Source organism: Triturus cristatus, chromosome 3_2 (assembly GCF_964204655.1).
Source record: "Triturus cristatus chromosome 3_2, aTriCri1.1, whole genome shotgun sequence".
Classification (NCBI taxonomy): Eukaryota; Metazoa; Chordata; class Amphibia; order Caudata; family Salamandridae; genus Triturus; species Triturus cristatus.
The window spans coordinates 865,610,132-865,682,220 of record NC_140584.1 but is presented as its reverse complement, the minus strand read 5'-3'; the positions used below and the strand labels follow the sequence as shown (position 1 = coordinate 865,682,220).

Genomic DNA, 72,089 nt, shown 5'->3' with positions numbered 1-72,089 from the left:
ATCGACTAAGCTCTCTGGCATATCTCCCGAGTTTCCTTTTCCACCCAGCAAAATATCATCCATAAAATGTGTCCTAGAACGTACACCACTTCTGAACTGTACTTCTATTTTTCCATTTCAATCACTGCCCGCACCTTCCTGCCCACCCACTCATTAAGGTAAACTCTGCAGCACGAGATATGGACTGTCCACCACTGGAATGACGGCACCTAAAAAAACATTGAATCATCCTTCTGTGCAGCAGCAGCCTCGTCTACTACAGCCAAAAGTAATGTTCCCTCCCGCCTCCCTTCACGTTTTATTTTGTATTTTACACCTGCTAGATGCGGAGGGGAGCACGCCAATAAACTGCAGCAGCTCCCCTTATGCGGACAGGAGCTTATGGTGCTTGATGCCCACCCACGCCTGTCCCAAGATGCCCTCCTTAATGAGGTCGTCCCTACCTGCCTCATGTAAAATGCACAGAGCCCCAAGTATTTGTGTGTTACCCTAAGCACAATGTTCTAAATAAAATAACCCCCATCCCTCTGGCCTATATGCTATAGACGCTACCTCAATTGCAATGGCCCTGGGTGTGACAATGGCCGAAGAGGCCGTCCCACACCCCAAACCAAACTAAAATGTCTCTTACTCCCCCCCCCCACCCAGAAGTCCTAACCAATAAAATCTATGCACGTCCGATAAGCAGGAGACACACCAGGTGAGCCTAGCTCCTCCCCAAGCCCCTCATTTAATGTCAAACAGCCGGCACCCCTACAGCCTGGTGGTAAAAAGCAGTCCCTAAGGCGAGAAAAAACTGTGAGATAAAGGGTTATGAAGGGGGTACAGCCATAAGGAGAAAACCCAATGTCAACCCTAATCCAACAAGCCAGGGCTGCCGCAGGACAGCATGGCAGGGACTGATTCATTCAGCAGGTGCGGGGGAAGATGTGCCACAGGAGGAGGACAATTCAAACATGGAGCATCTGGAGAACAGGAGAGGCAATGAGGGGCAGCAGGAGCAACCATTGACACCAGGGTCTGTTGAAAAGCCCAAGAAACATCAGCAAAGGGCAGAAGCAGCTACCAATGGACCCCAGAATGCCTGAAAAAAGAAAGGGGTTGACGAACCATCACCTGAAGCCATGACGACATTGCCTTGCCACGACCACCAAAGCAGCGGTGGAACAATGGACCCCATTCTTGGTTAGAACATGAGTGCACCAGAACACACCCAGCAATAGAGAAGGCACCAAGCGGAATTGGTTGGGGTGGCAGGCAGAGTGCTAGCTCAGAACAGCAACTTTGGCACACAGATGGGAATTTCAGTGAGAGCCAACGGAGGGGGGAGGCGATCACAAGGAGTAGGTTTGGTGCAGCGGTACACCAAAACAATTAATTGACAATTTGGTCCAATGTAAGTTCGAAGCAGACCACAGAGGTATGTTATATATTTATTGGAGAGAAACCAAGTAGCGTCCTCACACCCCCAGTATACCTTCCAACTGACACTCCCCGCTCCCTTCGACTACCACATTCCAGAACCCGTGGCATCCCGTTACCTAGGCTACATCCCCCCTCTTTACCATGACTACAAAACAGAACCAAACTTTAATAAACAGTACAATAAATAAGCACTATTTCAGCTCTAGACTTAATAATACAGTAGTGAGAAGTATAACACTGGAAGACAATTACATAAAACAAGAACATAAGGTAGTATATGCTCTACCATGCACTGCAATATCAATAGATATCAGACAAGTTGTACTTGAGATATGAACAAGAAAGTTGTTATACGACAGGGAGATATTGCATGTAATAACCTGCTATGCTATATCATAGGACACAACTCATAGGACACAACACATACTCCTTTAATATACCATCACATTATGAATTCATCAAAATTATTTGGTAACACTACAGATCTACCTAGATGTGTCACGGTGGTACCATTGCTCGGGGCAGAAGCATTGGCAACTGAAATGTGGGTGTCTCCCCACCTCCTTTTCTAAAGGTAGACATTGTTGCTTCCTCGATTGCCTTCACTACTTCCTCACATCCATTCCAAAGAATGTGGAGAATGTGCCTTCCGCATAAGTGAGAGCGGACGGGGGGAGTGGCTTAATAAGTGATTGACACAGGTTCAGCTGGGCCTCCTTGGGGTGAAGTGCGCATGCCTGGTTGGACGAGTGCCTTGCTCTCACCAGCCCGACATGCGCACTTGCACCCTCAACTACCTGCCCAATGTAGGGAGCCCGGGAGATTGCTGCCACAGTCTCCAATGGCCAGATGCCTGGCTCAGGGAGATAAGACATCCGTAGAGTGGTGCCCCGAAATAATGCACTGAAACGTTCCAGGAAGGATCTCTGTTTAAGCTAAATCCTTCCCCTCATCATTGAAACGCGCCTGATTGTACTTTAATCGGATGCGTGTTCCACACACAGCTGTGGTGCATTTCAGTGCAATGCGCGCACACACGTTTCGTGCTTTCTCTTGTGTCACAGATACCGCCTTAATCTGCTGTGTTCTGACGCTCTTCGTACACATCTTCCCTGTGGGTGATAAACTTATCGCTCTGCCAACCGCAGAGGGGCATATACAGCATGAATTATGGTAGACATAGGTGTGTGCACATTGAAAAAATACTGTTAGTTTGAGGAGCGACGTTACCTAAGGCGTGCCCTACAAGTGGGTCCACGCTGCGTGCCAGTCAAAGGTGCTTGGGGGTCTCAGTGCAAGAGCAATGCCATTAAGAAGGACCAGGCACCAGTGATAGATAGCTTCGACTGCATGAGCAGCTTAAGAAAAAATGACACCCTCTCCATCGTCTGCATGGCCCTGTCACTTTGGAGGCAAAGGTCTCCACGCACCGGCAGTGCCTCTCGGCCAGCCACGGACAGAGGAACACATAATACAGGAGCAGTGTCAGCTATAGATGGTGACACATTTAGTAGTCTGAGCCAGAGAGTGGTCCATGCAGTGTACCAATAAGGACAGCCCATCAAAAGAGGGGCACTGATATACATTATGCCAGCCCCAAATGAGTTCACCAAGTGAGAGCAATGCGAACTATAAGAGAGGGGCAAGCTGCAGAAGACATGAGACATGAGGGCCATAACACAGCGAAAGAATGGGGGGAGCTATCCCAGGGCCTGGCTTGGCTGTAGGAACCCAATCATGAGCCGAGTGCTCATCCAGTGTCCTGCAAATGTATGATAAAGACCCTTCATATTTGCAAAAGTGTATTCCTGTAACAAGTTTAAACGTAACACTTTAGTATTATAGAATGCATCACTGCGTTTAATTCCATTCATTAGAAGGGATTGTTTCGAAGCATGAACCTATGTGTCTTCATGAACTGCCCCCGCACCCACTGTGAGTGAACCAAGAGACAAGTCAACTGTCTTGCGTTACCTAGATTGTCACAACGAGTGCAGCAACTAAAACGTTTGATAAATAGGTTTTTGTACAACGCACATCCTGAAACAAAATATTTGTTGGTACTCTCGGCTATCAAGGAATGTGATTGCCTGGAAAAACAGAATTTGCTTCAGAACCCGGGTTTGAACACAGGTGCATTACAGTACACAGCTCGGCGCCCTGTGGTGCATGCTTAGCAGTTCCCTTTGTGCGCAACTGCGCATACAAGTCAGCAGGGCCCGACTTGGAACCTAAAGCAGCCATGGCAATTTTGTCGGACCAGCCCCCGGGGTGGAGAAGGGGACAAGTGTGAGGCACTGTTGCTTTTGTTACTGAGGGCCAATATTGCATTTCTGCTGCAAACCCGTCCCCCACTGCTGCAAAAGCGGCCCCCACCCTTCCAGCCTCTCGGGGAAACGCCCGCTGCCCGCTACAGCCACTCTGGCCCTGTAAGTCATCCCCAAAATAAACAAGCATTTGCAATGCAATCGGACTCGCCTTTGGGACCTTATATATATTTAGCCATGCAGCACATTAGCCTGGGTGCTGAAACATCTACTGTTCTTTAACATGGAGGGAAAGTAATCACCAAACTGGGTGACACGCCAGGTATGGGAACACATGGAGAGAAATATTGTCTTTCAGCGGGAAATTGTATAGTCCAAAGCTCTGTTTTAATATAAAATGAGGGCTTTCGGTGGTCATATCACTGAAAATACAAGATTTGAATTAAATATTATTGTTTACGGGTGCTTCTGGAAGACCATTTCAATGGACTGGAATCTAGAGAATGCTAAAGTGATTCTGGTATTTTACTGACCTCTGCTGGTCGTTTTCTATCAAGACAGTTAAATAGTGGCAGTTGAACAGAAAAAAAAGTCCCTAAGCGGAAGAAAAGTCCTAGGGATGATCTTCAGAGCCCACAAGCTACATACACATATAAGTACATACTTATCACTCTCCCTGCCCACGCACTGCCACTGCCCCAACGATGCCTGCTATCGGTGTTCTGCCTGCTGTCCCTGTGCTGCTACTCCCCCTGCACTGCTTCTCCCCCTGCGCAGTCCCTTCGCTGCCTGCGGTCCCTACACTGTCTGCTGTCCCTTTGCTGCAGCTGTCCCTGAGCTGTCCCTGCGCTGCCTGCTGACCTGGTCCCTGTGCTGTCTGCTATCCGTGCCCCTGCACTGCTTCTCCCCCTGTGCTGTCTCTGCACTGCCTGTTGTCCCTGTGCTGCCTTTTTGCTGTTTGGTCCTGTCCCTGGGCTGCCTGCTGTACCTGCCCCTGCACTGTCGCCCCCCCTGCGCTGACCCTGCTCTGCCATCTGTCCCAGTCCCTGTACTGCCTGCTATCCCTGTAACTACACTGCCTGCTGTCCCTATACTGCCTGCTGTCCCTGTCCCTTCACTGCCTGCTGTTCCTGTCCCTGCACTGCCTGCTGTCCCCGTGCTGCTGCTATCCCTATCCTTGTGCTGACTGCTGTCCCTGCGCTGCCTGCTATCCCTGCTACCTGTTCTCCCTGTCTCTGCACCACCTGCTATCCCTGTCCCTGCACTGCCTGCTGTCCGTGTTCCTGTACTGCCTGCTGTCCCTGTCCCTTCACTGCCTGCTGTTCCTGTCTCTGCACTGCCTGCTTTCCCTGTGCTGCCGCTACCCCTACCCCTGCGCTTCCTCCTGTCCCTGCGCTGCCTGCTGCCCTAGACGACAACCCCAACGATGCCAATTTCATCACCCTCCTGGAGAACCTGAACAACACCGGCCTCACCCAACAGATCACCGAACCCATACAAAAAGCTGAACACACACTCAACTCATTTTCACCTCCAGCGACAGAATCAAATTCAGCCACACCAGAAAACTCACCTGGACTGACCACTCCCTCTTACACTTCACCATCACCGACGCCCCGCACACCATCACCAGGCATCAGATTCCCACACCCCTCACTGCAGCTGGAGCAAGGTCACTGAAACTCAGTGGTCCCAGGCCCTCCCCACCTCCCAACCCAAGGCCTCAACAGACCACGACCAGGCCGTCCAGCACTTCACAGCATGGTTTGCTAACAGAATCGCCCCACTGAAACCTACAAAATCCAATTAGACCTCCAATGATGCCAGTAGGTACACCCCAGAACTGCAACTACCACCAAGCGGAGAAACTATGGTGCGCCACTAAGAAAGTCCATTATCGCTTAGGATGGACTTCAGAATGCCTTCTCTTAAATATATCTTTTTCTCAATAAAGGAAACTATGGCATTGGCATCAACTCCATCAGAACCCTCAATTTCAGGCCATTTCTAATAATCGTTGATGACCACCATGACATGTTTAGAAGCACTCCAATCATCAAGAATGGGAAACAGCGGGCGTGGCCAAGCGGCGGAGAGAGATGGCCGCGTAAGCCGAGTGCTCCGTCCTCGTGAACTCCCCCACAACTATCCGTGACACATATCCGACACCCGATTGCTGATTCCTGCACCGGAAGGGGTGCAGACTCCCCCCTGGGTGCTCTGGTGTCGATCCGGGGCCCAGGGGTGTACTAGCAACCCTGATTGAAGTGAGGCCTACACGCTGTCTGAGGCCGGGGCCTGGAGTGCTGGTGGTGGCCGGCGGAGGGGTGAGAGCAGGCGGCTGGCTAAAAACGTGATCCCGGGGCCTGGGGCGGCCTCACAGCGGAACACTGCGGCTGCCCGGGATCAGCGGGCAGAACCCCCCCTTGCCTCTCGGAGGGGCATACACGAACTGAGGCCCTCCCTGCTGAGACTAGTGGCCGAGTTCAGTGTCCGGTGGCTGACGCAGAGATCTGCGGCCCTCGGGTGGTGTGGTGTGGAGGTGAGCAGAACCCAGGAGGAGGCAGTGCGATTGGGGGCCGATGTTTGACGGCCATCGAGACTACTTGATATCACCATCCCCTCCTGCACAGGCAAAAGTGCAATCATGTGTCTGGGACAGCGTCCGCCTCCTTAACTATTGCGCAGTGAATATAGACTTGAAGGGCAGGCCCTCGGGCGGCGGGTTGCTGTAGAGGGTGAAATTGGTGCCTGGTTCACTGCACACTTGGCTGGTTACCTCGACGTGGGCGGCGGTCTCCCTGCCGGTGTTTACCGCATAAGACACCTCTCCTTGCTGACTCCTCGGGTGGGAAAAGCGCCCTACACTCCTAACGGCACCAGTGGGCAGAGGAGGGGAGGGGGCCGGCCGGTTGCGGCCTCGGTTGGGTATGGCAACCTCTGATAAGCCGAAGGCGACTGGGCTGAAGGGCTGCAAGCCAGTCCAATCGAACAAACTTGACTGCTATACAGTCCCCAAAGATACGCCCCCGGACCTGCGTCCTGGGACCAGGTTGATGACAGAAAGTAGTGGTGAAAGCCAGGAACTTACGCTTAAAGATGTTATGGAGGCTATTGCTGGTATAAGGACCTCCCTGGAGCACAAGACGGATACGCTCTCAATCTTATCCGGGCAAACTTGACCAAAGCCATTGAGAAGATCAAACAGGTTGAACTTACGACAGCAAGTTTGGTGGAAGACGTGTCGCAGCTGCAAGAAAATATACAGGACCTACGATCATTTCGCAAAACTGCTGAGCATAAACTGGATGATTACGAAGGGCGCCTTAGAAGGAACAACATACACATTCTTGGGCTCCCTGAAAAGGAGGAGGGGCAGACACCAGACCTTTTCGTTGAAGAACTCATCCTTAACTATCTGCAACCTAAAGGACTCAGCAAATTTTTTGTTGTAGAAAGGGCGCACAGAGTACCGGGAGGCCGTCCGAAACCTGGAGCCCCTCCGCGCCCCATGCTGGCAAGGGTTTTGAACTTTAGAGACAACGACGTTATCCTTCAAAACGCAAGAATGTCCACTCCCCTCTGCTATGAAAATGCAGATATCACCTTCTTTCCAGACTTCACTCAGTTGATACAGAGACAGAGAAGGTCATTCCTGACAGTGAAGAAACGACTTCGGGACCGGGGATTCAAGTATGCCATGTTATTTCCCGCGAAGCTCAGAGTGGGAGCCAAAGGTCGAACGTGTTTTTTTGAACAACCGGACATGGCTTTGGAATGGCTGGACGGTCAGGTAGACCGGGGCACTGGGCAGCCCGGCCGCGGAGACCACTCTACTGGCAGACACGGTGACTGACACTAACTTTGATAGATTGAGGGCGCACACCGGATAGGCAATCGGATTATCATCTAGGCCCTGTATTTTTAGAGGGCTAAGAGTACCTTCTCTTGCAATGATGCTCATCCTGGCTGATAGATCAAGATGCCAGTTGGTTGTGACTTAATTAGGTTATACATGAATACAGTTTTGGGGGAGGACAACGGGACGGGTGCTATTCCCCCTCTTTTTCTCCTTTTAGTTAACCAGTTGGGGCGACAGGCGCTCTGCAGGTTTGTATGGGCAGTTGGGCGCCCACAATGCAGGGAAGCAGGGTGGGGGGTTGTTGGGTTGGGGATTTGCAGTGGGTTGTGGGTTATTGTTTGTTTGACATCGGTGCGACATCTGAGTTCTACCAAAAAAGGGGTGCAGTATGTAAAAATATGGAGGTCTCTGTGATTCACGAACTGAATGACAAGTACACCGGGGGATAAAAAATTTAAAATTCTGAGTTGGAATGTTAACAGGCTTGGGGATAAAATTAAGCGTAGTGTGGTCATTCAATACATCAGGAGGCAGGCACCGGATGTTGTCCTGCTCCAAGAGACGCACCTGATAGGAAATTTGTGTAAAGCAATGCATAGAGGAGGTTATAAAATGGTTGCACATGTAGGGTTCACCTCTGGTTCCAGAGGAGTGGGTATCATGGTGAAAAACACACTCCCACTCGTCATAAATTCTACATGGACAGATGACCGAGGTAGATACATTGGGGTTTCCGGGGTGTGGGAGGGCCGCCCTGTCACTTTTATGTCAGTATATGTCCCCCCGGGCCTGCAGGGCACTACATTTGCTGATTTGGGCACTGTCCTTCTCAGCATCCCAGACGGCCTTTTACTCCTTGGGGGTGATTTTAATGCTGTGGTTTCGGGCACGTTGGATAGATATCCCCAAAATAGCAATTAACAGGAGTAGGGCCCGTTAACCCAGGTGAGACCGGACGTAATATGCAACAAAAAACAGCGTCTCAACTGGAGGGTATTTAAGAAAAGACAATTTGCAGGCGGTGTGATAAATCACAAGAGAGCGGGGAAAAGGAAGGGAGACCACAGCGTGGGGTTAAGGTTGAAAAATTTAAAGTATTTATACAATTCTGTAAATATTTAGGAAGCACTACAGTACATGTATTTGTACAATGACCATAACACACAAGGTGGGCACTGAACGTGCTGGTGAATTGTGAACGGCGCAGTGACACAAGGCTGCAAGAAACAGCATGAACGGTGCAATGGAGAAGAAATACAGTGGTAAAAAAACAATGCAGATATATACAATTAGTATGTACAAAATGATTTGGATGATTTAGTTGACCACAGAAGTGCCTGAGTTCTAGGCTGTGTAGTCGACGGCGTTTCAACTTAGATAATTTCAGGTCATCATCAGGACATAGGTCATTAATTAGAGGGTAGTGCTTCTAAGGAAATGAAGGGGAGAGAAAAAGGGGGTCATAAAGGTGGTCCAGGGGACAAGAATAGCGAAATTAAGGGATTGGGAGCAGGGTAAAAATACCTGGTCGAGACCAGAGGCGTCGCGTAAAGTTGTAGATATATTAGTAGACGACGCTGTGGGATTCAATGTTGTTCTGTTGGCAGAAAAAAGGGGTAAGAGGGGGGGCGGGGGAGAATGAAGGTAGGTGTGAGAGTAGGAAGTGCCTGTAATGATCAAAACAGTAGTCGAAGGTCCAATAATTACAGAAGTTAAAGGTCCAATAATTACCCAACAAGAAAGGAGGGGAGCGCGTGATGGCGGACGGCCAAAGCGTGTAATTAGATGGGAGGCGCGAGTCCAAGGAAAACAGGTACTGGGCACGTGGCGAAAGGGAAGAATTGAAAGGGAACGGGCGGTGAAATAGAATTAAATCATAACACCGCAACAGTAATGGTCGGTGAAGTACGTGGCAAAAGGGCAGTGTGTGAGCCGGACTTACTTTGAGAAGCGTCCCAGGCGGGGCGGGGTGAGTGAATCCAAAAGCGACAAGGTGAATCTATCAATCCTAGGGCTAGGAACAAAACCTCTGTGAAACTGGCGGATACTACAACATCCAAGGAAAACAGGTACTGGGTGCGTGGCGGAAGGGAAGAGTCTGAAAGGGAACGGGCGGTGAAATAGAATTAAATCATTACACCGCAACAGTAATGGTCGGTGAAGTACGTGGCAAAAGGGCAGGGTGTGAGCCGGACTTACTTTGAGAAGAGTCCCAGGCGGGGCGGGGTGAGTGAATCCAAAAGCGACAAGGAGAATCAATCAATCCTAGGGCTAGGAACGAAACCTCTGTGAAACTGGCGGATACTACAACATCCAAGGAAAACAGGTACTGTGTGCGTGGCGGAAGGGAAGAGTCTGAAAGGGAACGGGTGGTGAAATAGAATTAAAACATGGCACCGCAACAGTAATGGTCGGTGAAGTACGTGGCAAAAGGGCAGGGTGTGAGCCGGACTTACTTTGAGAAGCACCCCAGGCGGGGCAGGGCGGGGCGAGTAAATCCAAAAGCGACAAAGGAGTATCAATCAATCCTAGGGCGAGGAATGAAACCTCTGTGAAGCTGGTGGTGCAGATAGGAGCTTCCGAATCCCCTCTACTTCCACGGACGGAGTGATCTCACAGTCACACGCTCACACACACATCACACGCTGGTGGGGCCCATTACACCAACATTCATCCTACCACTCTTATCCGTGCCATGTATAAGGGGAAACACTTTCTGATACCTAACAAATCTGCATGTACTTTAAGGTCAATGGCATCAACTAGTTGCTTATAAATCTAGCGAAAACATTTCAAAGAATATGCAAATAAATTCAATAAACATGACAAGAAAATAACCACCCGACACAGAGATTCAAACAGAATATTCGTTTATCTAAAATTGTAGGAAAAGCCAATTAAATGCAAATTCATTTCTCTCATATTTACCTATTCTGTCTAAATGTCAGATCCTAAGTCAGAACCGGTCCTCAGTAGAAGAAACAGAGTTTCTTGCCGTCATGTAGAGTCACCGTCCTCTCCGTCAGCATAGGGACCTCGGATCATCAGTTCGAGAAGAAGTGGCGCTAGACCTCTCTAGTCTACTAATATTTATACCAAAATTACATTACAAAATGTTACAATCCTCATCCGTTTAGCAGGAAAAGATGTCGTCTTGATACATTAAGAAATTTTCTCATGTATTGATAACTTCAAATTCTGAATAGAAATTATAAGTCCATAGCTAATTCGCTACTTCTACGGATGTCTCTTTTGGATACATTTGTATCCAGTTGTGGGATCATTACAAGTTCGCAAATTCAATATTTCGGGATTGCAACAAACTCCATGTCCAGGGGCACTTGGCAGACTTCCTGGGCTTGTCGTCATGATCATGGCTTTTCAGTTCATCAGAAGTGCAAGGTCACAGGCAGCGCGAAGCCTCTTTGCAGAATTTCCATCTACTCAAATGCAGGCTGCGGGTGGTAGCCATCTTGTGGTAGGCCACATTGGTCAACTTAATTAAAAATAGATATGAAACAGAATTACTGCACGGAAATGATTATACAGTGTTATTCCCCTGCTAATACCCTTATGTGTGTGTATTTATCTAACCATTTGCGACATCAAAAGCCATTAATGCATATTAATTATAAGCGCAAAACACAATAATGTCACATAAGCAACTTCTAATTCGTCAATTGCTCACTAACTTAGTTCACTTATTATTTTAGCCATGCAATAGCGTTCCCACGTGTGATTCTTCTGTTAATAAGGTTGGTTAGACATGACTTTAACATCTCTTTAGTAGTTAATAATTAATCAGTAGTACTTTTAATTATAACATGCGAAAATGAAACAGGTATTCGGTTTTAAAGAAAAACCCTGCTCCATCAATCCCCCCTTTGGTGATATCTTATCACCACAAAAATCAAAACCCCAAAAATCAATTTCATGTCCCCTTTTGGAAGAAATTCAAAATATCTTCTTGTTCATTTTTCAAACCCTTGCTTCCAACTCATCTTCTTTCTTAGTTTCTATATACTTGCTTTCTCTTAGCTCTTCTAATTCTATTTCTTGTTGATCTCTTTCAGGTTTCTTTTGTCTCCGTTTAACATTTTCTTTTGTGAATTTCTTGTTATTTCTTCTATATCTACAACACATACACCCTAATCTAAGGATCAATAATGCAACAATTACACAGGTTAATGGAAATAATATCTTACCAAAAATGGTACTACCTATTTTAGCTATAAAATTCTTAATAGCAATCATTTTATTAGCCATTCTAGTCCAGATACTTTCAGCTTCTAGTGGTACTAATTCTTCATGCAAATCAGTAATATTTTTGATATAAACTTTTAGATCTTTACTTTCGTCAGGAATGTAAGTGCAACAATGTTGAACTTTCAGCATTCCACAGACTCCTCCCTCTTTTGCCAAAAGAATGTCAAGGGCAAGTCGATTTTGCATCGCCATAGCACGCAAAGCAACCATTTCTGTATTAACCAAATTAAAGCCTCCAGCGGTGCTTGTTGACAAGCGATCCACCACTGTTGACAGCTTCCGAATGCCAAATGCATTCAAAGAAATTCCCACTGCTGGAATTAAAGCTCCAAAAATATCTCCTACAATTTCTGTCCATGTTTCTCTTCTATAGCGTGTTAAGGTATTAGTATGTTCAGCATCATCTACTCTATCCATGTGGAAAATCTTTGGAAAGACCAGGCCAACATAACATGTACCAAACCAATGGTCAGGCAAACGGTAATAAGCCTTGTTCCCACAAATATAATACACTCCCGGGAAAACTGGATCTTCTCCTCCTCTAAATCCCCATCCGGTTGCAATAAAGTATGTATCATGGCACTCACTAGTCCCTATGAAATAATAATCATACTGGGATCTCTTCCTGGTAATGCACAGTTTGCCTTTCTGTGGGGCATCTATAGCCATAGTTGGACTGGCTCCATTTTTCAACTCCTTTTCTTTCTCAATATCCCACATTGTGTCACTCATTTTATGCCCTTCTGCTTTCTTGTGCATGTTCAACCTTCTCCTCTCAACCATGTCTAGAAAATTCCTCTCTTCTCCCTTCAAACTGCAAGTTAAATTATTTCTAAAAACATATTCTAAGGTTAATTCTTTGGTTTCTAAAAAAATCTCACCTAAAGTGTTAGCTTCTTTTGCAGGATTCAGTGCTTTATTCATAGGCAGTTGCCCAAGAATATTATCTACATTAGACATATTATAATCTAATTTCCCCAACTGGTAAAATATACTAATCAGCACACTACAGGAAATTCCATATGTAGCCGGAAGATGATGATAAGTCACTCCTTCCGAAACAGAGGCAGGTAATTGCATGCAAACATGTTTTTACGTATTCATACAACAATTTAGAAAAAACATTGCTAGAAAAATCATTACTTGACCTATCCTTATGTATATGTACATTACTAGTTCTAGTTGGCACTATCTTCTGTGAACTCTTCCCTATATTAGTTCTGTTCTCAGTATGACCTTCTAAAGTGTCTATAGTGACTCTAAATGAAATCAAAAGAGCAAGTACGTTCCAAAGCAGCATTAATAAACCTGTACAGCAGCAGCACATTTTGCACCATCTTTTCAGAAAGGTACATCTACTTTTATTATTCTCAGTGTTAGCCATTTTGTTAATTTGACCGTGTCTTTTGACTTAGCCTCTTCTACTCCTCTACCGAACCTATTAGGGCAGCAAGTACCCACCAGATTATTACAACCTATTAGTTCTTAATTTTACTTCTTCACTTTCTTCTTCAAGTGACTTCCTTGGATTTTACTCAATTTGGGTTTTCATCACTTTTCACTGTTTCTTCATCATCATCAAACTGTATCAGGTCCTGAACATCCGTCTCTTCTCCAATGTCGGATAAGATAACTCTCAGGATTCCCACAGCTTCTTCTTCAGCAACCTCTTTCAGTAAAGCCTCCTCTGGACTTCCTTGACTGTCTGCCTCTTCTCCTTGTTCAGGCAGTGCCACATACGTCCATTCCGGTGACTTGTACCTCTGGGTTTTCTTATTCTTTTAGTTCTCTCAGGTATCTTTGTTTCTTCTTCTTTAGTTGGATTTTGACTTGACACTTCGTTCACTTGTTCAGCTTTCGAAGAGTTAACTCGTGTCAGTCTATACCTCAGTCTCTTTATTTTATTCGGCCAAAGATCTCCTTTAGCATTTCTCTTTTGTTTTCCTTCTTTATTGTTTCTTTCTCCAAGCCAAGTTCTCTTTCCTCAGACTCTGTTTCAGTTGCCTCTTGTTCATCAACAGCTTTCTTTTCTCCAACAACTTCCTTTTCTCCAACAGTCTCTTTTTCCACCAAATGAGATTTCCCTACTTCTGTCGCTCCTCGTGTCTCCGACATGCAATCTTCTTGCTGTCTACTTGTCCCTTCACCTAGCTTGTTGTTGATGTTCCCTACACCTCCTCGGGGTTTTTCCATAATCTGTCCCTCTCTGTCTTTGTCTGTCCCTTCTTTTTCTATATTTATCTCAGGCGGAACTTGTCCAATTTCCTCATTTGATTCAGGTGTCACTTCTGTTGCAATGTTCTTTTCTTTCCTTTCCTTCTTTTTGTGTTGGTCACTGTTAATTGGAACCTCAGGTACTTCTTCAGAATCTGAACTTGCCTCTGCGGTTTGTACTGTTCTTTTCAGAACCTCTTCTGGTGGGATGAAAATTTTCCTTGACTCACTTTCCCCACTTTCAGGATTCTTTTTCCTTCTTACTGTCTCGCTGTCTGCATCATCACTGGAATCTGATTCTTCAAAGTATTCTTTTCCAGTACCATCTCTTGGATTTGGAACTCTCAGTGTGTGACTTGCATGTATCCAATTTTTCACTCCAGCACACTTCACAGCAGTCGTTGTGGTCAAGATGACTTGTCTTGGCCTTCCCCACCTTGGAACCAGGCAATTCCTTTTTCTGTGGACTTTTATCCTTACCCAGTCCCCTGGGCTCAGATCATGGGCTGGTTTCTTTTCAAGTGTGGTGGTGTCTTCTCCAACCTGGTGAAACACAGAATGAACTGCGTCAGCCAGGCCCATACAGTAATCCAAAATCATGTCATCAGTTATATTCATCAACTTGTTGACTGGTACAAATGCATGTCTCATTGCACGTCCCATGATAATTTCATGTGGACTCAAACCTGTAGTTCTGTCCGGAGTAGACCTAATGGTCATCAGGACTAGAGGCAAGACATCGGGCCATTTCATTCCTGTGCCTAGGCACATTTTGCCAATTCTATTTTTGATGGTACCATTCATTTGTTCAACCACACCAGAAGCCTCTGGTCGGTAAGCACAATGTAGCTTCTGCTGTACACTCAATGCTTCACAGATTAGACCCATGATTTCATTATAAAAATGTCCTCCTCTGTCTGATTCAATGGTTACTGGGAACCCGTACCTTGGGATGAACTCTCTTAACAGTAATTTGGCCACTGTTATCCCATCATTTCTTCTTGTTGGATATGTCTCCACCCACCTGGAGAACAAACAGACCACCACCAGGACATACCTCAATCTGTTGACTGGGGGCATTTCAATGAAGTCTATCTGCATTCTTGTGAAGGGTCCTCCCTCCCTGCCTATTGTTCCTAGGCTCACCACTGTTTTCTTTCCAGGATTGAATTGCTGACATATCAGACATCTCTGACAGAGACTTTCTGCTATCAGCCTGAACTTTGGACTGTACCAGGTTTGCTTAAAGGCTCTTATCATAGCATCCCTTCCCAGGTGTCCTTGGACATGATACATCCTTGCCATCGTTGATAGCATGCTATTTGGCATGACTGGTCTTCCATCCCTATAGACCCATACATTATCTTTTTCTCTAGGTGCACAACCTGCTTTCACCCAATCTTTCATTGCCTCATCCTGCAATTGTTTCACCTCCTCCCATGTTCCCACCTCATTAGTAAACATCAAGGAACAAGAAGATATTTCTCTCTCTTTACTCCTGTTAATGGAATGATTGTTTCTTGCACAGTATTGTGCTATGTCATTGGCGAATTTATTTCCCACAGTAACAAAATCATCACCTTGACCATGAGCAGCACATTTTACAACTGCTAGTTCTTTTGGCAGCTTTATCGCCTCTAGCAATTTTCCAACCACTTCAGCATTCTTTATGGGAGTTCCACTTGAGGTCAGGAAACCTCTTTGTAGCCATAGCTGGCCAAAATCATGGACAACTCCGAAGCCATACTGGCTATCAGTCATCACAGTCACTCTCACACTCCTCCCAATCTTGCAGGCTTTTGTCAGTGCCACCAATTCTGCCACCTGAGCGGATTTCAAAGGTGATGCTTCCACAACTCCTGAAACTGTACACACAGCATAAGCAGCACTTAGTGTTCCTTCATCCGTTCTCAAGCAAGATCCATCCACAAACAACACATGATCACTTTCAGGCAGTGGCAGATCTCTTATATCTGGCCTTGGTTTTGTACAGTAATCAAGCACATCCAGGCAGACATGATCAACTTCATTTCTTATTCCCACACATTCAGCATCAGGCAACAGTGTCGCTGGATTCACATTCACACATCTCTCCAGGCTCACATTGGTTGCACCAAGAATGACTTTCTCATATTTAGTCAGCCGACTATGAGACATGAACTGTGTCCGGCTCCTTGTTAAAAGGATTGCCACATCATGAGGTACAAATACCCGTACAGGATATCCCAATATGATTCCCTCACTTTGTTCCAGACTTTTGCAGGTAGCAGCTACTGCTTTCAGGCAACCTGGTAAACCCACAGCTACTGGGTCAAGAGTTGCTGGGAAATAGGCAATTGGCCTCCTCAGGCGTCCATGTTTCTGGATTAACACTGAAAGTGCACATCCATTTCTCTCACTACAATACAGCTCAAATTCCTTTTCATAATCTGGCATTCCTAGGGCAGGAGCTTCACATAGTTTGTCTTTTAACTGTCTGAATGCAGTCATTTCTTCTGGGTTTAGTTCTAATGGGTCTTTCACCTCAACTTTGGTCAATTTAATCAATGGTTTGGCAATCAGGGAAAAGTTACTTATCCACTGACGACAGTAACCCACCATTCCCAGGAACATTCTCACTTCCCTCTGTGTCATTGGGGCTCTCATCCCTCTAATGATTTTAATCCTGTCAATGGTCACTTTTCTCAGACCTTTCTCAATGTTATGTCCCAAGTACTGGACTTCTTTCTTGCAGAATTGCAATTTGGCTGGAGATACTTTTAATCCTCCATCTGCCAAGTGATTCAGTAAAGCTATGGTGTCTACTTCACAGGCTTCACGGGTTTTTGATGCCACAAGCAGGTCATCAATATACTGGACTAAGACTGAATTTTCAGGCATTGTTAGACTTTCCAGAGATTTCTTCAGCAATTGATTAAATATTGAAGGGCTCTCTGTATACCCCTGTGGAATTCGGCACCATGCCAAAATCCGCTCTCCAAATCTAAAAGAAAATATTGGCTGGCTGTCATGATGCAATGGAATTGAAAAGAAAGCATGACACAAATCAATTACAGTATACCATTCTGCATCATGGGGAATTTGATACAAAATCACTGATGGATTTGGCACAATGGGACAACATGACACAACAATCTTGTTAATTTTCCTCAAATCCTGTACTATTCTGAACTTTCCATTAGGTTTCTTCAGTCCCATTATTGGTGAATTACATGGGCTGCTCAATATTTCTCTTAACACCCCCTGCTGAATCATCTTCTCAATTATGGGTGTTATTCCTTCAATTATTTCAGGTGTCAGTCTGTATTGCGGTATGTTTGGGTAAACCACTCCCTCTTTTACAGTGATCTTTACTGGATCTACATTTCTCATCAAACCCACGTCTTCTCCAGTAAAATCCCAAACTGCTGCTTTCACTGTCTGTTTCAATTCTGGGGGTAATGCATCTGGATTAAATATAGCATATGTTCCCAAAGCCTCACATTCCCTGTTATCCATGGTCATTCTGTATAGAACATCCTCATCTGGTGTTTCAAAGGTTATTCCATCTGGAGTACAGAAAATAGTGCAATTCATCTTGCACGGCAGGTCCCTACCTAGTAAGTTCACAGGACTAGTGTCACACACCACAAATCGGTGCATGTCTGAGAATTTCCCTATTTTAACCCTTACTGGTTCAGTAAGTAGAGTTTTAATCTGTGTGTTGGACACACCAACTACTTGGATTGCTTCGTCCGAGAGAGGAAGATTCTTTATATCAGCTGACCTGACAGTTGATCTCGTGGCTCCTGTGTCAACTAGGAAAGTAACACTTTCACCATTAATTTTCCCATCTACAAAAGGCCCTGCCTGGTCTATTTCTAGAGTTGCGCCAAGTACGCACTCCTCCTCCCCTCTTCGGCACCGTCAGAAGTCTCCCTCAGAGTCGCTTCCCTCATTTTTCAGCCAGTACTGAGAAACAGCGCTTGCGCGTTTTGGTTTGATTACCTGCTCTTCATCGTAGAACCCCGACTCTTGGCTGTACTTCTGGGATCCTCTTCTCTGCGGCAAGGGTGGTTTTGGCACCTGATTCTGTTGTTTAGCAGCCTTCTGCTGTTGCTGATGCTGACCACAGCTCTCACTCTGCACCTGTGAATTCAATGATGGATTGTCATCATTAGTAGACGGTGGATTCTTACACTCGGATTTCCAGTGCCCTAATTTTCCACAGTTGTGGCATGGGAACTTCTTCTTCGCTTCTTCAATGTTTCCTTTCCCTTTTCCTGAACCAAACCTGGGTTTATTTCCTGGGTTATTTGCTTGTTCAACCAACTGAGCTTCCTGTCTTTCTGCAACTTTCACCTGTGCCCACATTGCCTTTTCTTTTAGCTTCCTCTGCTTTGCCTCAATCTCATCACTGAAGTATTTTGCATGTCTCAGAATCTCATCAATCTTCTTGCTCTGCCAGTCTATGGTATGCTGCCTTATCATTTCACTGATTTCCGGCCGCAAACCATACACAAATCTATATACAAAATGGCTCAGGTCCTTGTCACCCAGATGTTCATCTCCACTGAACTGTTTGAAAGCTAATATTAGTCTTTCATAATATGCATGGACTGATTCTTTCAATTCTTGATGTGTTCGATCTATTTTAACCCAATCTGTTTCCTTGGGGGGTACCTTATTTTTCAAAAAGGCCATAACCTGCTCGTACTTCTTCATTACCTCCGGATCTGGAGCTCCTGTCTTTGGATCTCTCGGGTATTCCTTGGCGGGCCAGTCTATAGCTATTTTACATTCTGCCCACAGGTCTGCTGGTACAATTATATCAAACAGACTATTCAGGTCAATCCACAGCACTTTTGACAATTTCACAAATCTGTCGACCTGTCTATACCACTCGACGGGCTTTTCCCTTAGTCGAGGAAAATCATTTGTAAATGACAAAATATCCTGTCTGGTCCATGGAACATGTACATACCCACCTCCTGGAATTTCCCTCATAGGGTAGGCTGTTACTGCTTTCTCCTTTTCTTTCAGGGGGAATGCCGAGTAAGTTCTATCTGTCCCATCCTCTCGCTTTCTGTACCACCTGTCTTTCCATCTTTCTACATCTCCCCATTTTCTCAACAAAGCAATCATCTCCTTGATCTGCCCTGTTCGGCCTGCAGTGTTCAGATTCTCAATGTCTTTATCTGTAAAATCCACCCGGTAAGGCTTTTGTAAAGCTTTTACCTTATCCATGTCAATTCCCAATTCACTAGCTATTCCTTTCAACCTATCATGTATGTTATTTGCTCTCCATGTGATGCACTTACACAGGAAGAGAATCTCCCTTTCCTGATAATTTTTCAGCGTTTCCGTAGGGATTGTTCCTACAATCATCTCTTCCATTTCCATACGTAGCCTAGTTACATCAATTCCCTGGGATTCTTTTTCTTTTCTCTGCAAAGTCTTCAGCCAATCATTCAAATCTTCAGCAGTTATTCCCACAGATTTTTCTGCACCCCCTGGTTCCGCCACTCTTTGTGGTTCTAAGATTGATCCTCTGTTCCCTTCCAAACATCCAGAATTCAAACTTGAGTTAGTCTGCACACTCAATTCTCCTCCACATATGGTATGTCTCCACTGATTTTCTCCTGTTCTCCACTGTGTTTCTCCTGTTCTCATTTCTGCCTGCTCCGGAGGAACAATTAATCTATTGCCCACATATGGTACTGTCAAACCACTTTCGCCCGTCCTCTGCTTGTCAAAAATCGGCATAACCGGGCCTATTGTCACAGGCACTGTAACTGCCTCAAGATTTTTAGTCAGTTCTCTGATTTTCTCTGTCAGTTCAAAAGTAGTTCTTGCTAGTTCTCTGGTCTTTTCATCCTCAAGTTCATTCTCCCTTTCTATCTCTCTTTCTCTCTCTCTCTCTCTCTCTCTCTCTCTCTCTCTCTCTGTCTCTCTCTTTCTCTCTCTCTATCTCTCTCTCTCTCTCTCTCTCTCTCTCTCTTTCTCTTTCCGCCAGAGAACAACTGCTTTTCAACCCAGGGGTGGTACCCTCTGTCTTAATAATCCGCAGGGTGTCTCTCATCGGGGTCACTGCTGTTCCTACCTCTGGTTCTCGTCTATACGGGGGTGGTCTTTTATAGAGCATGTCCTCTAAGACATCATCATCAGACTCATTTGCCACATATCTCCTGGGTTCTACATTATGTTCTTTCTCTGTACATTTTCTCCCTTCTGATTCCTCTGCCGTTCTTACAGGATATAATCCCTCGGTCATACTGGCGTCACGCCATCGTCTCATCCGGTCATGATGGGTTTCACGATCATATTTTCGCCCAAACATGTACCTGTAACTACCCCCACCCCTCTGCTTTTCTCGTTCATGCATTTCATCTTCCCATTCAGTCAATGCCTCAAACTGCGTCGGCCTAGGCCGAGGCTCTAGACTCATCATCCGTTCCCGTAAGTTCCTCAATATGGCCAGATTAAATGAGCCATGTTCCGGGAAAGCTAAAACTCCATCTTCTTTTGTATACTTCACCCAGTTATCTAACCAAATACAGGTATGATACCCATACTTCGCAACCATCAAGGATGCCGGGGTTCTTATCGGGGGCAATAACTGTCCTTCCCTAGTCACAATATCTTTATCCTTGTCGAACCAGTTCTTTACTTTACTAAGCAAGGATTTCTTTTTCTTTTCCTCAGCGTGGTAGTACATTTTCTTATTTTTCCCAAGCTGCTTGTCCTTTCTACAGCTGTACAATCTCCTGTGCAATTGCAGCGCAACTCACACTAACGCACCAATCCCGGAGCGTCTACGTCACTGACTCAATCCACAAACCCCAGCGCGACTCAATCCTGGAGCGTCTACATCACCCTGTATGTCTCCCAATCCTAGCGCGGCGTACACCAGCACACCAATCACCGTGCTTCCACTGTTCTAACCCACTGTCCAATCATAGCGCGGTATCCCTGACGTCAGCAGTCGCTGCAGTCGCTTCTGCTCCTGTCTCCTGTCTCTCGCGTCTACCCCTCCTTTACAAGACTACTTGGTAGTCTTTGTTTCAACTTCTACGAGTCTGTTAGTTACAACATACAAACATCTCCATTGTCTGCTTCGCTAGCCACAGAACAGCAAAAGACCTTTCCCACGAGAATTCTGCCTTTCCCGAGAGCAGCGCTTACCTCTGCCCTACTACAGAATCGTTACTTCCGTTGATAAAGTAGCACATCCCTCTACTCTACCCTTCTAACAAGCACCAATTAACTGTTTTCTCCGGAATGCTCCTAAGAGTTTCACAATTAACCAGAATGCCTTCTCATTCACACACTTTCACACCAGAAAATGTAGTACATTCACACAGAATTCTGTCTTTCCCGAGAACAGCGAACAGTCTGTCCTACTACAGAATTATATCACACGTTAACAAAGCAGCGCTTACCTCTGCCCTGTCCTTCTAACAAGCTCAGAGAATACCTATTACCTTTCTAGTGATAAGCTTTAACGGAATGCCATACGGATCCCTGAGACCTAAGACCAGAACTTCACAGATAACCTTCGCTATCATATACACTTCTCTCACACAGAAAATAAGTTTCTAATGGCAACACACGGTGATGCTACCTCATCGAACCCAGACAATGCGACGCGCAACTTCACTTGTCACACGTTTTCCCCTGTCTGCATACAGGGCCAACAATCCCGCCTTTTTCCGAGAGCAGCACTCCCTCTGCCCTACTACGGAACTGTCACCGACTCCCTACGTCCCAGAAGCCGTTCACAATACATAAAACTCAACACGACTTCAACATACAGTGTTAGTACAAATATCAATCAATATTCAACAAGCCTATATACACGCAAATTCGCCAGACCAAGACAATAGTTAACCATCATTCTGCTACCAAGAAACTGGTGCAGATAGGAGCTTCCGAATCCCCTCTACTTCCACGGACGGAGTGATCTCACAGTCACACACTCACACACACATCACACGCTGGTGGGGCCATTACACCAACATTCATCCTACCACTCTTATCCGTGCCATGTATAAGGGGAAACACTTTCTGATACCTAACCAATCTGCATGTACTTTAAGGTCAATGGCATCAACTAGTTGCTTATAAATCTAGCGAAAACATTTCAAAGAATATGCAAATAAATTCAATAAACATGACAAGAAAATAACCACCCGACACAGAGATTCAAACAGAATATTCGTTTATCTAAAATTGTAGGAAAAGCCAATTAAATGCAAATTAATTTCTCTCATATTTACCTATTCTGTCTAAATGTCAGATCCTAAGTCAGAACCGGTCCTCAGTAGAAGAAACAGAGTTTCTTGCCGTCATGTAGAGTCACCGTCCTCTCCGTCAGCATAGGGACCTCGGATCATCAGTTCGGGAAGAAGTGGCGCTAGACCTCTCTAGTCTACTAATATTTATACCAAAATTACATTACAAAATGTTACAATCCTCATCCGTTTAGCAGGAAAAGATGTCGTCTTGATACATTAAGAAATTTTCTCATGTATTGATAACTTCAAATTCTGAATAGAAATTATATAAGTCCATAGCTAATTCGCTACTTCTACGGATGTCTCTTTTGGATAAATTTGTATCCAGTTGTGGGATCATTACAAGTTCACAAATTCAATATTTCGGGATTGCAACAAACTCCATGGCCAGGGGCACTTGGCAGACTTCCTGGGCTTGTCGTCATGATCATGGCTTTTCAGTTCATCAGAAGTGCAAGGTCACAGGCAGCGCGAAGCCTCTTTGCAAAATTTCCATCTACTCAAATGCAGGCTGCGGGTGGTAGCCATCTTGTGGTAGGCCACATTGGTCAACTTAAGTAAAAATAGATATAAAACAGAATTACTGCACGGAAATGATTATACAGTGTTATTCCCCTGCTAATACCCTTATGTGTGTGTATTTATCTAGCCATTTGCGACATCAAAAGCCATTAATGCATATTAATTATAAGCGCAAAACACAATAATGTCACATAAGCAACTTCTAATTCGTCAATTGCTCACCAACTTACTTCACTTATTATTTTAGCCATGCAATAGCGTTCCCACGTGTGATTCTTCTGTTAATAAGGTTGGTTAGACATGACTTTAACATCTCTTTAGTAGTTAATATTTAATCAGTAGTACTTTTAATTATAACATGCGAAAATGAAACAGATATTCGGTTTTAAAGAAAAACCCTGCTCCATCACTGGCGGATACTACAACGTCCGATGCAGCCCCATCCGGGACGCCGGGAGGTAGAAAAGGAGTGCGGAAGTGGAGCACGTGCACTGCTTCTCCCCCTGCGCAGTCCCTTTGCTGCCTGCGGTCCCTACATTGTCTGCTGTCCCTTTGCTGCAGCTCCCCCTGAGCTGTCCCTGCGCTGCCTGCTGACCTGGTCCCTGTGCTGTCTGCTATCCGTGCCCCTGCACTTCTTCTCCCCCTGTGCTGTCTCTGCACTGCCTGTTGTCCCTGTGCTGCCTTTTTGCTGTTTGGTCCTGTCCCTGGGCTGCCTGCTGTACCTGCCCCTGCACTGTCGCTCCCCCTGCGCTGACCCTGCTCTGCCATGTGTCCCAGTCCCTGTACTGCCTGCTATCCACGTAACTACACTGCCTGCTGTCCCTATACTGCCTGCTGTCCCTGTCCCTTCACTGCCTGCTGTTCCTGTCCCTGCACTGCCTGCTGTCCCTGTGCTGCTGCTACCCCTATCCTTGTGCTGACTGCTGTCCCTGCGCTGCCTGCTGTCCCTGCTACCTGTTCTCCCTGTCTCTGCACCACCTGCTATCCCTGTCCCTGCACTGCCTGCTGTCCCTGTTCCTGTACTGCCTGCTGTCCCTGTCCCTTCACTGCCTGCTGTTCCTGTCTCTGCATTGCCTGCTTTCCCTGTGCTGCCGCTACCCCTACCCCTGCGCTTCCTCCTGTCCCTGCGCTGCCTGCTGCCCTAGACGACAACCCCAACGATGCCAATTTCATCACCCTCCTGGAGAACCTGAACAACACCGGCCTCACCCAACAGATCACCGAACCCATACAAAAAGCTGAACACACACTCAACTCATTTTCACCTCCAGCGACAGAATCAAATTCAGCCACACCAGAAAACTCACCTGGACTGACCACTCCCTCTTACACTTCACCATCACCGACGCCCCGCACACCATCACCAGGCATCAGATTCCCACCCCCCCACTGCAGCTGGAGCAAGGTCACTGAAACTCAGTGGTCCCAGGCCCTCCCCACCTCCCAACCCAAGGCCTCAACAGACCACGACCAGGCCGTCCAGAACTTCACAGCATGGTTTGCTAACAGAATCGCTCCACTGAAACCTACAAAATCCAATTAGACCTCCAATGATGCCAGTAGGTACACCCCAGAACTGCAACTACCACCAAGCTTAGAAACTATGGTGCGCCACTAAGAAAGTCCATTATCGCTTAGGATGGACTTCAGAATGCCTTCTCTTAAATATATATTTTTCTCAATAAAGGAAACTATGGCATTGGCATCAACTCCATCAGAACCCTCAATTTCAGGCCATTTGTAATAATGGTTGATGACCACCATGACATGTTTAGAAGCACTCCAATCATCAAGAATGGGAAACAGCGGGCGTGGCCAAGCGGCGGAGAGAGATGGCCGCGTAAGCCGAGTGCTTCGTCCTCGTGAACTCCCCCACGACTATCCGTGACACATATCCGACACCCGATTGCTGATTCCTGCACCGGAAGGGGTGCAGACTCCCCCCTGGGTGCTCTGGTGTCGATCCGGGGCCCAGGGGTGTTCTAGCAACCTTGATTGAAGTGAGGCCTACACGCTGTCTGAGGCCGGGGCCTGGAGTGCTGGTGGTGGCCGGCGGAGGGGTGAGAGCAGGCGGCCGGCTAAAAACGTGATCCCGGGGCTTGGGGCGGCCTCACAGCGGAACACTGCGGCTGCCCGGGATCGGCGGGCAGAACCCCCCCTTGCCTCTCGGGGGGGGCATACACGAACTGAGGCCCTCCCTGCTGAGACTAGTGGCCGAGTTCAGTGTCCGGTGGCTGACGCAGAGATCTGCGGCCCTCGTGCGCGGTGGTGTGGAGGTGAGCAGAACCCAGGAGGAGGCAGTGCGATTGGGGGCCGATGTTTGACGGCCATCGAGACTACTTGATATCACCATTTCCTCCTGCACAGGCAAAAGTGCAATCATGTGTCTGGGACAGCGTCCGCCTCCTTAACTATTGCGCAGTGAATACAAGTTGTCAGCTCCATTTTCGCTTAGTCGGGGGACCTGTCCGGGTTGTCCGTTGTCTCCCCATCTCTTTTCCCTAGCCCTGGAGCCGTTGGCAGTACAAAAGGGGGTGGTGATGGACGGAGCATCAGAACCAATCAAACACTCACACCCAGTCAACAGATCTGGGTTTGATCCATCACCGTTCTTTAGCCCACTCTGCCACCCCAGTTCAGACATGGCCATATGCAAATCAGTCTGACCCTGTGCATCATGGGAACAGTCCAGCCCGAACTGCCAAGCCATGCCTTCCCTGGACCGGAAACAAGCTTCCTAGGACCGGTTTCTGGCATTTCAGCCGTCTTCAGCCAGGCTTGCTTGAATCCAGTGGCAAAGTGAGCAAGGGACTCACGTCTGAGCATACCCTGCCAACTTATGGCGAACAAAGCAGTACAAAAGGGGGTGGTGATGGACGGAGCATCAGAACCAATCAAACACTCACACCCAGTCAACAGATCTGGGTTTGATCCATCACCGTTCTTTAGCCCACTCTGCCACCCCAGTTCAGACATGGCCATATGCAAATCAGTCTGACCCTGTGCATCATGGGAACAGTCCAGCCCGAACTGCCAAGCCATGCCTTCCCTGGACCGGAAACAAGCTTCCTAGGACCGGTTTCTGGCATTTCAGCCGTCTTCAGCCAGGCTTGCTTGAATCCAGTGGCAAAGTGAGCAAGGGACTCACGTCTGAGCATACCCTGCCAACTTATGGCGAACAAAGCAGTACAAAAGGGGGTGGTGATGGACGGAGCATCAGAACCAATCAAACACTCACACCCAGTCAACAGATCTGGGTTTGATCCATCACCGTTGGCAGCATGGCTCCATTGGGACCCAATGATACGAGGGTTGCGATGGTCCCCCGGCTGGGAGGACCGCATCTCCCTCTATGCAGATGACCTTTTACTTTATTTGGCCTCCCCTAATAAATCTCTCATAGTGGTTCTAGACATACTTGCGGTGTCAGGTAAATTCTCGGGATTCACTGTCAACTGGGGTAAATCCCTGCTATTTGTTTTAAGGGGCGAGCCACCCATCCCTCCTAGAAATTGCCCTACACAATTTAATACCACGAGGTTTAGATATTTGGGAATTTTCCTTTCGCTTGATCCCATAGCTCGTTACGCCCAAAATCTCCTCCCACCTCTTCACAAGCTTAAAAAAGATATTGCCAGTTGGAAGTCACTTCCCCTCTCCCTCTTGGGCAGGGCTGCCCTATTCAAAATGATGTCCCTCCCCAGGTTCTCCTATGCCCTGCAAAATACCCTTGATCTAGTCCCGCCATGCTACTTTAAAGAGATTGAGGGCTTACAAAGAGACCTACTCTGGGACAGTAAACCTCGGATTGCCCTGAATAAATTAACATTAAATTGGTATGACGGAGGCATTAGCCTACCGGATATCAAAAAGTACTACTGGGCATCCCATCTAGCAGCTATCAACCATGGTACATATGATCGGCAGGACGATCCCGGTTACGAAATGGATAGATGGCTCTTACCAGGGGGCAACTACAACAGAGCTCTGTATTCCCGGCCTAAACGATTTGCACTGACTGGCCCGACTAAACACTCGGTTCAAATCTGGCATGACACCAGCAATTCTCTTGGATGGAGATTGAAACTGACCTTAGCTTCCCCCCTTGGGGACTCAGAACAACTTGGCGATATGGGGACCACAAAAGGTTTTGACAGGTGGGATCTTATTGGAGTTTCATACATTAGGGATGTCTGGAGGGGGGGGGGGATTAAGTCCTTTGAGATGCTTCAGACTGAATACAAGCTCTCAGACACAGAACACTTTCGCTATGAGCAGGTCCGGCACTCCCTCCAGTCCACTCTACCTAAAGGGACTGCTCCCCCGGAAGCTTCCCCCCTAGAGGACTGAATTTTAGATGGTCACCTCCCAGATAAAACGATTTCCCTAATCTATAAAAAGTTAATTGACCATATGATAGACCCTCTTCAGCTTTTACGGGATAAGTGGGTGGAAGATGGGGTTGAGCTAGATGATGAGGATTGGCAGGTGGCAGTATCCTCTCCCAGAGTTGTGGCTATCCCAGCGCGCCTACGATTGGTGCAGCTGAAGACCCTTCACAGGATATATATTACTGGACCTAGATTAATGCACATGGGGTGGTCTGACACCGGAGAATGCAAACGGCGCTGTGGCCTCCTGGGCACGTTCATACACATTATTTGGGAATATGAATACATTACCTTCTATTGGCTTAAGGTGCATGCTACAATTAACGAGGTACTGCATGTCTCCCTCCGCCCAGAGGTGAGGCGATGCCTCTTGAATGTTTGGGAACCCACAGATCTCAACACTCTTCAGACACAGTGGGCCACATTGGGGTTTATGCTGGCAAAAAGGAATATTGCCCAATTATGGGGGGCAAATCTCGCACCCACTCTGGAGGCCTGGGAACGAAACCTTGACTGGTGCATGTTTAGAGAAAAGACAGTGTATTTAGCAAGAGGATGCCCGAAGAAGTAGTCTCGTATATGGGACCCATGAAACACCTATTGTGGTGATATCTGTGTACCGCCTCAGCGCAATGATCAAGATGACCTACCCTCCTCGTGATATTCCTTCTTGTGTAATGATTGTCTAAATTCCCCGTTTGTGCTTATTGTATTGTATACATCGTCTGATCCTCTGTTTTGTCTATTTATACCGATGATTGTTTAATAAAAAGAATTATTAAAGAATGGGAAACAGCCTTTAGATCGCATGCTTTACATCGCATGCAATTACAACGCGGTAGTTACAACGACCGCATTGTTACAACGCGAACCATTAAATCGCAAGTCGTTACAACAACTTGCTGTAGTGGGTGGAAGGTGTTTGATTTACAATCCAACACCTTCCCTGCTGTTGCACAAACTGGAGTAGGAATAGTAAATTATACTATTCCTAAGTCCAGCGTGCCCCCTACAGCAAGTCGTTGAAATGACTTGCGATGTAATGGTTTGCGTTGTAACAACGCGGTCATTGTAACAACAGAGTTGTAATGGCATGCGATGTAAAGCATGCGTAGTTAAGGTATATATTCATCAAGAATGGGTCCCAGACTGTCTATACTCAGGTCCTCCCATGAATGTTCTAGGCTCCTCCTGTCACCATAAGATGACCTCAACATGGATTGTGCCTTGTCCAAATTGGCACACAACTACCAATATTTTTACAAATCTTTCTAAGATGTCTTTCACGGTTTAGATCAAAATGTTTGATCTCCAATCTCTAGAAGGCACCACCCTGTCTCCCATGAAAACATAACCTGCATCGCTAATGTACAAATCCTCTTTAATTTCCCACAAGCTTTTGCATTCATCCTGTACTTTCTTCTTCGCTGACCAACCCTTGATAATGCAATGTTTCACTATGCTCAATGTTACCTCCTCCCTATATTTGCTTCTCGTTCCTCCATTTGTATGGCATCCTTACCATCCCCAATCACAGACACACTAAAATCCTCCCATTCATCTTTTCTCTCTTCCCTCAAAGGTAACGGAGAGTGGCTTAAATAGTATGCTACTTTATTCCTTTTCCCAGGCAGGTATTCCAGATCGTACACAAAATCCAGCAATCTCAAAGCTATTCACAAAATATTTGGGGTAGCACTGACAATATATAAACAAAGAAGTCCAGGGGTAAGAAAAAACAAAAGAAAAAAAGAACAACACAGTGGAGAATATAGTACCTGGATGATAGTTAGACTACTAACTGGACAATAAAGTCCTCATAAAGAGGACGTAATCCCATCACCCACCGTGGTGGCATGCTTCATCATATGGGATCTCCTCTTAACCACATCTGGTGTGGATAAGGAGCTACTACTCCCTGGACAATGCCATTTGAGGTTAGAACCTTCACCAGTGATTTATGGTCTGTTTGTAGTGTGAACCGTGATTCTCATACATTCTGCCTGTATTTTTCTATTGCCAAGACTGCAGCCAATATTTCATTCTCTATTACTGGGAACAGTGAATGAGAGGCATATGCTCCTGTTCATTCTGCTCCTGTTACTGCCACTTGTGTTAGCACCGCCCCAATGTCCTTCTTACATCCGTGGTGACAATGTTGTGTGCTCCCTCATCAAGACCTTGCAAAGAAACGGGAGTATTTATTTCATGCTTTATCTTTTCAAAATCAGTGTGCAGTTCTTCATTCCACATGAACTCCTGCCTTGTTTTTAACAATTGCCTAAGACCATATGTTCTCATCTCAAAGTTTTGTACACATTTTGAGTACAATTCTACAAGCCCTAGGAAGGACCTAACTTCCGCTTTGGAGGTCGGAGCAGGGGCATTACTAATAGCTTCAATCATGTCTCTTTTGGGCAAAATACCATCATCACCCACCTCAGGACCTATATGTAACAGATCTCAAAGCAAACTTCCATTTATTTAAATCTGCAGACAGACCTTTGTCAACAAATCTCCCTAACACCTAGAATCATGCTCTTGTTTGTATTTTCATGTACAAATTTAAGTGAAAAGAAAAAAGTATAAATACAAATCAATTTGATGAAATTGAAAGAATTGTTCATATTGATTTTTGTGAATTGTGCACATTGGTCTCAAGTACAGTTACTTGAATTATTGATACTTGTTTGTATTGGCCAATCACCAGTATAGCGTCCTGGAAGTATGTCACCCCTTTGACACCTTTTTAAACTTGTGTGCATTAAGCGCTGAAATATCACAGCCGCTGACACAGCATGCGTATAAATTTATAGCATCCAAAAGGGGTAATGAATGCTGTAAGATCCCTGTTAGAAGGATTCCGTTGAACCTGTCAATAGGCTTATGTTAAATCAGTTGTCAAAAACTATTTTATCCCCTTGGATTGTGACTGTAGTTCATCAATTCTAGGTGAGGGAAACTTATCAATCCCAATGCTTTTAATTCAAATCCTGAGGTCAATGCATAAACATAAATGGCCACCAGATTTCCAGGCTACAACCAAAGGAGCCAACCACTGCACACTATCTACTTGTTCTATAATTCCTATGCTCCTTAAGGCATCCAACTCTTCCATTACACTCTCCCTCACACCTATGGGTATGTTCCGTACTTTATGACAGATCGACATTGCACCCTCCTTTAAACTATTTTGTGGACAGAACCACATATTTCCCCCACGTTTCCGGGAAATACGCCAGGAAATAGTTTCTTAGGGGCATATTATCAAGCAGGGCGTTAAAAGTATTGCCGCTTTAGCGGCAGAAAACTGCCGCCAAAGTGGCGATAATGGGCTTGATCATATGCCCTTGAGAATTCCCATAGAAGCCCATGTACTGGTGTGAACCTGGGCTTCTATGGGAATTCACAAGGGCATATTATCAAGCCCATTATCGCCGCTTTAGCGGCAGTTTCCTGCCACTAAAGCGGCGATAATGTTATCGCCGTTCCTTGAAAATATGGCCCTTAATCTCTTCCTCCACAGAGACTGTTGATTCACTAAATAGCTTTACTTTTTCTCGCCTATTGGGGTCCAGGCATATACCTAACGCCCCCTGATCCACCCACTCAAGTACAGATGGTCCTGTTTCTGCTACATTCAATTTACCTTGGGCAGACCTGTTTTTAAATTCAAACTGGGTTACTACAAATCTCACCATAGGTGTCTTTTCTTCTGTAAACGTAACTGGGTGCAAATCTGTCAGATTTAAATGGTCACCAAAAACTGCTGCAAACTTGTCCTCCCACACTGGATGTTGTACTATTGTAAAAGGTGACCCAGAATCATGAACTATTTATATCTGTACTCCACCAATGTTTATATCACACATGGGATTTGCTTGGGGTTAACACTCATATCTAAAACAGCATCCTCACAACTCAGCCCCCCTCATCACTCAAGGATTCATTCTCCGCTTTCAGGCATCCTCACTTTCCATTATGCATTTAATAGCATTCCTGTCCACTTTGTTATTCTTCTTCCTGCAAACCTTGGTAAAATGGCCCATGATTCCGCAGTAAGCACACTTTGATTTAATTGCAGGACAATTTTTAACTCTGGCCATACAGCCATTATTTCCACACCTAAAATAAACAGGACGTTTGTCCTCCACTTCTTTTTACCTTTAGTAGACTTCTTCCATCCAGGGCCATTGCCACTACGTTTCTCCATTTTCTTCTCATCCTTTGAATTAGACACCTTGCAAACCACCTCGCCTTCACTACTGCTTTTTAAAGTAGCTTTGGCGCACCTTTTTATAATGGAGACAATTTAATTCAAAGGAGAATCACAACACACCCATAGTTTTTCTTGGATACCAGCATTATTTGAAAGCATCACTAACTGATCTCTTATGAGATTGTCATGTAGAGTACCAAGTTTGCATGTGCCAGTTTCTTGAGTGTAGCTACATAATCGGCTAGTGACTCTGTCTTTGCCTGTTTCCTTTGGGAAAATGTGTACCTATCAATTGCTGTACAAACGGTTGGTAGTGAATATCTACGTCTTATGAAACACATCTGCACTGTCTGTAGGCCTTGCTTTTTTCTTGATGTGACTGTATACATATAAACCTTCAGGACCAAGATTATGTAATAAAATCATTTTTTTCCTGGAAGAAGTAAATTCCTCATTATGTTCCTCCTCAAGTGCACATATGTAGTTAAAAAACTATGTCTTCCAATCTTTTAATCTATTTATTAATTAAAGGTCACCCAGTCGTGGAAGAAATGGCTTTGTTGGAGTAAGGTCACAATTCATGTGGACTCATAGTGAAATGGAAAAATACTATAATTTATACATAAATAATAATATACATTATACACTATATTTCTTTTAGTGCTCAATAAGTAAAACGTGGAAGCACACTAAAATATGTAACTGTGTCTAAAATTTGCCACAAATTATAACCAAGGGAACTGTAAATACCCCCAAAATGCGGTATGCACTAGACAATAGGTGTGCGAATCACAATGAACCACACTGTAACAAACAGCAGTTCCTGACAATAACAAATAACGTGTGCAACAGAAGCCAAAGGAGTTGTGAGTATCACTGTGATGCGCGCCAACTTTGAGGAGAACCCTACTTAATACCGCAAGGTGTGCAAATCAGCTTGAAATGCTCAATATCAACACTGAGTTAGATTTGAGGTGTGCAAATCACCGGAACCACACACTAGAAAATGAAGCCACTTAACTGCCACCAGGTACTGAAGAACTCAATGCCTGATGCCAGATGTGAGGTGTACGCATCACCGATCTGTACACTGCACGACAGGACCACCAACTGAGCACCACTGCACAGTGAGTACTCTGCCCTGATGCTCTCCAGTGAACTGTTTTGCCAAAGTAAAGATGGCGTGGAGAGTGACTGCACAGTGAGCGCTCCACTTTGATACTCTACAATGCCGTGCCATGCCAAATTAAAGATGGCATCGATGTTAGCGTGAGCGTGCGTCCGTAACATAGACGAATGGTGTCATTAGTTGACACCACTGCCAGGAGTTGCCAAGGAGGCATTGCGTTCTGCTGACCGTAGGGGACTGAGCGCAAGCAGCACCTCCAAAAAATGCTTGCCCTCGCCGGTAGTCTCTTGAACCCAAAATGTAGCAAGCCCTAGCAAATCACTAAGGGGACAACGTGCCGTTGCTCCTCCACGCTTCCAGCTGCCTCAGGAACAAAGTGCGTCTTTCTAGATGGTGCGCCCACAAGGCTCCGCCTCCGATAATTTGCTACTCCCGCAGCTCACAGGATGCTGCTTGTTGCCAATTTGTAAGAACGAAGCAGACCACAGAGGTACGTTGTACAGTTATAGGAGATCAAGCGGTTAGTATGTATGTATGTATGTATATAGTATTTGTAAAGGGCGACAAACACCCAACGGGTACCTCGGCGCTATAGATACGTGAGCACAGACCAGCACAACGGGAGAGAGGAGAATATAGTAAGACCTAAAAAAAAGAAAGAAGAACAGACAGTCTCAGTAGTGGTAGAGTCAATCTCTAGGAAATAGCCAAGTTTTGACCCTTTTCCTAAACTGCAACAAAGTACTACATTGTCTGATTGCGAGTGGGAGTTTATTTCAGAGTTTTGTGGCCGCATAGCTAAAAGATCGGCCTCCTAGTCTGACCTTGTTAAATGTACGTACTGTTGCCAGACATGCACAAGAAGAGCAGAGACTACGGGTTGGGGCATACCAGACCAATTTCTTCTGCAGTGGTTTGGAGCCCAGTCCATGTAGCGCTCTGAACCCAATGCAGAGGGATTTTAAAAAAATCCTCTGCTGCACCTGGAGCCAGTGTAGCTCGGTCAGGCACAGCAAAGCAGAAGAACTACGTAGTCTTGACAAAACTAATTTTGCTGCAGTATTCTGAACACGTTGTAATCTCTGGATTAGATATTTGGGAGATTCCAACAATAGGGCGTTGCAGTAGTCAAGTCTACTTAGGATGGTGCCTTGAACGATCAATGGTCTGGCCGAGACTGGGAGCAAAGGAAGAATCTTCCTTAAGGCTCTCATCAGGCCAAAGCAGCAGCCTACCATCTTGTTCACTTGCGTCTCCAGTGACAAATTGGCATTGAACATAACTCCCAAATTTCGTACTGTCATGGACGGTGCCAGGGGAGCGGAAGTGCCAAGAGGCCAGAAATTGTCAGGAAGGGGCAAGGGAACCTTCCCAACTGTGCAGTGCAGAATTTCGGTCTTATCCAAATTAAATTGTAGGAAATTCTTTTGTAGCCACTGCGCAGTATCATGCATACATGCATGAAACTCCTCCAGGGCAATAGATTGAATTCCATCAAGAGACAGAATGATCTGAGTATCATCCGCGTAGTTTATCAGTTTAATGATATCAATCAGAGGGCTCAAATAAATGTTGAATAAGATCGGGCTGATAGCAGATCCTTGTGGAACCCCATGACAGATGTTGGTGAAAGCTGACTGGAACGGTGGGAGAGCCACTGCTTGGCATCTGTCCGAAAGATAGGATCAATACCATTCTAAGGCAGTGCCCACTACTCCCACCTCCTCTAGACGCGTAAGCAAAATATTATGGTTGACCGTGTCGAAAGCACCAGAGAGGTCAAGCAAAATAAGGATTGCTGATTGTCCCCTGTCTGCCAGCTGACGAAGATCATCCATCACGGTCACCAGAGCTGACTCGGTTCCGTGTTTTGGACGGAAGCCAAATTGTACATCTGCCAGGCAGTTGGTCTGTTCCACAAAAACTGACAGGGATTTGCTAACCCAACGTTCAAGAATTTTCACTGGGTAGGGGAGGAGGGAAATGGGCTGATAGTTGCCTGGGCAGGTTGGATCTAGGGTGGCCTTTTTCAGAAGTGGCGTAACTACGGCCTGTTTCCAGTCAGCAGGTACCACTCCACTAGAAAGTGACTGGTTACAAATCTGTCGAAGCCTAGGAAACAATTCTGAGGCAAGTTCCTTCCAGATTTTATGAGGAAGGGGGTCCAGATGAGAACCTGAGAATACGCCCATAGCAAGCCTACTGAATTCCTCTTCCGAGAGAATCTTAAAGGGGTCCAAGAGACTTGGTTTACGGACACTTCCCCAGACTGTGTGTTAACATAGGGCGCTCTGCTCTTGCTATCAGCTACTTTAGGAATCACACTTCCTATCGCCCTGGAGGTGTCATTTTTTAGCCCCATGATAATATTGTTAATGTTTTCATGGAAAAAACTAGCCAAGCTGTCAAAGAGATCCTGAGTGGGCTGGATCTGGTTTTGGAAGAAATGAGGGTTAATCAGATCCTCAACTAGTTTAAAAAGACATTTAGATTTATTTGATGAGTTTAGAATGACCTCAGTGAAGTATTACTGTTTGGCTACACAGATTTCTTTTTTATACAAGGATATGGCCCCTTTCCAAGCGGCTCTATCCTCATCTGTATAGTTCTTCCTCCATTTACGTTCTGCCTGTTTGCATTTAGATTTAAGATTTCTGAGTTTCTCATTAAACCACCTGGCAGAGGGCCTACCTCTATTTTTACAGCGTTTCACCGGAGCAAAATGATTAATAGTGTCAGTGATGTGGCTACAGAAGGCCATATAATTCTCTTCTGCTGAATTGAGTGCACAGAGATCCCCATTAAAAGGGAATAGTGATGCCTGTGACACTTTTTCCAGGAAGTTCTTCACATCCCTCAAGGCAGTAGCTCCACGGCTTGGGATGGCCATCAAGAATTTAATCAGATGGCGATCGGTCTAAGCAACCGGCAGAATTTCCATGCGATCAATAGCCCTCTCTTCCGTGAAAATTAGATCAAGCATACGTCCCTTAATGTGTGTAGGTTCGGTTACTCCCTGGAATAAGCCCAGGCTTTCGCAGGATTGAAAGAGGGTGCGGCAACCAGTGTCTAGGGTCCCATTATGCCAAAGATTGAAGTCCCCTGCAATGAGCAGTCTCGAATGGCTAACAGCCATATTATTAAAAATATCTATCAGCACCTGCAGCTGAGATGGACTGATAGCACCCGGAGGTCTGTAACATACTATGCCATCCAAAAGATGCCCCCTGGGGTCTTTTAAGGAGAACCCCAGCAGCTCAAAACCCTCTGCAGCATCAATATCCAGAGGGGCAAAGTCCCAACCATCCTTAAACATAAAGCCCACCCCACCCCCTCTGCCTGTAGTCCTAGATTTATGGAAAATCTTATAGCCTGGGGAGCAAGCCAGACCAAGTTCAAGACTAGAGTCAGGAAACGTCCAGGTCTCAGTCAAGAGTAGCAGGTCCAAATGGTGCACCTCGAGGAGCAGTTGGATCTCAGTAACGTGTTTGGGGAGGGATCTAACATTAAGTAGCCCACAGACCAGAGCTTCCTTCTTAATGAAGTCAGATTCTGGGCTGGCCGAGTTCTCAATTAGAGGCATAATTATCTCATCATCACCTTTCTCACCTATCACCCGCAGTTCCTGACTTGAGTAGCTCAGTCTCCTACCATTTCGGGCAGCATGGCTGGCGCTGTGCGAGGATAGTGCGCGGACGGGCGCAGATGAGCTTGCCTTTTTTGCGCCTTTGGCTGCGCTCCCTCGATCTTGCCGGCATAAGTATCCGGTGCTAGCGTTAGCTCCACCCCTCACCCGTTCTGATTGGCTGAGCTGGGGGAGTGGCAGCAAGAATGAAATGTCAGGTGTCGCTGATCACAGCGAAGTGCAAGTTTTAAAAAATAAGGTATCACACACAATTTTAAAAACGATTACACGAACAAGAACACTTTTAAAAGGAGAAGAGCTCCCTGAGCGTTGGGCAGCAGTCACGTACTAAGTGTCCTCACACCACCCATATCACTTCCAACTAAGACTCCCCGCTCCCTTCCACTACCACATTCCAGAACCCGCGGCATCCTGTTATCTAGGCACAGGTAACCTGGATACCAGATCCAGGAGGTGCAGCAACAGGGGTTCAACTACAATAACAAGATGATGTATAGAATGCTGGACTTAATCTCAGCCGCTGGCAATCATTCAGGGCCGCATCCCAGACCATCGTTGGGTTGCTTGTGTTTTGGTTCAGGGAAGACCTAGCCTGGCATTTCATGCTAGACTGTTCTTAACAGAGCAGGGCCAAGATTGATTTGCATATGGCTGGGTCCAAACTGAGGTTCCATGGTGGGCAGAAGAAAGTTGGGTTGGAATGCTACCCCCAAGCTATTGCAAGTGGTTAGGCTTATTGTAAACATTCCTCTCATCACCTTTTGTGTGTTGGATGTACCGGCCTAAGTGGTCAAGGGTGTGCCCAGATATGGGTCCCTTGCTCACTGCACTACTGGAAACAAGCTACACCCAACTGAAGAGCCCTAATCAGGGCAAAACTGTTTTTGGGGTACTTGTATTCCAGCTCAGAGACGACCTGGCCTGGCAATTCGGGCTAGACTGTTTTTTATCAGATCAGGCTCAAGATTGACTTGCATATGGCTGGGTTCAAACTGAGGAGGCATGGTGGCCAAAAGAATGATGGGTGGGAATGCTACCATGATCAATTGCCAGTGCTTTGATATATATTGCAAGAATTCCTCTCATCATCTTTTGTGTGTTTGATGTAAGGCCATAAGAGGCCAAGGGTAAACCCAGATGGGGGCCCCTGTCTTTGTGCCACTGGAACCAATCTGCACTCAACTGAAGAGACCCAACCAGGGTGAAACTGGTCTTGGGTTGCTTGTGTTCCGGTACAAGGAGGCTCTGGCCTGGAAGTTCGGGCAGGACTGTTTTTGTTTGAGCAGGGTCACAACTTGTTTGCATATACCTGGGTCCAAACTGAGGTGGCTTGGTGAGCAAAAGAAAAATGGGTTGGAATGTTACCCCAGAGATTGCCAGTGGTTAATTTTATTGCAAGCATTCCTCCCATCATGTTTTGTGTGGTTGCAGCAATAGAGGGGCCAAAGCCTGAGGTACCAAGGGTATCACAATGGCTAGGAGATTCCCGGCAGTCCTAAAAAAACGGAGCATCACTTATGCAGCGTACGGGACACATTTGGGGGATGGCAGAGCACAGTACAGTGGGGCCCAACCGCACGGGAGAAAAGCTCGGCTCACTTAGCAAGCAGATTGCAACATGCGGGGCACACCTCAGCTAGCCAGGCAATAGAGGGTCAGCCATGGTTAGTCACTACAACAGTGCAAACACCAGGTGAGCCAAGAAGCACAGCAATGACAACAGATCCAGGCCTGATCAGAAAGTGGTGGCCATGAGACTGTGGCGCATGGCCTAAAACACAACCAGCGAATAGGCAAGTGCAGTCAGGCTCTGATAAGCCAAACTATAGGCAATTTTGGAGGCCACAACAAAACCAGGGATATCAACATTAGGGTAGGCCCTAGGGGTGCCCCTACACTGGCATAGATGGGATGCAACTGATGGAGCCTCCTCGATGGCCAGAGGCAAAAGGCCCGATAAATGGTACCAATGAGATGTGGTTGAGCTCAACCACTTACCAAGATGGGGTGGCGCCAGTAACCATCGGAGCCCAAGCCTCCCCAGGGCAAACATGGGCTTGGACCCCACAGCAGCATGGCTAGGTGTACACACAAATCCAAGTATGGCATGCTAACCTGCAGGTGCCTACATGAGACCCTCACCGGGCAAGCAACCAAAGTTTTCAATAATGACGGGGCTAGCCTGACATACACTTCTAATTGTCAAAATACACATATGGCTAGGGGAACATTTGTGCAAGAAAAGAAGGACGATGAAAAGAAAGAGAGGTACAGGTCCAGAAAAGAGAGGAACATAGAGAATTGGCTTGATACATTCAGGATAATGGCATGGATCATCATGGAGAAGTTCCCACAAAAAGCTACCGCACTCTGGCTGTACGAATAATGCATACATAAGGTTTACAGGCTGCTCCAAGGGGAGGCATGGCTGCTATGTGACAGGGTTTCAGGCAGAAGATGCAGGCATGCTCCATTATGGAATGGGACAATGAAGACCTTGCGGGTTAAACACATAAAACTGTGGCAGCCAGGAAAGGGATCAGCCAGAGTGTGCTGTCTTTTTGGCAACCCACTTCCAATGCCAAACAGGCTAATAGCAAGACAAAGGGCCAAAAGTTTTACAAGGATCTAAAATGAGCAGATGTCATATGCTGGTGGTTTGCTCATGGGGCAGCTTGTAAGTTCAGACATGTCTGTAGCACATGCAGAGCGGTTCATCCTGGCAGTGAATGCTGGAAAGCACAAACTGCAGGTGAAAAGAGGGATACAGGCAAGAAGCAATGATAGGGGACAGAGGCCCAGTTGGCCAGGGCAAGAGGATGGCACAGGTTAGGCTGGGTGTAAATGGGGGGGGGCTCTTCTGTGGGGGTGGGCGTTAGGTGAGGATGCCCCCTGCAGCTGGCACCAACCCTGATAAAGAAAGGACAACTATGGGGGTTGCTCAGTAGTCATCACAGGACGACGGAGGCACAGGAGTTATTGGCAGGTTTCAAAGAGGGCTTTGCAATACCTTATTCAGGGAAGAAGAAGGCCTGAGCCTGAAGCCAGTCACAGAACATCCGAGGGAGGTGAGAAGCAGGATAGCCAAAGGGTTGAGACTTGATGGGATAGCTTGCCCACTTAAGGATCCTCCAATGCCAGGTCTTATGATATACCGACTGGGGGTAGTAGCAAAAAAGGAGCCAGATCAGTTCACATTGATCCACCACCTATCATACCCAGAAGGGGGCTCAGTAAATGACGGGATTAACTAAGAGCACTTTGCAGTGGCTTATATCACTTTGATCTATGCCATTGAACTATTAAGGGTGGCAGGAAGGAAGGCAATGATGGCAAAGGTGTACACTGAGTCTGCTTATCACCTATTACCGGGACACCTAGACCTCTTTAGCCCACTGGGCTTTCAGTTTGTGGACCAGATGTACTATGACTGATGCCTTCCAATGGAATGAGCCATTTCATGTGCATACTTCGCGATGTTCAGCACTTTCCTAGAGTGGGTGGTACCCTAAAGGGTGGAAGCTACACTACCTAGACAATTTTTACTTTTTCTGGATGTCAAGTACGGGGTAATGCTTATTGTTACTGGAGACACAGGACAAGATGGCACGGCCAGCAGCCAGGCTGACGTTCCTAAGTATAGAGCTGGATTCAGAGGGGCGATATGCAGACTCCTTCAGGAGGCAGTACGGAAAGCAGGCAGCAAGGCGAAATTGATCTTCCGGACAATACCGGAGCTGGTGGACAAGCTCAACTTTGCGGGGAGGGTTATTATAACTGGGAGGGCATTTGCAAAGGACTTCGCCAAGCTAACAGCCAGAGCAACAAAGTGCCACCACCATATGGACTCGAGAGTGTAAGCCCAAACGAAGAGTACATCTTCAAAGAAGGAGTGAGTGAATGGAAGTGGATTTTGGTTGTGGCTCTAAGGTAGCAGGGGAATCTGCCTTTTTCTTGAATTTGTGACTAGTGTCTCCTAGCAACATTTGTAGAAGTTGGAGAGCCTTGGAAATATCCAGCAAAAATGTATTTAACTCTTTGACAAAGTGGGAGCTGGCAAGATGCACGACCCTTCCATTTTGTGACTCGCAAATTGCGTCGCATTTCAACTCACAATTTGCGACTCGCAAAATAGAATTTACAACAGTGTCTCAGACACTGTTTGTGATTCCCAATGGGCTCCCAAACTACCTATCTCATTAATATTCATGAGGCAGGTCGCAATTTGCGACCCCATTGGGAATGGCCGGCACTGACAGGGATGGTGGCCTGCTGTGGTCAGCAGATCACCATGTCTGTGACTGCTATGAAAATAATGCAGTTTTTTAAAAATGCATCCCGTTTTCCTTAAAGGAAAATGGATGCATTTAAAAATAAAAATAAAACGTTTCCGTTTAATTTCTTAAGAGTGTGCAGTGGTCTGTGGGACCATTGCCTGCTCTTAAAAAATATTTTAGCTACCAGTAACAAAGGGGAAGTGGTCCCCTGGGGAACCCTTCCTGTTTGTGAGTGGCTTACCACCTTTTTGAAATGGGTTGTAAACTGCGAGTGTTTTGCGACCGCAATTGCGGTTGCAAAACAATTGTACATTGATGCAGAGGTCTAGCCCGGGACCAGGGTTCAATTCCCCGCCTCGGCGGGTCTTGGGCTCAAAAATTCCACGGACCTGATAATTCTCGCCTCGGTGCCATTCCAATCATGGAGTCCCACTCTGCAACTCTGGGCAATAGCTTGCTTAATCTCCACAACGGCCCCCACAACGCTAAGGATGCCTGGCCTCCACCTTGGGGGTGCCCAGGAGTGGACGCCTCACAGGGAAAGCCAGGATGGGTTCCACAGCGGTATTCGTACAAGCGCCTTGAGACCCTTGCGGGTGAGTAGTGCGCTATACAAGTATCAATTTACAATTTACATTGAAGTGCGACTCCCTATTAGGAAGGGGCGCCCTTGGCACACCCTTTCCTAATAGCGAATCGCAAACCCTATTTTGCGACTTGGTAATAGGTTACCAACTCGCAAAATTGGGTTTGTACATAAGGAAGACCTATTTTGTGGTCCCAAACAGGCCGATTTCCTGTTTGCGACTGCAAAAAAACGGTCGTACATCTGGCCCTTTATTCCTACCTTGATGCAGAGGGGCGGAAGAGTCTGAAACCAAGAGTCTGTGTGCAGAAGAACTCTGCCTGCTCCTCAGCCTGTGTGGGGCACAAGCAGTCCGTGGGTACATCCATCTCACATTTTGGAGCAATATTGGTTCCTGGTGATTACTTTCAGTAACGCACATAGACAAACATTGACTTTGTTTTGACACTTTCTTCGAAAACTGATATGTCCTGTTTCCCTTCTGCATGTTGCTTTGGTCTTGTTTCAGCCATTGAGGTCCTATTCTAACTGCTACATCAGTGTCTGGATGTTACTGATTATTTTCCTGACTTTAATGTTGGCTGCATACAGACTTTACTAGCATTTCTCTGAGGCAACACCTGCTGCTTTGTGCTATTTTTACCATGTGAAATTGCAGGTTTTCTCGCTGAAACTCTATTTACCTAGTAATGTACTACATAACGACTTTGATAGAAGCCTTTTGCCAAAACACTAATCTGTTCTTTTACATGTTACTCCATAATTTGGGGACTGAAGGGAGGAAAATATATGCATGTCTTTTCATAATCGTGTACTATATTTGCCAGCTCCTTAAAGTTTCTGTTGTCCATCGGGACGTGTATGCACTACATGACAAACAGAATATAATAAAATGGAAAATACATTAAAGTCCATGATTTTGTGCCAATTTGCTTTTCATATTTTCCCAATTATTTTGCAGACCAATAAACAGATTGCCTCTCGGTCTGTCCCAAGTGTTGTGGAAATTTAGCGTGCAAACTGAACATTATCTGCGCCATCTTGCCTCTCCCCAGCACCACGCACCGCGAATGCACGGCCGCCATTTTAGGCACCCCACTCTCTCCCCGCTCATTTTCGATCACCAGCGCTTTCCCCTGGCGCTGCGAGCATCCCCCGCGCGCCGGCCACCCCCGCTCTCTCATACAGGCCATAAACCCTCTCCTTCTGCGCGACCCTGCTACGGAACCACATCCGACCGACATCCCATACATGGTCATGCCTCTCCTTTGATAAACCCCTTCCTCTGCGCCCCATTGTCCGAACTGGTCCCAGGCCATCACCTAGCCCTGCGGATGCAGTTTATTGCCCCTACTGTAAGGGAAACACCCCGCATCAAAGGGATTACAGTAGATCAAAGCCCCTACCCCCTGAGACCCGGCCGGTTGCACACACCCCCGGGAATTAGCGGAATTCCCTGCTGCGCGATAGCCATCTCCCACTGCGGGTAGGGTGGGAACCTCTACTGTAACTATGTGTGGGATCGGATCTGAGCCGGGGCTTCAGGGGATGTTCTTTCAGGCATCAAGAGAATCTCAAGAATGTACTATATGTAATAAAGCAATAAACCGGTGTATAAGAGACCAGGTCTCAGAGATGCGGTTAGAGCACCTCGTGACGATACCTTGCTGTCTGATCTGATGTGTTCTGCTCCGACGGAATAAAACTTTGTTTCCTGCCTTCCAGTCTCGGGCGCCTGCCTCTTTCATTGGTAAATTATCGAGTGGTATGAGAGGCGATTACCGCCGGGCAAATACTTGAAAGGTTATCGACTGAAACTGCCGCTACCATTTAACAGTGTTGCCCTTCTCATAGAGGGAATATCCTCTGTCTCTGACCCTCTGCCCTCTCCTCCACCCTGTTCCATTCATTTATTTTAATGGCCGCTCTATGCCCCGATCCAACTAAGGGGCCCTGGTACCAAAAGCAAATCACAAGATACATATCCAGGCACCCTAATTCCAAAAGCACTTCCTTAATCAATGAGAACCAGCACGTTATGCTACATGTCGCGAAAGCTTAAATGCACAAACACATTTAAAGTGGTTGTTTACAACAATTATCCTTACTAAATAGCTTTGGAAATTAAATGTATCTTATGATATGTTTTGCAGGAGTTTTTGATAGGCAGTGGTGTGCTGCTTAACATGTTTGGGCTTGGGAGGGTTTGGGTGACTGCACAATCCCTGGTGACGTGGATGGTTTAATGTTAAACAATAAGCATTGATTTGGCATCATCTTGCAGTGTACACACCACACCATTAGGTAGATTATGTGAGCCATAAATGCCCTTGGTAGAAAAATGAATGAAATGAAAGGACACATTTGCCAAAGGTTGGGTCCTACAATGTTGTTTATTGTTACTCCACAGGTTTTACCCATTGGAAGCGTTCACAGTTACAAGCTTGGGATCCTCTGCGTTTGAGTCTTGTGTTTCAGGGCCCACTTGCACCTGAGCAGTCCGAGTGGAGCCGGTGGTCTTTGGCCGGCCAAGGTGGTGGTGGTGTCCAAGTGAGGACGCAGCGTTTCTACTGCTGGACTCGCCGAATGGACTGGATCTGGAAAGTCTGGGCGTGAGAGCCCCACTCCCTCCAGTGCTTGTACTCTCCGGCATGGTGGTCACTCTCCAGGATGTACTGGTACCCACGGTATCCAGGGTATTGGTAGCAAACCCAGCTGCAACAGTAAGAGTTGAAGATCTATTATGCAGCACTTTAGAGGCATGTTTTGTACACTGGAAAGAAAATGCCACATGCATTCTCTCCCACTCTCTTTTCAATCCTTTTACTTCTGATCTAGAAGCAGATTTATTTGTCTCAGCAGCGTCAGGGAGTCCCCAAAAATCAGAAATAAAAAATACATACATTTATACATAAATATAGGGGCTTTGGTTCAGCACACTGCATTGCATCCCTTAGACTGTTCAATCGTCTTTCGCATTTTGCTTCCACCCACCACTGCATAGGGCAATTGGTCAGCCCACTTCCGCCATTGGCTCTCTTGGGCTGTGAGTGACAGCATTTTGCCTGCTTACTTGTGTACATTAGCCTGAAAAGAAGTGCACTTCCGTGCCAGGGCTGGTTAAACTTTACCAATGTTTTTTTTTCTTTCCACTTCTTTAATCTCACGTACTGTTCCATTTTAGTTGAATGCACCATTTCTTTTTGTTTAAATTATTTAACATATTTATTCATGTCAATGGCTGGAGGATTAGGTTGCTGCATGTTTTGGGTTTCCTTTTTTGTGGAGTACATGCTTATAATAAAAAAATAAGAAATATATTTAACCATCGCACTAGCCTGTCATGGAAAAAAAAGTGCAGAATTTTTCGGTTCACACGTGGTGGAGCAAGTGGATCAGTATAAACACCTGAGTTTAATTTTTTGGAGAAATTTGAATTGGAGTGCGCATGGGGATGTCATTAAGCAGAAAGCCCTATTGCAGGCAAGCTGTCTGTCCAGATTCAATGGTCGATTTGGGGGCTATCCCACATCCCATTACTAAAGGCCTATGAAGGGAAGATACCACCGTTAGGCCTGTATGGGGGAGTGGTCTTTTATCTCGATCCAACCTATGAATGGGACAGACTGGAAGGGGTAGTGCTTAAAAGACTTCTATTGCTCCCCCCCAAGGTACCATGGTTCAGGCTATAAGGAGAGAGTTCAGGCTGGTCTCTTGGAATATGGCGGCCTCTACTCTTGCCCTAAGATACTTTAACACATTGTTGGAGGATGATGAGGTGGTTAAAGTCTCCACATTGTGTTGGGAAGAGATCCAAAGTAGTGAAAGGATGTGGGCAAAGGCTGTCAGAATCTAAATAACTGCAATTAAGAACCTCCATTTAAAAAGGGTCACAGTTACATCTTGGCTTCCTTTTCCAGGCAAACAAGCACTGAGAGTCCGCTGCTATGGCGTCAGAATCAATCGATCTATTGTATTTCAAGAATAAATCATCCATTAGTTTCTCGTTTGCCACATTCGGCCAGGATAGTATTTTCCCTTATTTATCACGGTTACCAGACCCATGCTTAAGAAATGAAATCTTAAGGGTTAGGGTGGTATATAATCCAATGTACTCATCCCACCCACAAAGGACTAGGGTGCAGAATAATATTGGTCTCAGTCCCTGCCCTTTGAAAGTTAAATGTACCCTTATGCATATCCTTATGGACTGCGTCTTTTATCTCGCAAATCAAATCATGTTTTTAAGACCTCTGTTTTTTAAATATGATGTTCTTCATAGGAACAAAGTGGCGGTGTTATTGGCTGAGATGCGACATTTAGATGTGGCAGTTGGGATTGCTCGATTTTTACGATCTGTCAAACAAAATTTTAAAGATGAAATGTAATGGGTTGGGGGGGCAGGCAGCTAGGAGGGGGGTTCTTTTGAAGGTTTTAATTGTTAAGTGTGTTTTTTAGAATGTTTTAAGGACAAATGTCTAAATAAACTTGTTTCTGAACCTGAACCTATAGTTTTTCCGGTGGTTGTTTAATAGTTGTCGTAAAATGCACCATCCATTCATGACACCATCTCTATGAATATCTCCAACCTGTACTTAGAAACTTTGATGGAGATCACTAGTAACAACCCTCGAGAGAGCCTATTCGAAGGCACAATTGGTTAAAGTGCAAACGGTATATCTACAATAGAGATGTAAGAGATTTCTTTACAGATTTTTTGGGGTTGATCATCTGTTCTCTCTTATCTTTGTGGATGAACAGGTAACATGTTAATTGGGCAAACCTGTATATGTACTTAGGTATCGAATCCTGGATCAGACCCCTGGTCTCTAGGGATGAGTTCTCAGACTTGTCAGGCCTTTCACAATAATTCTGATATTTCTCTTAAAAAGAACTTTGCGTGTAGCATCATATGGACGTTTGCTCATTTATTTCACAACTATTTCTAGCACAACTATTAGGACATTACATTTTTTTTTATTTGCACCTTCCAAAAGATGGACTGTACATAGTAGTGCACGATATATTTGAACTTTCCACTTTGAGCAACTACATACAAAAATAATTCAGGGTCTAACTGAGATACAAAAGTGAGAATAAGAGGATGCTGAAAGCACGTGTCCTCAGAAGATAAGTGGAGGAAGGGCTGGGTTGGCGCTTCCCAAGAGATGCGCCTTCACCTTGTAATAGACAGTATCAGACCACAGGAGGTAGCCCATATACCACAGTGAGACTGGGGCAGTACATGATATCTAACAACAATGTCTCATAGTGGGATTCATTGGAAAGACAAGTTATTTTAACGCAAACCATATCAACAAATAACGGAGGAATGAATCCATACAGAGAGGACACAGGGAGACCAAGAATGCAGGAGAGAGTTATATTTTCAACACATGATGGACATATTACGTCATATGTACATATCATATAAGTTTGAAAGCACTGTGTGACACTTAGTGAAAGTGTAACCAACAAAATACTGTGCACAAGTGCTCGTGGAATTTGTGACGGCGCAAGTGACACATAAAGTGGTATGTACAGCGGTGAAAGGGCGCAACAGAAAGAACAATGGTACATTGGTTATGTCAAAGTTTTAGGGCATTTACACAATTGATGAAGAAATTATAAAGGAACATTAGAGCAAATGCCCATGGTACAATGCGCCAGAACTAACGCTGTGGAAGTCGACGGCGTTTCGGCCTGTAGTATTCTAGGCCATCATCAGGACTGGTTACAAATATTTGGGGCAGTGAATTACGGAGCCGGAGGGCTGGAAACGGCAGGAACCAGCCGAGTGGGGGTACGGGCAGGTCCGAGGGGGTCTTAATTGGAGGAGGAAGAGGACGCAATCAATGGAATAGAATTGAGGAGGCGATTGAATCGTCGGGAGGTGGTCCAAAGTAGGGTGCTGGCCGGTACGAGTCAGGCGGCGAGTGGTGTGTAAGGACCCCGGGGTCCTTACACACCACTCGCCGCCTGACTCGTACCGATTCAATCGCCTCCTCAATTCTATTCCATTGATTGCGTCCTCTTCCTCCTCCAATAGAATACTACAGGCCGAAATGCCGTCGACTTCCACAGCGTTATTTCTGGCGCATTGTACCATGGGCATTTGCTCTAATGTTCCTTTATAATTTCTTCATCAATTGTGTAAATGCCCTAAAACTTTGACATAACCAATGTACCATTGTTCTTTCTGTTGCGCCCTTTCACCGCTGTACATACCACTTTATGTGTCACTTGCGCCGTCACAAATTCCACGAGCACTTGTGCACAGTATTTTGTTGGTTACACTTTCACTAAGTGTCACGCAGTGCTTTCAAACTTATATGATATGTACATATGACGTAATATGTCCATCATGTGTTGAAAATATAACTCTCTCCTGCATTCTTGGTCTCCCTGTGTCCTCTCTGTATGGATTCATTCCTCCGTTATTTGTTGATATGGTTCGCGTTAAAATAACTTGTCTTTCCAATGAATCCCACTATGAGACATTTTCACCTTGTAATAGACGTCATCAGTCATTTTTTGTGGTGGTTCTTGGGTCCCGCGATTACCTTGCCCCTGCTGATATCTGCTCCTCTTGACTGCTCTGGCTTCTAATCTGCGAGGGGTAGAGTGCTGTTTCACGGTACCTCTTCTCTGCACACTTTCTTCAGTCTGTTGTATTTCTTCCAATCAATAAGACAAACTAGTCATAGTTCATGCAAAAAAAAAATACTATAACCAGAGAGGAACCTGACTAGATATCCAGGAAACTGCGATGGTCGCTTTTTTTCAGTGTTAGCATCTTCAAAGAAGCATTAACTGACCAGCACCGTGAGGACTTGTCTCATATGTACATGCAAGGGGTTTTGAGGACCAGCACAGTCAGGACACGTCTCATATGTGGAGAAGTGTGGCTCAATGGTTAGAGCGGCAGACCTTGATGCAGAGCACTGGTCCGGGACCAGGGTTCGATTCCCGCCGCGGCAGGGTCTCGGGCTATAAATTCCTCGGACCTGATATTCTCGCCTCAGTGCCTATTCTAATCATGGGTCCCATGCTGCTACTCTGGGCAATAGCTTGCTTAATCTCCACAACGGCCCCAACAGCGCAAGGATGCCTGGCTTCACCATGGGGGTGCCCAGGAGTGGACACTTCACACGGATAGCCAGGAAGGGTTCCTACAGCGGTATGAGTACAGCGCTGAGATACCCCTAGGGGTGATTCGGCGCTATATAAATACATACACATTTACATTTACATGTGCCAGCAAGTGGTCGTGAGGACTAGCACCGTTAGAACCTGTCTCACATGTGCATGCAAGCGTTCGTAAGGACCAGCACCGTTAGAACATGTCTCATATGTGTATGCAAGCTGTCGTGAGGACCAGCACCGTGAGGACTCATCTCATATATGCATGCAAGGGGTTGTGAGGACCAGCACCGTGCGGACATGTCTCATATGTGCATGCAAGCAGTCGTGAGGACCAGTACCGTGAGGACTTGTCCTCATATGTGCATGCAAGCGGTCACTAGGACCAGCACCGTAAGGACACGTCTCATATGTGCATGCAAGCGGTTGTGAGGACCAGCACCGTGAGAACACGTCTCATATGTGCATGCAATTGGCCGTGAGGCCCCAACCTTGGGAGTGGGGCTGTTCAGCCAGCCCAGCCTGATGCTGTGGCCCTTTCTGAACAATTATCCTCACTTCAAGCCATTGGGTCCTTCATCCTCCCACTCCGGATGGTTTGCGCTTTCCCATCTAAACAATTTCCAATGCAACTCTAAGAAATAATAATGGGGATTCCAGTTACTTTTGGCTCAAAGCTTACAGGGACCCGGAGAATGCAGAGCACAGAGGGAGTTCAGTCAAACCCTTTGGCGACAACATATAGTTACCGGGCCCATGAAATAACCTACCAATATGGCCATGCCAGGCCCATTTTCCAGTGTCCATTAGTCTATCACATTAACAAACAGGAGGAGTGGAGGCTGATGGCCCCCCTTAGGAGCTGACCCTATGAAGGGGGTCTGACAGCGGTGCCAGGAAGTGAGGAAAATTAAGTTAAACTATAGAAAAGTTAGCTATGGGGTGACTGTCCTTAGAGGTGGATGCAGCTTATCAGTAATTAAAGGGTTGTGATGAGGTAAGTAACGAATATGTAATAATCTCATCCTACATGTTATGGCAATTAATTCCTGATCTCCCAAATTCCTATTTGGTATTAGTCATTCTGATCTGATGGAATAAAGTCACATTTCAAAGCTTAAAAGGCTTCTTAAACAACAGGAAGCAGAGGTGACACTTTTAATACATTCTGCTGTTATGTAAATGGTCAGGGCATCAGAGCGAGTTGACAAATCAAAATTGAGCATCAAATGTAAAGTGCATTCAACAACAGTAATTACTTATAATTATCTGATGTAGAGCTTTATTGAGATATATCACCCCAGAATCAAAGCAGAGATATGTAAAGGCACATTATCCCTTGTAAATGAATGTTGTGTAGATTAGATGTTTCAAAGCAAAACTCAAAATAGTACCACATTCTAAAGGAAGCAGATCTGCATCATGACTGCGGGGTTCACCATGATTGAGCTTTCAGTTGTGATGCAGTTGAGAGGCTTTGAGAGTCCATCAGTGTAATCATTATGATTTGAAAATATGGGTAACTCAAAACAAAACTACCCATTTCTCCTTTTTTTCTTGCTCAATCTCACTAATATACATATGAGTGAACAAGCGCTTTATAAATAAATAAGTAAATATTTTCTCTTTCACCTTTTTTGATTGTCCTATTTGCACATCCTGACAGCTGAATTATAGACGGTTTCTAATCTAGGTTTATTCTTTTGATGTGCTCTGCCCAGAACTGGACATAGATAATGCCTTCAGAACTAGTCACAATGCTCTGTGTACACTTTAACATGTAGACTCTGGCCAACAACTTCAATGTGCACTTTAAACCCCCTGATGAAATGGTCCTCCATCATCATGTCTCCATCAACAGGTGCTTTCTTCCAACTCCTCAACATACTTAGACTCTGCAACCCCATTTTCTCAATCAGCCGTATCTCCAATCAGCCCAATTCTCTGAAATGAACCAAATTATTCCAATCATTTTGGTCTCCACCAATATGTATTAACTCCAGTTGATATCACCTTTGCTACAAATGCACTGTTCACCTTGTTGCGCACCAACGTCACAATATCGCCACGATGAAGGCTGTTCCTAGTGTCTAATCAAGTTCCTCAACCTAGTTGTGAAGATGATTACCAACTTACCACCTCCCTACATGATAAGTAGTATCAATTTCAAATGCTCATAGCATTCTTTGTCTCGCCAACCTGCATCTTCTAGCTGCTCTAAATCCTTATATGCAATGTCTCAGTTCAGAGCCTACTCACTCCTGGACCCGCTGGACATTTACATAGCCTTTGTGATTCCTCTGCAAGGAACTCCTACCACCTAAATGGCCCAGAGCAAAACTTATCAAATTTTCTCTTTTCTCACTAAAATTATTTTTATCTGTATTTCACAATCCCTTTCTCAATCGCACGTGTGGTTCCTGTAACCGTTGTCTACTTTGTTCCTTAGTGCTATTTTTGATAACTATTAGCATTTCTGTCAAAATACTTCATTCTCACAGATAAATACAAATCAATAATCCAGAATTGGACACACTACTGTAAAAGGGTCTAAAGAGCTCAAAACTATAATCTAGAAGAAACCTCCTGAAATGGACACAATTCTTCAAATGAGGTCCCTAGAATGCAACATACTACTCTAGGGGTGGCAACGAGAACTGGGCACAATGCTCTACGTACAACCTCACAAATGATTTACCCTTAAGTAAGAATCACTCCCTGTAGAATTGGAACCAAGTGTTATGGTCAGTAACTTCTCGTTTCCCTCCTCCTGTCGTGTTCAGGGTCTTAGCTAAAGAGATGTTAATGAGGGCTTGCATTATTAGACACAAAACCTTTCCTCTGATTTTCAGAGATGATGGGAGGAAAGTAAAAAGGAGGCCACTTACGCGCCAGACTGGACTTTCATTGCTCCAACCTCGTTGTTGCACCAGCCCATGGCCTGAAGAGAGGGGTAGTCATCACACATGTCCCACTGGCGCCCAATAAAGTTCTCTTTCTCGAAGATGGCCAGTTTGGACTCCTTGTGACTCTGTAGGTGGTAACAAGAAGAGAAAGCTTGTAGAAGTCATCTGCTGGGAAAGGTCAAGAGACAGAGAGAGTGGGGAAGCCACTCGAGTGGAAAATGTTTGCAAAGTTCTTCTGTATGCCGGGGCTTCTGAAATGAAGGAACTGCTGAGGCAGAGTTCCAGATATCTGTACCTGATATGTGACTGACTGTTCTTCTCCCTACCTAATTTGCAGCGTCAGCTGGCCAGTCAGGAAATCTCTCTAATGGTCAGTTTGCCTGCTTGTACTAGAAGATGCCATTGCTAAATGTGTGTTATTATAATTATTTATATATTTAGGCACTGATAAAATGTTAGTACACAGCAGACAGAACTACTGTACTAAAGGCAAAAAAGTAGGACATTGCATAACAGGCAGATAGGATGGGTAACACGAGTGATTATGATTACATGTAAAGTGCTATTGTGTACCCGATAACAGCACATACAAAACAACCACCAACACAAATAAATGGGAACACATGTAGAACTATACATAATTACAATTTTAGTACATTGAGGGTCATAGGTTACTTTTTTCTTTCAGATCACAGTAGATAGTAATTTGAAGTAGTTTTATACTCAGTGAGTGAGGGGCAAGCCCAGGCATCCAGTGGCAGAGGGTTCCAGCAGATGAGACCTAGAGGGTAAAAAGCTACGAATATGGATGCAGAACAAGGTGTTTTGGAAGAGGCCATAATGTTCTGGTTGGCAGATGATTGATTCCTGGAGAGGACCTAGTGAGTCAGAATATCAGCAAGATAATCATAAGCCATGGACTGGGCCAATGATAAGCACAACTCTCTCTTGTGCATTATCATATATACAGCAGGGCATGTTCTAGTCTACCACTCTTTCTAAATAAACTGTCAGCAGAAACTCAACACACCAACAAGTCACCCAGACAGCAATAAAGCTCACTTCTTTTGAAATCGGTGACTCTGGAAATGGGTGCAACTATCATAAGCGTGAAAATCTCCTCTATGTCTACATTGTACATTTGGACATTGGTGCCAAGCTGCCCCTCTTCCAAATGCTAGCCATGCCACTATTGATGCATTGTGCCACACGCAGGGCCTGATTCTCAAAGGGCCTTCGCTCTCATGGCGGAAGCCTGCAGCCGTCGGAGAGCCTACGCACTAGGCGCAATCTCCGTGGTGGGAAGTCTCATTGCGGAGATTCCCTCCCGAGTGCTGAGACTCGCCCATGACTGCGGGGCGTCTGCCACATGTGTGGAGGGTCTTTAATAATCAGGCCCTCAGTGTCAATTGTATTTCAGTCACACAAAAAATCCCACTCACTCCAAAAACTGACACGTTAAATCCCTGTAAACTTGTCTCCAATTTTTTTGCTCAGCAGCACAATTCAGTATTTAAATGTCTCCCTCCGCCATGCCTCAACAGCACAAACAGATCTCCCTCACTGGATGCAGTTTGTTCAAAATGAAGCTTTTCAGGAGGTGGTCCTCGGTATGTAACTCCCTATACTGACACTACCTATGCACAGCTTTCAAGGGCAGCTGCAGTCTCAGAGGGCATGTAGAAAATGTCTGGGCTAGGCTGGTAGGGGGTAAAATTTTGAAAACCAAAAACTGGGACATCAGACAATCCTAGAATTAGGACTGCAATTTGCATCGGCAGAGGGGCACAGAATGACATAAATGAAAGCGCTCACCAACATAGAAAAAACACAGGCACTAAGGTAATTAAATGCAGCTTTTCTGATAAGAGCTGCAATTAATCCTGCACTGGAACACAGGTGAACTTGCCTGCGTCTGTGTTCTGTCGACCCTCTCTGAAAACCGAGGCGTGCTTAATTTACCATGAGAGATGGTGGAAAACTAGGGCTGACCCAGCAAATCTGGGCTGCCTGGTCACCCTATACCTAGGCCTTTCCCAGTGCTTTAAATGGAAATATAGGAGTGCAGGTGCTCACTATTTAGAGTACGTGTTTTCTCCTGAGAAGTACCAGTACTCTCCCATTAAATACATTGCAGCAGTGCTGAGAAGTGCAGGTACTCTTCTTTTCAAATGAAAGAAATGCAGGTACTCAGTACTCAATCAATCAATCAATCAGAGATTTGTATAGCGCACTAATCACCCCAGTACCGACCCATTTAAAACACTGGTCATTCCTAGAGGTGCCAATTACGGAACTGAGAGGTGCCCAATTACCACTGCACCACCGACATCCCCATCAGGCATGCAACAAAACCCTAGAGCTTGCAGGCACGGAGGACATTCAAAAGAGACACATGGTGGCCTGTCCTCATTTGAGAGTGTTTAAATCCCCATTCATTTAATCTCTTTGCTCACCCAGTGGAAGGAAGAGGTTCTATAGACAAGGCCTCACTACCCTCTCTTAGGCATATCTACAGCCCCAGTAAGCATTGCTCCTGGTGCCCATCCAGGCATGTGCCAGGGCCATGTATGGTGAGATACCTCAAGCTGCTTCTGTCAAAGCCTGATTCCAGCTCAGCGGGGAAGTATTAGAACAGGGCTATGGTAGGGGTGATGCTTCTTTGTAGCAATGAAAATTACTTATCCTATCCTATATAAAGTGTATCTTTGCAGTTCACATATTCCTGAATGCTCCCAGCGGTGAGGAGACTGAGGGACAGAACGCCCTTTTCCTGACCTGCTCTCTTCCATCATGCCCCCTCCACCTTTGGTGCCTTCGAGTGGTTTGAAGCTGTATAAGCTCTACACGAGCACATACATGCCAAAATAAGAACCTGACCCCAAACCCAATACAGCCATAATGCTGAATCTATACCCTAACTCAATGTAGGCAACTGAACAGGACACACTAGATGCACCAAAACCTTGAGGCCTCTATGATTTGTTGTGCCTAAGAAGAGAAAATAAACAGAACAGTCTCAGACAACCAACACAGCTCCTACAAACACAACTCATTCATCACACTCACAGAGGTTAGACAAAAGGGTCCAAGCCCTATCTTCTCTAGGGGAATTCCTATCGCTTACATTTTTTAGGCAGAAGGTGTCAAAACTTAACCCCACCCGAGTTGGGAAGCCTCACAAACCAGAGCTCCCAGAGGCCGTCAACCTCTGCACCAAACAAAAACCACACAAAATAAAACAGCATATTAAGATTTAATGGGAGTTCGATTACTTTCTAAGGGTGTATCTGCTGCTGCAAATTAGCCTGTGCACTTCTCACCATGAACATGCACTATACATTCACACATTTGTTATTTGCATTACTCAATCCTATAGCAGCAGTCGTCTCCCACTTAAAACAGGTCTGGTCATCTACGGAAGTTTTACGAAAAGGGGTGGGGGGATAAGTAGACAGACCAATCTTGCTATAGGTACAAAGTTAGTCTTCAGGATCTATCTTCTAAAAAATATTGAGAAAGCAGAAGCTACACTTTCGTGAACTCTCTATAGCCAACATTGATTGACCTCTAGATTTTGACCTTAACAGGCAAGGTTCTCACATTTAAAGTATTCTACTGCCTAAGCCAAAACGCCAAACTATCATGGGAGGCGCGATGGGTCAAAGTATGTTGATTATTCAACATCATCTATGCTGACACATTTGTGGATTATGATTTTAATAATCATACAGCCCTATATGTGTGTACAGTTCCATATATCAAGAGGTTGATATTGTAGTGGACAATCCAGATTTTACTCACCCTTTGTAACATTTCAATCAGTTCCAGTCAGATGCAATGATATGCTAATGTGCTACGTGAACAGTATTACAAGGATCATTTTAGAATTCACTGGCAGCATTTTTAAACTATGAAAGGTTAGTAATGGCTGGTATTTAAATGAACATGAATAATTTAGAAGTAGTAAAGGACTAAGGCAGGAAATAAATAATGGCTTCTCATAACCGGGTTTAGGTACTTACCTCTAGAAATATTACAGCCAACTTTTGTTGACGTTCCGGGGTGCACTAATACTTTAGCATTATGTGCATGTTATGGAATATTGAAAAGATGCTAGCACAAACGTTCTCTGTAGATTGAGTTCCTGTTTTAGTGGCTAGCCATGTTATGACATTCCCAAAATCCTTTCAGAGAATGTTATCTGCATCCGTAACCCTGCCACATAAATGTGGACATCATGATCTGGGCACACTCAGACGTAATGCACTGTAATGTTTTCTCCATGTTGGTTGAATTGAAATGGCCAGATGTACTCTACCATGCTCTGGTACCCAGGTGTGGTTGTGCTCGATCCTACACCAAGGCCCAAACTAAAGGTAGATGGGCATACACCTCTTTTAGTAAGTAACTCTATCCTCCTCTCTCATCTGCTGCCCCCTTCTCTGAGGATTTCAGGCACAAACCAGAGTAACTATTGGATGTGGAAAGCAGCTCTGCTAATGAATTCCGAATGACCCTTCAAGATTTTTCTCTTTTACTACATGCATTATGTGGTGATATTTGTATTGCACAAACCTAACTGTATAGCAAAGGAGTGCTACATATAGAGCATAGACCCTAAGATATGATTCTTGATCAATTACAAGGGGACAACTTAATGTAGTCTCCTTATAAAGTAGCGAGGTAATGGTCTTTCTGAATTGCAGGTGGGTTGGAGCCATTGTAATGGTGATGGGGATATTGCATCAAGATGCTGATCACATGGATTGAGAAGGCCTTCTTTCTGGGGGTTTTCTTCAGGCTTTGCTTCATCTTCAGTCTAGTGATGCCCTTGCTCTGGCTCCTGGTTTGCCATTCATCATCTGAGGTGGTTAGTTTCTCTTGTAGGTATATTGGGGTGCTGTGTCTGAAGGCCTTGAAATGATGCAGCCAATATTGAAAAAGATCTGGGCTAGGATTAGGAGTCAATGTAGTTCCTCTGGGGTTGGAGTGATGGCGTTGAACTTCTTCACGCCTCAGATCATTCATACTGCAGCATGTTGAATTCCTCACAGGGATGCCAGAATGGTCACTGGAAGACTGTTGAGCAAAGCATTGCTTCCAACCAACTGGGACTGGACTAAGGCTTGCAACCATTTTCCTGAAGTTGGTTTTGGGTAGGTAGGTTAATTTTTTTCAGGAGGAAGGGCTGTTACAATGGTTGCCTTGGTGATATTCTTTAAGAAAAAAAGTTTGCCAGAGGTGAATCCAACTGACTTTGCCTTGACTGTGAAGACATCTAGGTAATTCAAAATAACCACTCTTGTTTGGTTGTTTGTTGTTGTTGGCAAGCAGGATGAATGCAAGTGTTATACTAGAGATTGACATCTAGGTCCAGATTAGATTGAGGCAGGTTTTGAGTCACTGATGTCATAAGCAGAAGACATTTTGAGGTAGGGTTATGTTGTTAATGTATTAGTGGGTCTTAACATTGTTGTGGGTGAGTAAGTCTCCACATCTAATAGCAGATGTAAAGAAAATAGTGGAATGCAAAATTTATATGAGCAGCTTCAGAGGAAGGTGGGATGTTACACCTCATTCAGGACACCAGCATAATACATGCAACTGCTTCTTGCTTGCCACCAATTAATGCAATTTTATGGTTCTCAACCCATGGAGCTAACTTACCAGTCTTAACAACAGAACAAAAGAAACTTGTAGTACATCACTGGCACGTCTATGTCCATTAACAGCCTCATTCACCAAGTAGAGATCCCTTTGCCCATATTGATTTTACAGATCTTGGGGCACAGACGTGTAACAACCTCACATAATGTGAAACTACCACCCTTCCAGAATGGTTCCCAGCTCGCTGCTGAGTTGCTCATAATGTGCTTGTTTCTGAGAAAAACTGTCTTGTACTTACAGCTGAGCAGACAGGGCGGAAGGACATCAGGCGCTCGATGTGGTAAGCATTGCTACCGCTCCAGGCGTCCCATCGTGGGTACTCCCCTCGCTCAAGGATAAACTGCTGTCCGCAGAAGCTTGTGTGCTCATAGCCGACCCAACTGCAACAAAGAGCAAGACACTGCTGATGACAGAGCACCCTGATACAGACAACCTCATCACTAAGCAGATGTTGACGTAGGAGCAAGGTCTGCATGCAGGGACAGACTGGATACCACCAGCAGCAGACAGGATGCCAATACAACCCTTTCCCCAATCCTATACCAGATCGTCCTGCACAAGTACCACCATAAATACCACCTTGCCCAGAGAGGCAGGTGCAGGCAAATAAAACAAGCCTTTTAGTGACATTATTTAAATGGATGACATCATACGTCAGAAGGAGCCGTGCACAAGAGTGTTCCATAATGATTTTTTTGTGCTAGTAAAACTCTCAGTGTATTGTCTATGCTAGAGAAACCTACAAATGACTGCGATACATGTGAAGGGATAAATACGAGCTGTGACATAGCCTTAAATCAGCAGTGGCACAGCTCTGGAAGCTTGGATGCAGCTTACCTATTGGACATTTCCTGTAATAGATTCATGGACGGTGTGTACCTGTCTGCAGGATTGGGAAAACTGTGAGTATTAAATCTTTGAGCCCGAGAAAGTCAGTGATTCTGGAAATGATGAAACGTGTGAAGATGTTTACACAATAATAACTTTTCTGTGTGATTTTTTAATCAGAGTATCCTAGCATGTTCAATTTGGAAGAAGATGAGCTTCCCATGACATTTAGTCTGCAGTCACGTGATTGACTGGTGTGCGCACCATTAAACCGCTCAGTGTTTTTAGTCTTGTACGATAAAGACTTTTACAGTATTTAAGTATACATAAAAGGGTATTTTCTAAAACCCCTTTCATACTTGCTGTTATTTTACAGTTTTTCCTCGGTGTACTTTACCAGATAGTTTATTTGTTTCATGAGTATTGTGAACTGGCTTGGCAGTACTGTTCCTAGTGGTATAAGAGCAAGGCTGACTTGCATATATATGGATGCTCCCTGTCTGGGGACTAGGGGAGCAGAGTGAGTAAATCAAAAGTGAACTTGAATATGCCTCAGAGTCATTACCAGAGAATGAGATTAATTTAGGAATTCCACCCATCATTTGTGTTCTTTTAAACTGCTTAGTCTCATGTTGGCGGTGAATGCTTGGACACAGCCTACTTACGCGCCACATTCCACCTTCAGGGAGCGGATGTTGTCGAAGCTGCACTCCATGATATTTGGGCACGCCGCTGTGAACTCCATCCTCTTGCCCTGAAAGTTTTCTTGGTCGTATACGGTGATCTGGGAGACAGAAACCAAAAGCAGTCTGAGCATGTATAGGGCAAGATTTACTGAAGCTTTGTGCTGGTGCAAAGCGATGCAAAGTGACGCAAAGCAACGCAAAGTCTGGCAAGGGTGTTTACTATGCAGAGTATAAGCTGTTTTGCATTGGGAAGGTTTAGCACGAAATCCCATTTGCTCTGCTTTGTATCATTGTGGTGTTGCTGGGGCGGATCAGCACAAATACTCATAGGTTTCGACGAAAAGCCTAATCTACTCAGATAGTTGCATCAAAAACGAATGCCTCCTTAAAACAGGCTTTAACAAGGGGGAAAAAAATGTATCTCAAAACTCTGCAGCACTAATCGGTCCAAGGCGTAGGATTCTTCTGAGTTTGTCTAGGCAAATTAATTTATACTGGAAGGGTATGCTCCATGTACAAATCCTATAATAGACAATGCATACGCACCTCTGTACCATGGTGGGAGACTGTGGGGTTTATTTACAAGGTGAGAGCGCCACCAGAACGTCAATTTAAGCGATGTTCTGGCTGCGCTATACCCCTCTCCATATTTACAAAGTGGTGTTGAACCACTTCTTTGTGGCATAACACCGCCTTGTAGATACGACCCCTGTACACGCATCAATTAGCGTGAAAGGGGCATGCAGGAGGTGTTGCTGTGGGCATTCCACTGCAACACACATTGCTTTATGGCGCTGCCGCAGATTTACAAGGTCTGTAAATCTGAGGCTGCGCCAAAAACCAACGCCAAGCAAAAGCAGGTGTTAGAATGGTGAAACGAGGAGAAATACTTTTTTCTCCTCATTTTTGCTTTTTTATGAGTGCTGCATTCTGCAGCACAAATAGAAAGAGCAAAACACCATTAATGATTGTTTATGTTCAGGAAGAGACACATTCCTGCACATAAACAATCATTAAATAATGACAATTTGATGCTTCTATATGTGAAGCATTATGCAGCACACATAGAAGTAACAAATCACTATAATGGATTTTTTATGTGTAGGATGGTATCCATTTCTGCACATAAATAATAATTACCTGCAACGCAGGGTGGTGCTTCCGTTGACGATAGGCAGTCATTTTAGTGCCAGCGCTAGGGAAAACACAGAGATGTGTCGTATTGTTGTAAATACAGCACATCCCTGAATTTTGGAAATGTCAGAGAGCAGCGCTGTCAAATTTGCAACAGCTCCGTGCCCCGACATTTTATTATACATATATCCCTGTGCATCACACAAGGCAGTCTGCTTGTGCGCAAGCACAAGGGATGACAGCAGCAGCAGGCCAGGCTTTGCAAATATGACTCGGCATTGTGTATTTCCCTTGCACAATGCAGCACAACAAATTTGGTTGCTGCGCTGTGGTGCATGAAAAATTTGTAAATCTGGCCCATGAATGATTAAACTAATGTTTGAATTAATTAATATTTTGTAAAACACAACAGTTACCCAGAAATAGGGTTTTCTGGTGTTAGCAGGACAGGATGGCGAGTAAACCTCAGGTAAAAAAAAAAATCTAAACGAAAAGAGATGGGTTTAAAGAAGCTTCCAAAACTTGATAAGATGTAGTTGACATCTGAAGTGGAGCAGCCATGCTTTCCTGGCTTTACAGTTACCACTGCAACATAGCAGCTGCCCATGCAGGCCTTTTAATGTTTTGTGATTTGCACCAATGCAGCATGGGTTGAGCAGAGAAGCCTGAAAGGAAATTAAGGCTTGCAAAGAAAGGTCAAATGAGGGCTTACAAAAGCAGCCCTGCCTGATAGGATGTCAATGGAGGTGTTTGAGACTTCTTCAGATTAAACATGGCTTGCTTACACCCGGAAAAAGGCAGGATGTAACATTTTGGTTCCAATAAAGCGTTGCAGTAGTCTAATTTAGATGCAACCAGGTCTTGAGTCAGAGTGTAACTACAAGAATTGGGAAGGAGCGTGATTTTTTAATGATTTTCATCATAAGAAAACATATAGAGGTCAGTCTGCTGATGTGAGGCTCAAAAGAATGATGGTTGTCAAACAAGGCGCCCAGATATCGGGCCGCCTGGACTGGTGAGGGACTACGTACAACAACCACCCAGTAGATGACCATGGAGTGGAGTTGAAGAAAACTATAATATGTCTGTTTTGTATGTGTTTAGACAAAGGAGCTGACCTGCATCCAGTTGACTGATGCACATAGCCCACTTTTGAACTGACACATATACAAGAAATATTTGTGTTTCCATCTAGCCTCAGGATGAGCTGAGTACTATCCGCATAAGCATAGAATCTCAGAATAAATACGTGGATTAGATGAGCTAGAGGAACCACCTAGATATTGAAAAATGTGGGACGTAAGGTAGATCCCTGTAGGAAGCGACAGATATCCTCTGTGAATTGCGAATAATAAGGGGCAAGTGACACCACCTGAGAACAGTCGCAGGGGGTAGCGCACTAGTTAACGACAGGCTGGCTTTTCTAAGCCAGCAATCTGCCTTTCACAGTGGAGGCTGCTATGCGTCCTTTGTAATGAGTGACAGCACCCTGCTGCGTAGTGTGCTGGAGGGATCCATAGAACCCATTTTCCCCTCTTCCAAGAGCTGCACCTAGGGAAGAGCACTGACTGTCTGCCACCCCTATGTGACGCCCAGTCAGTGCACCTCAGGACGGCCTCTGTGTGTGCCTCTCTGTCTGCATCTGAAATACTGCATAGGAACAGAGGCAAAGCATTTGCTCATTTGCATGGGATCATGTCCCCATGCAAATCAGGGAATGCCTACTTGCGGTTGCGAATGCCCACATGTAGCATGATTTGTATTACAGTGCCCGTGGGCACACATACCTATTAAATACTTGGGGCACGTTTCATAAAATAGCCTGTAGAGTGGCCTTTCATCAAATTCTAGGGCCCTCTAGCACCTGGAAACTTTAAAGGCTGTATTTCCACTGAACAAGACACCTGATAAAATAACATCAATCTGAACATATAAACTCATCATAATTTAAGAATCATAAATATACAAAGGATTTTGCCAAGAGGATCTGTTCATACCTTCCAGGGCCCCATGGGGAGTGGGTTTATCTGTGCCATCTTCTCAGATATGGGCTTTTCTGTGAATGGTAAAATGCAAGTACAAATGAAAATGAGCAACGTTTTGTTTCATGTAGTCACGATCTCACCCCTGGTACCCACCGCTCCCCAGTATCCCCCAATCTTTGACAGACCTTTTATCTCACTAATAGACGTGGTCATTGAACATGAAAGAGTTAAACAAAGAGCAATGAAAAGACAACACATGCTGAATTACAGAGGATGTTTGAGGAGTGTTGCTATCAATGGTGCAGTGGCACTAGGACCCATGATATTACATTTATAGACATAAGAATATGGTGTCTGTTTTCCATCCTTATGTTAGGGCTCACGGTGCCCTTTGTAGCTTGAGGGGGCTACCATTGTGAACCAGCCATACAAAGAGATTTGTGATATGCTGACTGGGGCTTAAGCATCTTGATATATTTCTGACTGCTTGAGGCTGTCTCAAATGCTATGGTTTTACATGTAGGTACATGCCAAGTACCTGCTCCCCTCCATTATGTAGCACAAGCCCGCCATTCTGAGACAATGGTACTCAGCCCAAGGGCCTAAATTGTTATCCAGCTTCTCAATATCATTTATTTGTAAGTTCATGTCCATTTTTCATTTTGAGAACTGATCATCTTTGTATATCAACTTCCTGAGTGATCTGTCGGCCAACCCCTTCTCCCTGTGGCTCTTCACCTGTGCCTACAAGTGATGATAGAGGTTTGGGGGCTGTTTGGAATTAATACAACAGGCATTATAAAAAAGGTGAATGAAGGTGTATATAGCCGGTTTGTACCTTCTTCAGCCTTCTGCTGGTTACGTTGGTAATACTGCACTGATTGGACTTCTTAAAAACTCATCAGAACTTCTAAAAGCCATGTTTGATTCAGCAACACGTCTTTTATCAGGAAAGAGAAAGCTTGATCACATCATGTGGTGCAGAGAGATCTCCATTCGCTCCCAACTGAAGCCCAAATTAGTTACAATTTTGGCTGAACTCATATTCAAGGCGCTCCATCACCAAAAAACTTCTCATCACTCAACTTCTTTAAAACTCTTAAGAAGAAAAAAAAATCTTACAAGTAAGGGACTATCTAAGACTGGAGTCTATTGGAAATCCGATCCCCACTAGGCTGCATCACATTCATTCTCAAGAGCAGTTTGTAAGCTGTGGAGCTCTCTCCCTAAAGACCTTAAGAGTCAAGGTGATCTCCTTAAGTTTAGGAAAAAAATACATCTTTCTTGTTCAACCACTTTTTTGCAACCAGTGCTACAATTTAACCATCATGCTGATATCTCTAAAATGTTTTTATCCATAATATTCACTTGAGACAATGGGTTCTATTCCTACCGGTAAATTTACACAGGCAGATTTACTTATTTATAAATTTAATCTAGATGTAAATCTACACCTTTTTTGGATAGTCACCATTTTTAATGGTCACCACTTTCTGAATGTAGATTTACACCAAAGTGTAGAATTACGTCTCCACTTCTTGGAAACAGTGCATGGAGACCATTAAGGCAAAGGAGATCCCTACCACTGGCAAAGTGCTATATACTGCAACTACAATACAATATAAGACCCTTCTGGCCCACACTAACGTTAATACCACTCAGCGGTTGGTTGGGCAGTTGATTGTAGTTCATACAGGTTGCATAATAATTCCCTTAAACTGCATGACAGTCTTATGCTTACATAACACAACATGGTGTGGGTTCTGTCCATCGCCCAGTAGGTTACCCGTTTACATTAACCACTCATCACCAACTGAACAGGCATGGAATAATTGAAGAGATCTTCTACATGCCATTGACCAATGGATGAGTTTAATTTAGTCCACCACTGTAGGTCCCAATAAGTTACATACTATGACCACTTTTTGACAGGTCACTATGACAATCAGATGTGGGATGATATTACCAAAGTCTATCCCACCATTTCTCACTCTCGCCTGTTTCTGCTCAGGTCCACAAACTTCAAACAAAATATTTCAGAATGGGCAACATTTTGAAGTAGCCAGCTAAGTGGACTATAATCATAAGAAATACCGTAAATGGACCTGCAAAGCTTCTAAAATCTGCCCGCTGACTAGAAATCATAAAAGTGCGTGCCTCTCTCTCACACCTCTTCATTAATCACACTACTAATCACTGCGTCGTATAACACGATAGCCACAACTCGGTGGTCATCATGCACAGCATGGAAACACCTCCCACACAGGATCAAAACAAAGACAACACACTTCCAACCAAGCACCCTATATGGTGCAGTGTGCTACCCATGTAGGCTAATGCTTTAGTGCCCCACCTAGGGGTAGTAAGCGCTATATAAATGTTGTAATACAATACTATACAGTTCAGAGATCACCCCCATTGTAGGGAGATCTCCACCACTAAAGTGGAGCTCTCCCTATAGTAAAGTATAGGGAAAAATGATAAAGCTTATTAGTTTAAAAAATATGTGAAACATTTCAATATAAAATACAACCTGAACTATTAATATAAAATGTTATAGCACATTAACTCATCAAATTTAATGTTTATTGAATATTTAGATAATTTAAATATATTAATTTAATCTACAAACATTATTTTTCAAACAAAATTTTAATAAAATCTCATCCTCACTAGCATATCTACTATTATTAATGTAAAAGTTATAATTAAGAATATTTCTTTAAAGTTTAAGTGAATTTAAAAAAAGTTCTTTATTAATTTTTAAAGAGATAACATATTTGATTTGCAATTTAATCTAACTGTTAACACTGTGATAATTATATATTAAAAGGTTAAATTGTTTAATTTATTTATTTAACATTATTCCATAAACTGTGTTATTTTAAGTCCTGCTTCCTTTATTTCTGGGGGAGGGGAGGTGTTGCAGTACCTGTGAGAAGCCATGTGTGGTGCTAGATGCATTTATGACTGTTCTGTGGCCTTTTGGGTTATAGTAACTCTAGAAGTGGAGTTTGTGAATAGTAACGGTCTTACGTTTATGTGAGTGGCTCCTTGTATCAGCATGTCCTTCCCGAAACCCCTCCTTACCTCTCTCTAAACCCCTCTTATTTATGTAGTATGCATTCCTCATTTTCCAGCTATTTCCCCCGCTCCCGCACACATTTACTACAATGTAGTAAATTTACATATGTGGAGATCTCCCCATAGGGAATTTAGGAAAGATGGAAGTGGAGATTTCCACCTGTGTTTGTATAGCACTTACTACCCCTGATGAGACGTTGAACCTCTAGGTTTGTGAATTGTTTTTTGTTGTTGGTAAGTAGCACTACTTAGTACTTCTTATATACATATTACAAAATGTAGCTTGTCAATAAGGCGCCATAAGTCTATGTGACTTTGACAAATCATTTTCCACTGAAGTTACTAATTTGTTACCCTCAACTAGTTCCTTTCACTTCTACTTCCGATGCGTCCACTATTCAGTTTCTAATTTTTGTACAAACAGAGATAATTTATTTGTGTTTGTTTTTATGTAAAGCGCACTAGCGCACAGCCTGGGGAGAGCAGTACTGTAGAACCATATTAAACAAATAAATACAAATACACCTGAATAAATTTGACACGATCAGCCCTATGCAGCCTTTGCAACGCTAACATAGCATATACCCCATGATTTTTTCCAGAGAAAGGTACTTGCTAGCCAGGGTGACCACCTCCATCCAGATCATTATGGCACTGTTTGCCTTTCTGGACGTTTGTGTTTTAACCTACTGCATTCTGTGTGTTCCAGACTTGTTTTGGTTCCATTGGACTAATCATACCAGCACATCTGAACACACTGGTGCATAGGTGAAACGTTCAGGAATGGAGACAGTATCCATAAGGACTTGGAGTGAAGTGGTCACTCTATTGCCAGCATAGTAATTATGGCTAATCTTTAGATGTTCCTTTGAGAATTGGTGTGTTTCTGAGAGTTCTTGAAAGTACATAACCTAGTCCTAACTCACACTCATTTGGATGGGACCGCCTGCCTTGGACACCTCTTCAGTAACATTACAAACAAAATGTCTCCTCTTGACTGGAATGGAATGCAACCTGAAAACCTTCCCCACTCGCCATGATATTTTAAATTCCGTTTATTTAAATCGGATCACACTCAACACCACTCCAACTCACCTTCCTCGGAGAGTAAACAATACTAGCTTCCTCAGCAGCTTTCACCATGAAATACTGTCTAGTATATCTGCTCTTTTGGCTAATACACACATAATGTTATATAATTGGTCGGTCGTATCGTTGACCCGTCGGGACAGCGGTCGGACTCACCTCGCTGGCTCTTCAGTGCTGGTCGGTCCATGGAGCGCCTGCCGATGCCGTCCCAGCCCAGGGCGGGCTTTATATAGACGAGGCCGGACGGGGCAGCGAAGCCCGCCGTCAGCACTCTGCATTCCCATCTTTTGTTCTGGGCTTATCGGCGGCTCTGTGCCTCGCGCAGAGTGAGGTCTGATGGGCGCGCGCGACCCGGGGGCATCAGTGACGCCATCTCTAGGCCTCCCATTCTCTCCCCCCGGTAAGGAAGGGTTCTCTGTGGGGAGCCGCAGTGCAAGGCCCGTCTTGTCCAACCAGTCTATCACTCTTTGTGTTAGTTGCGTTTGTTGTGTGTGAGGTATGCTGTGTGTGCTGTGCAGTGTGGGTTGTTGTGCTATGTTATTTTATTTTCAGAGGGGCATGGTGTGTATTTAGGTCAACGTTTGAGGAACCCGGAAAGCTAGCTCTTCTACTTGTGGAACATTCCATTTGTCTAGTTACCCAAGATTTGCAGTGGACTCAATTGCAACAAAAGGGTTTTGGACTCCGACTTGGATTTGTCCAGCCTATGAAATGGAGCAAATGATTTTGACTAAATGTACGAACACTAAAATAAAAAATAGAACCCGTTAAAAATTACAACCAGTTACAAGACTGAACATGGACTTTTCTCTACATTAGTTCAATAGATGCAGAACAACCATATGGCAGCAACTGAAACCAGTAGATCCCATTTGGAACATGCAATGTGGAATAATCACCATTACCAGTTAACAAAACTGTGTGATTTCAGTAAGATAATCTTTATCCCTGTGTCTCGGTGCCCTTGTATGCCCAAATCGGGAGCCTTTAGAAGGGACTGAACTTCCAGAATTCAGCTATATGAAGGAATTGACAAAAACATTTGTATTTTGTTAAAATGTGTTTTTAGCGTTATTAGCATTTATATAACACCAAACTGCAACGTGTATGACAGTTGTGTTACCTTGAAATTTTGGCGCAATTGCATGCCACCAAGGGGTCCACATACCATGCTTAGGATCAGCGAGGCTGGAGGGGGGCAAGGACCTTAAAAGACAGGGACTAAGGTATCAGGGACTACAGGGCTATTTATGATTTTATTTATCGGACCCATTTCCCCCCCAAAAATTAAAAAGTGTAACTGCAAGCCACAGAATCTTCTTCCCACTCACTCAGCACACACGGTACACTGAATCACTGATGGGTTCTTTAGTGCATGTGATGGTGTGATGGATCGAAGGCACCTGAGGGTATTGTTATTGTCCCGCTAACTCCCATCTAACCATTGTCTCTACCTAACCTCTCCATCTGTCCATCAGACACAAAGCTGGAGGCTGAACATTTGATTCCTAGCATTATTTTATTTAAACTAATTAATTTATTTCTGAATATGTCTCTGTTGCCCACTTCAGGAGCGCCTGTGTCTGTGTACAGCGATATGCCGTCAAAATCAACGATATGGAACTGAATACCATTTTTCTCAAGACGGAAGACTCTTTTCATTTAAGGAAGACTGACTGTAGCACCCCTCCCTGAATGTGTGCACTCCCACCCTCCACTAGTGGCTTGTCCAAATGTACCTACTTTCTACCTACCAATGGCAGCCGGTGACCTTTAAAGTTGTGTAGCATGTGACCTGCCTTAGATTTGAGCAAGCGAGCGAAGCCTGAGAACCTGACTTTCTGTAGGGTCTGTGAGGGGCTCAGCCTCAGAACATTTTGAACAAATGAAGTCAGTGTATTTTACAGCACGTGTTTTCAGATAAATTTGTTAGAGAACATAGGGCCTCATTACGATGGCAGTCGGACAAGCGTCCGAATGCCAACATTGCGGGATGGAGACCGCCCAACATGTAGTCGGCGGTTCCACTTGCCACATTATGATACGACTGCCGTGTAGGCTGTCGGAAACATGCGGTTTTCCATTGTGGCTTGTGCTGCGGCCTGGCAAATGGCCACAGCACAAGCAGCAGTAGAGAAAGGCATGTTTGCAAACATTCATGCACCATGTGACAGGCACCATGTGGTGCCTGGCACACGGGGCATGGATGTTTGGGGGGGGCACCACATGTGCCCCCTGGCAACATAGCAGTGGCCCAGGGAGGGTAGGGGCCCTGCCACGGGCACCCAAAGTCCTTTTCCGACAGCCTTTACATGGTGGTGGGTCCGCCATGAAATGGCTGTGAGGAATGGACTTTGTAACCTTACGGCGGTGCCTGCGCAGGCACCGCCTTCATTGTAGGGATTACTGTCCGACCGACCGTCCTGATGGACTCCTTGAGCCTGTTGGAGACAGCGATCTATCCCCCAACCCGTCGGCAATTGGACTGTTGGCCTGGAAGTTGGACAAACCGCCACCGGCGGCCTGTCGGTGGTGGTCTGCCCGATATCATAATGAGTGCCATTGTCACTGAAAGATTTTAAGAAATATTCTAGTACTTTCCTGGTTTGATACCTAAGCCTGACCCTCCCCAGCAGTGTTGCAGGTATGGTATTCTATTGTAAATTACATTTATATATCGCTTACTACTCAGCACGAGGTGTTGAAGCGTTGTGTTGCGAGTAGCATGCTACTCCGAAACCCAAGGTTAGAGTTAAATAGATAGTAGATTAGTAATATGTGCTTGTTTCACCTTGTGAATAAGTTGTGTTAAGTTTGTACTCTAGATTTGGTGTGTGTTTAGTAGATTGTAGAGTAGGGAGAGAAGGCTGGGAATGGATTCGAAAAGGGGAAGAAGTAACTCATTTTTGTAAGTAGCAGTTGAGTGTGCCTGTTAGTCATGTGAATTGGTTAACAATGAGGGAGATGTTTGGGAAGGATGCTTGGGAGTTCATGGTAGTCAGGTGTAGGATGAATCAGAGAAAGGAGGGATGTAAAAAAGGTAGACGGTAGTATATATCGTTGTTAGAAAACTTAAATTAACTTATATACATATATACACGACACTTGGTAAAGTTTTAATGGCTGGAGTAAACCCCTGTATATAAATACCCATATGTTTATAGAAGCAACGATATTTACATGGTCTAATGTACACTTGTATCTTGTGTGTAATATGAATTTTTGTAGCAAATAACTGAAAATAACTTATACATACATATATACACATGGCACCTAGTAAAGTGTTCGTAGCAGCCATCTACTCCTCTATGTATGCACCTATATGTACATAGAAGCAACAATACTTACATGATCTGATATACACATGTATCTTGTGGTGTAATATACAAATGTTTTTCCTTATATATATGTATCTGCTTATAACAGGAAGCATAGTTCAATGTGCAATGACACATGTATAACAACAACCTCATCTCTATACCTTGAGAAGCATAGTTTATCATTTCTGAGTAAACTGTTGTTGTACACTGCTGTGTTGTGAGTATAGTTGGCATGTGGGGAAAATCTGCTCTGGACCTAATCTTCTGAAGCTGAGATGGCTGTCTGTAGATCTTTTGTTTGTGGGTAGAGAATTCCATGGTTCAGCTGCTTGAACAGAGAAAGATGTTGCACCCATGGTTTTTATCTTGTATGTAGGAATGTGGAGACGGGGAGCCATTCTCGAGCGTGGCTTCTTTGGTTGTATGCATTTGTTGATTTACTTCCTTTGCCATGTTTTGCTTTGTGGATGATACAAATCAGCTTGAAGGTGTATCTTCTGGTAACTAGTGTAAGGCCCTCAAAGCAGAAAGGATGTGTGCTTGTGGCTTTACCTGTAGGAGGAGTCTAGCAACAGCATTCTGAATTCTCTCTAATCTTCTTACAGTTGGAAAAGGTGATCCATGATATAGACCATTAGCGTAATCCAGTTTTGATAGAAGAAGAGAGATGGTAGGTTGACATTTTGGGGGGAATCCTAAGTGCACGAAGATGCATTGCAGTATTTTCATTGTGAAAAAGCGTGACGTTGCTACCTTATCCACTTGTGCATTCATTGACAGCTTGACATCCATGGCAATTCTGAGTTTTCTTATTTCCTTAGATATTTTTGGCAGTGGTCCCAAATCATCAGGCCAGGAACAGAGAGAGCTCTAGGTATTCCAGTCTCCACAGGTGAGTATTCCGTTTGTATCACATTGCTGGGAGTTTATCTGCCATTAGTATTACAAGGGTACCTAAAACCCTAGTGCAAGCTACGAAAATGGGTTGTGTAAGGCAATCTTAAGTGAAGTCAGTTGGTCTTTTGCACACCTGTGCCCTGGTGACACCACACTTGCTGCACTAGTGACAGCCACATTGCTGGGCAGGGCGCACAATTAAAATCTCCACCTGCTTACTTGGTTTCGACGTGGCGTTGAGAGTCTGGTCAATCTGGAAGCAATTAAAACACGTACAGATATATAAGACACGGAAAATAGTAACCTTCTTGATATGTAACATAACCTGATTAATACCTCCCTTGTAAGGTGCTAGTCATGTGAGCTCATGTCACCCCCCTCTTTTGCCACACTACCCATTTTAATTCTCTGTCACACTATCATTATATTTGCACTTAATGCTGCGAGTAAGCTTCTTAAAGTTTTTTTCTGGTTGACTTTTCTCAAATGTCACATTTAGCTAAAAGTAATAAAATCTATTCATTCATTTTATATATTTTTTATTTTAATGGGCACTGAAAGTCATTCATGTATTAAGTCAAGAAAAAAGGATCATGGAGTGGGACGAATCACAAGGAATGGCTATTTTCTTTTACAAACTACAGTTTTTCATTAAATTTTAAAACAAATTGTTTAATCACTGTAGCGGCCAGTATGGCTTATGGGTGGGGGATCGCGCGGGGAGATGGGGACATGCGAGGGGTTGCGAGGGGAGGGTTTAATTTAATAATAATAAAAAAAGCTTTCCGCCTGCCTTGTCCCGCGTCTTTTCTGCTCCTGCTTTCCTGCCTTCAGCAGTAACAGGAAGCAGAAGCAGTCAGCCAGGCTCCTTCCCCTAAGCCAATTACAACGCTGCAATCAGCATTGTGATTGGTCGGGACACCGCCCAGCCAGGGGTGTATGGGTAGGCCATGTTCTCCATGCAGGCTGCTATCTTTTCTCCTTCATACTGTACCACAATACCTAATATCCAGCCCAACCCCGCATCACTACCCCCTACACATCACCCTATGCCTATTAATATGAACAAGCTCTAGGTTTGGAATCACTGAGGGGCAGGCCTCCTCACATCCCAGTCTCCTAAACCTCTGAGGAATTATCATTTTTAAAAACATTGGCAATTGCCACACACTCCTATGTTATCTGTGGCTGCACATGCACTTGCTTATCCAGCACTTCTCTGCAAGCACTAGCACTCAAAAGTGATCAGAATTACCACCAATATACCAGGATCGGGACTAGGAGCCACACTGAAAGCGTGTACACATTCCCAAATACATATTCACACCTGCACACAGTCACCCCCAAGTTCTATCTCTGTCTCAAACACATACAAACTCTCTCTCTCTCTCTCTCTCTCTCTCTCTCTCTCTTTTTCCCTCTCTCTCTCTCTCTCTCTCTCACACTTTTTCCCTATCTCTCTCGGTTGGGAGAGGAATGTCCTTCTGACGTGTACTCTTGCCATAAGTGCTAGACTGCATCTGAAGTATCCTGACATTTATTCTGGCATCACAGTAACCCAAGGTGGGCGCAGAGGCTTAGTTAGCCCTTGATTGTACAGGGTACAAGGATCTGTTCTGTGACCAAAAGGGGCGCACCAAGCCTGCCCTCATATTAGGAAACGTACCACTTGCCTTAAACATTACATAAAATGGTGGTGGCAGCATACTGTATTTTGTGAATTTACAGTGTGACCAGATCTTTTTTGCTGTGTCAGTGAGAGCGCAGTCCACTGAGCCATCTCGTGTAAAATTCTGCAGTTTTGTGGATAGCAAAACCTTGCACTGGCATGCTGTGTGTAAGTCAAATGAGTGTGCATATATGTGGACTGTGCAACACATAATGGGGGTAGGACCCTGTGGGCTCTGTGAGTATTGAGGCGAATGTGATCTACGGCGCAGGATGCAGTGTGATGATAGTCCATATAAACCGTGGATTGTATTGCCTGCATTCCTGTGGATCAAGGTTGGAGCCCCATCCTCTTAAATGAGGAGATTTTCGACAAGGCTACCTTTAGAAACTCCATGACAGCAAGCGGCTGCTGATTAGGTCTTCCTGAGTACTGCCATTTGGTACATGGTAGGGGTGTGGAATGGGACTGAAGTATCTGTTGTTGAAGTTGTTGTATATGTATTTAATAAAAACCTTGGATGAAGAAAATGGTTCCGACAAATTTATTTTCCTGAATGAGTATTGAAAAATCATTCTTAAAGAGTCGTTTTCAACTG

The 72,089-nt window shown here is 44.9% G+C and overlaps 1 protein-coding gene across 1 annotated transcript; it reads right to left on the bottom strand.

The window, feature by feature from the left end:
- Window positions 1-43,454: 43,454 nt before the first annotated feature.
- CRYBA1 (crystallin beta A1) lies at window positions 43,455-65,846 on the bottom strand. The gene is made up of 6 exons (XM_085649200.1): window positions 65,762-65,846; window positions 61,445-61,503; window positions 58,293-58,411; window positions 57,038-57,179; window positions 51,112-51,254; window positions 43,455-43,795 (listed from the first exon to the last, which is right to left on the bottom strand). The coding sequence occupies exons 1-6, from the start codon at window positions 65,790-65,792 to the stop codon at window positions 43,648-43,650; spliced, it is 642 nt and encodes a 213-aa protein (XP_085505326.1). The 5' UTR covers window positions 65,793-65,846; the 3' UTR covers window positions 43,455-43,647.
- Between the last annotated feature and the right edge of the window lie 6,243 nt (window positions 65,847-72,089).

Excerpts from the sequence above, each read along its gene's own strand:
- CRYBA1 (XM_085649200.1), bottom strand. The coding sequence starts at position 65,792 with ATGGACCGACCAGCACTGAAGAGCCAGCGAG. Across the intron at positions 58,412-61,444 it reads TCCCCATGGGGCCCTGGAAG|ATCACCGTATACGACCAAGA; the intron begins GTATGAACAGAT and ends TCTGTCTCCCAG. Across the intron at positions 43,796-51,111 it reads ATGAAAGTCCAGTCTGGCGC|CTGGGTTTGCTACCAATACC; the intron begins GTAAGTGGCCTC and ends TTACTGTTGCAG.